The 68,254-nt window shown below is 48.5% G+C and overlaps 4 protein-coding genes across 5 annotated transcripts in view; 3 read left to right on the top strand and 1 right to left on the bottom strand.

The window, feature by feature from the left end:
- Nucleotides 1-12,007: 12,007 nt before the first annotated feature.
- GPR157 (G protein-coupled receptor 157) lies at nt 12,008-24,893 on the top strand. Its single transcript, XM_027658060.1, has 5 exons — nt 12,008-12,399; nt 18,303-18,516; nt 20,696-20,890; nt 21,431-21,682; nt 24,043-24,893. Exons 1-4 carry the CDS (start codon nt 12,023-12,025, stop codon nt 21,644-21,646), a joined length of 1,002 nt encoding a protein of 333 aa, XP_027513861.1. The 5' UTR covers nt 12,008-12,022; the 3' UTR covers nt 21,647-21,682; nt 24,043-24,893.
- A 1,431-nt stretch (nt 24,894-26,324) lies between these two features.
- LOC113954113 (solute carrier family 2, facilitated glucose transporter member 5-like) lies at nt 26,325-35,902 on the top strand. Of its 2 annotated transcripts, XM_027658056.1 has the most exons (13): nt 26,325-26,847; nt 27,210-27,509; nt 28,670-28,768; nt 29,147-29,307; nt 29,762-29,886; nt 31,936-32,088; nt 32,172-32,297; nt 32,552-32,739; nt 33,145-33,255; nt 33,551-33,652; nt 33,990-34,065; nt 34,466-34,593; nt 35,248-35,902. In XM_027658056.1, exons 2-13 carry the CDS (start codon nt 27,453-27,455, stop codon nt 35,479-35,481), a joined length of 1,560 nt encoding a protein of 519 aa, XP_027513857.1. In that variant the 5' UTR covers nt 26,325-26,847; nt 27,210-27,452; the 3' UTR covers nt 35,482-35,902. The 2 variants fall into 2 exon arrangements, with proteins under 2 accessions (XP_027513857.1, XP_027513859.1); XM_027658058.1 differs by lacking the exon at nt 26,325-26,847 and having other exon boundaries at nt 27,015-27,509.
- Nucleotides 35,903-36,214: 312 nt separating this feature from the next.
- Nucleotides 36,215-46,274, bottom strand: CA6 (carbonic anhydrase 6). The gene is made up of 10 exons (XM_027658055.1): nt 45,889-46,274; nt 44,782-44,874; nt 43,624-43,806; nt 41,047-41,195; nt 40,551-40,646; nt 39,964-40,030; nt 39,270-39,427; nt 38,271-38,394; nt 37,696-37,794; nt 36,215-37,167 (listed from the first exon to the last, which is right to left on the bottom strand). The coding sequence occupies exons 2-10, from the start codon at nt 44,858-44,860 to the stop codon at nt 36,554-36,556; spliced, it is 1,569 nt and encodes a 522-aa protein (XP_027513856.1). The 5' UTR covers nt 44,861-44,874; nt 45,889-46,274; the 3' UTR covers nt 36,215-36,553.
- Nucleotides 46,275-57,390: 11,116 nt separating this feature from the next.
- Nucleotides 57,391-68,254, top strand: part of ENO1 (enolase 1) — a 13,517-nt gene continuing 2,653 nt past the window's right edge. Inside the window, exons 1-7 of the mRNA XM_027658059.1 lie at nt 57,391-57,498; nt 61,648-61,741; nt 63,008-63,103; nt 65,349-65,407; nt 66,013-66,082; nt 66,269-66,402; nt 66,519-66,741. Coding sequence (XP_027513860.1) covers nt 61,657-61,741; nt 63,008-63,103; nt 65,349-65,407; nt 66,013-66,082; nt 66,269-66,402; nt 66,519-66,741 — 667 coding nt within the window. The 5' untranslated portion in view covers nt 57,391-57,498; nt 61,648-61,656. The remainder of the gene's footprint in view (nt 57,499-61,647; nt 61,742-63,007; nt 63,104-65,348; nt 65,408-66,012; nt 66,083-66,268; nt 66,403-66,518; nt 66,742-68,254) is intronic.

The raw sequence follows: 68,254 nt of genomic DNA, 5'->3' as shown, positions 1-68,254 counted from the left end.
GTAGGCTGGAAACTTTTGGGGACACCAACCCAAAACTCAGGATCCCACATATTGTGGGATTTCTGTCAAATCAAGCAGAATATATCAAATGTATTCTTATCTGAAAAGGGGAAGCCTGTCTGTAAGGTTGAAAGTCAGGAAAACTGACTGTATTTGGAGAAGCAAGACCTTTCCTCCACTACCTGAAGGTTCATAAGAGGAAAGACTGACACCTTTGGGAAAAAGGAGAAAATTTGTTCTCATTCTGCAACCACCACTAGTGGTTTGGTTTGGAATCGTGGAATTGCTTAGGTTTAAGATCATTTTTCTCTGGGGTGACAGTTCATCCTAGTGAGCATGTTAGATAGACATCCTTTCTAATTCCATGGTTTAGAAAGAGACTGGGCTGATTAAAACAGCCCATATCAAAGATACTGAGCATCCTGAGGTAGTTTTGAAGTCAGCCTTGTTTGGAATGGGCAGTTGAACCAGCTGATATCCAGGAGTCTCTTCCAACCTAAATCTTCCTGAAATGTGAGAACTGTTGCTTCATCTTTTTCATTCAGACTTTCCTTCTCCTGTTGCTGGGTTTCCATCCACAAATTTCACAGATGAGAATTCAGCTTTGCTTGGCCTTATGACAGGAATTAGCTGAAGAGGCAGAGGATCTGTTTACCTCAGGCTTTCAGCAGGAATTGCTCAAATCTTTAGTGAAACTCTGTAATGCTTCAGTTCCCAGCTCATGACTAGGTCAGTCATAGCATAAAACTGGTTGGCAAGAGCAGGATGACACAATGCTGGGAATGAACCTGAAATAAATGTGATTAATTAAATGAAGCTTGTGGTATCACATAGTTCAGTGCTGACAAAGTGATTGCTGCGGATCTCGACTGACAAGGCTTTTTTACCTTTCTTGGAATGCAGTATTTCTGTAACAGGAGAGTATTTCCACCTTCCACACCCCTCAGCTTGTTGTTTTACAGTGGTGATTTCTTCACAGGCTGATTCCTTGGGCTGTTACATGATCCACCAAGCAGCTTTTTCCTGCTGCTTTGTCACCCATTCTGTGAGATTTAGCTCAGCCCCTTAACCCAGCACAGCACTGGGGTGAGTTGGTGGGATTTGTGCAGACTTGGGCACCTCTCTGCAGGTAAAGCACCTCAACAGTCTAAGTGAAGTGAAACAGGTCACAGGTTATCTTTTATCTAAGGGGAAAATTGCCTTTTCGGGGCAAACCGAGCCCTTAACTGGAAAATTCAACTCCATGTGCATGATCTCAAGATAATCATCCATGGAAATAGAGCTTCTGACCATTTAGACATAAGAACCAACTCAAGAGCTGGATAAATTTTCTAGGATTGCAAGTGCTTGCTTTTCCTTCAGCCACAGCAGTGAATGGTCAGGTCAGTGGTTCCAGCTCTCTGCAGAGGGGAAGCTCTTCTGTCCCTTCACTTTTGCTGCAGAGTTTTCAAACTGGGCTTGTAAAACTTGAAGGATCCTTGCCTGGCTGCCAGCTCGTTTGGGCTGATGGTAAATCCCATTTACATCTGTGGAAGAGGCTTGGGAATTTCTTATTTGTGGGTAAAATACCCCATCTCTGTCACCCCACACTCGTGTAATCAAAAACTTTGAGTGGCAGCCTGTATGTTCTCTGCAAGGACATCACTGGGAAGGGTGTGGAAGGATGCTCCTACACACCTGCCTGTGATGAGATTTCAGTTATACTTCTTTAATATCATGAAGATTTTCTAAGATGACTCTGCAGTGATTGGGGAGAAAGGATTAATGTCTCACACAACACAGTTATTTTGGTGCAGAATAAACTCTTTAGGGGTAGAGATGCCTTCTTCTGCTGTGTCACTGTATGGTGCCTAGTACAGCAGCCCCATTCAGCTGACATCTTAGATTATACCACCAAAAAAAAAAAAAAGACACACAATGAGCTTAATTTAATAGATATTGTCCAGATTTACTGAGGTCTTTGTCTGCCCAGGAGCAGATGGATCAATGGATCAGATCCAGCTGACACATTTGTATTTAAGATGCTGGTCCCTTGCAGCTGGAGGCTGGAGTAGGTTTGTTTGGACCAGGTGAACAGTTCTGGTGTGATTTGCTGCACTCCCTCTGGTCTGCTTGGGGTGCTGGGCACATGTTTTTTGGGCTGCCCTTCCTGGGAGACTTGAGCACAAGGGTGGTTTTGGTGCTCCGTGTTCCCCCCCAGGACTGAACAAGAGGGAGATCAAGAGAGGAACGTCCAGTTTCAGCTGGATGACTTGTCTCCTCCTTTCCTAAAGCACTAGGAATTCTTATAGGTAGCAAGCAGCAGAGGGGAGCTAAAATGATTTGAAAAATTAAAAGCAGGATCATTATTTTCTGGATGACTCTGGATTCTCTGGGTGACTCAGCATATTGCAGGAGTTGCAGCAGAAGGTGGGGTAATACAGCACTAGTCTGAAAACTTTGGGGGACACTAACCCAAAGCCAGAAGGTTGTTCCCCAAAAGATCTTTTCCTGGCCCTGTGGTGCTTGATTTTTAGTGGCTCAAAGGAAAGTTTTACGGTTCCCAAATTCTGCAGTCCTGTATGTCCCCTGAGGAGGATGAAAGATGAAGCAGTATCTTCCTCTTCTGTTTTGCTCTCCTATAGCTGTGCTTGTCCCTGACCTGTTAATTGCCTTTGAGATAGTCTGGTTTGTTCTGATCCTGGTGGGAAATGTTGGAGGGATGATTAGGTCATTGTTCAAACAAGACAGCTCTGTTCCAGAGGGGGACACATTTGCAGGGCAAGAAGGTGGGTAATGCTGTCAACTCTTGATTTTGATGCTTTGGAATTGTTTGCTTTTTCCCTCAGGGCGAAAAGGTCACAGCCAAGAAGTGGTTTGTTAATTGATTGGTGCTGTCTCCTGGGACACAGGGAGTGGAACCCTTGTTCTGTCATCACATACCTGGTGGGTATGACTGTTCTCAGCTGTGCTGCTTGGTTTGATGTGCAGTTACAGCACTTAATTTCACCTCTGTCAGCCTCCTTTGATGTTATATAGAGGGCATGAGCTTTTCCCATCACCTGCACTGCCATCCTGTGTGATGGAAGCCACTGAAATTTGTCATGGCTTAATGCATGCAATAAACCCAGCAGTTCAGTCTTGGAGTGCTCTTGTAAGAACTTGCTCCCCAGTGCTGGCCATCCTGGGCACTTGGTGGTAGCAGGAGTTTGGGGCTGTAACATCTGCCTTTCAGTCTGAGGTGTGTCCAATCCTTGCCTTTCATGGTGCTCATGCCTTTCTCTGCAGGGAAGGCAGGGCTCTGGTGACTTGTTGGAAGATGAGGTTTAATTTCACTGAGCAGGGTGAGAGCAAGAAGCAATCAGGGGTCTCAGCTCGCTCTGCCTTGGTGTCCAAACACAAACCAGATTGTGGTGTTTGTAATTGGTGACCTGGTGCATTAGGAAGGGGGAATAGAAGTTTAGAAGTCTCAGAATATACAGATGTAGTGTTGCCAGTGAATCACTGAAAGACTTTAGAGGCTGGTGAAAGCCAGTGAGCTCCTTGTCCTGCAGTGTTGGACATTTATACTCGAGTGTTGCACAAGATGCCCTGGAGCAATAACCTGCTTTTGAGGCTGTGCTGCAAGAGTTAAGGAGCTGCTTTGTCCTGAAGGTTGTTTTCTCACATGTCCATGTGTTTCCAGGAACAGAGGATTGCAGGAATGCCAGATAACACCATTCCTTGTGTCTCTCAGGCTGTTCCACATGTGAAACAGGAAAGTCCAATGGCTTTAGTACAGGTAAGTGTTGATGCCTTTCTCCTTTGTGTTCCCAGTGAGCTCCCTTTCTGTCTGACATTCCATGTGTGTGACCCCAGACAGGGCTGTGCAGTCAGGTGAACCCACCAACAGCTTAAACAAGTTTGTGTCTTTAAACTGTTTCCAGATGCTTGGTGGTTTTTGTTCCACTATCCTGCCCGAGTGGTGGTGTGTGAAATGTGGGAACTCATTGCAATAAATATGGATTGCAGGCAAGTAAGCTGGGCTTATCTTGTTAATATTTGTAATTCTCAAAGGCCATAACCCAGATTTGGGGTAAGGGACAGGGGAACTGTCACTTTATGGGTTTGAGCCTCCTCTCCCTTGAAAGCTGTTTTGTTCAGTACTGCTGCAGCTGCTTCACTGACTCTCTGTTTGTCCCCAGACTCTGCAGATGAGAAGAGGAGGAGTTCAAACGACCTGCCATCCGTGTGTGATGCCAGCTGTGAGTGTTTCTTTGGCAGTGTCTTAGCTGGTTGTTGTGAACAATAGTCAAGGAAGCAATCAGCAAGTATACTGCCCTAGAAGTGCTGCACATTGTTGGGCCTGCCTCACCTCCCCGGCTCCAGGTGGATGGGGATCCAGGCTGGGATGCTGCCCAGGGGTTCTGTGCTGAGATGGAGCTCGGGGTGCTGAGGGAGCAGAAGGCTGATGTGAGCAGTGCCACGGGATGTTCAACGTCAGCACAGCGGAGAGGAGACAAAGGGAAGAGGAGATGAGTGTGCTGCAAGTTTTGTTCTTTCTTTGTCCTTCCCACGTGCCTGTTCCTGGGTGTAAAACGTGTAAAGTGCCAGCTGTGGTTGGTAACACTGCAAAATGCAGCACTGGGCGCTGGGGGAATAGGAAGAATCCATCTGAACCCAACCTCAGACAAGTTAACTCGGCTTTGAACCTGCCCTGGGAGCAACTCCCCTGTGGTCACTGTTTCTCCTGGGTGCTGGTCAGCAGCTTGCACTGCAAATACGTGGGATCAGGCACCCAAAAACTCAGCTGATTTTTCTGGGAAAGAATCAGGGTTTAATTACACACTGAGACATGACTTCTTACTTTGTCTGGGTAAGAAGGAGGCAAGGAGGATTTATGCAAAGGGCAAAAACCTGCACTGTGCAAGAGCCTCCCAACACTGGGAGAAGGAAAGGCCTTGCCTAAATCTTGTTTAAATTTTCAGCAATCACACGGAGGATAAGAGCTTACCTTTCATTCAGACCAACCAAGCTGGTTTTGCCTTGTCCCTGTCTCTCACTGTGACCATCAATTCCAGGCTTTTTGTGGGAAGAAACAGGGTGGGTTGTTATAGGGAATGAGAATGGCTAAAAAAAATCCTTGGTAGACTGCCATGGAGATTACTGCAAAAAATGCCATCGTGTATTATGTGGAAATGCTCTTTCTAGTGCCCTTTCCCAGCCTGACACTGCTCTGGGCTTGACTCTGAGCTGGGTGTTGGCTGATTGGAACTGATGCAATCACTGGAATGTGGTTGGGGTGACAAACATGTGGGGCTCGACCTGTCTCACCGGGTGACTGCTGAGCAACTTCATCTGTTAATGAAGTCAGTGGGTTTGAGTTCCAGGTTATAAGAGAATGTTCTACTCTCTGAGTTTCCTGTACAGAGCTTGGCAAAGGGTGAGAAGTGTTTTAAAACCCCTTTTTGGGGTTATGTTTGGGTTCTGGACTGTCGATGTTGTGTCAATGGAAGGAACAGTCTCCTGGGCTGTGTTACACCCTTTCCCTTCAGTAAAATTATCTGTTTGCTGCTTTGCTCTCCATCTCCTCCAAAGAACTTGTGTGAAATAACCTGAGTGAGGCTTTGAGCTCAGTAACCAGGGAAGCTGATCTGCATCATGACTCTCTCCTTGAGGCTCTCATTATCAGCTTTTATATTCCTGCCTCATCTGTGTTAAAACCACAGGCTGGAGGCAGCCCTCCCTGCTGCAAAGTGTGCACCTCCAGGTCAATTTACAGTAAAAATTGCACCCCAGAAATCCTACAGTTAGGCCTATTTTCTGACTATTAATTATAATTTACAGTAAAAATTGCACCCCAGAAATCCTACAGTTGGGCCTACTTTCTGACTATTAATTATAATTTACAGTAAAAATTGCACCCCAGAAATCCTACAGTTAGGCCTATTTTCTGACTATTAACTATAAGAGTTGCAGTCCATACATTTCTACTATAAATAATGACAGTGGTAGGAAATTAGCATTGAGAGGTTGCCACAAAGATCACTGCAGAGACAGTCCCTTTGTATTCTGTGTAAATCCCCTTTCTAGTGCCCTTTCCCAAAGTGCCACCCACCTTTCCATGCTTGGGTCTGAGCTGGGTGACCTTACAACCAGCTCTGAAATGCAATATCTTTTGCTTGTTCACGGCATGCTCTGTTTCATTATGAATGCACAGTAGCAATACCTTCATTTTTCTCCACACAGCCACAGCATGAAGGAATATCCCGTGTTAATCCCCTAATTGAAATTTGAAATTAAAACCTGTCACAACACTTGGAGCATCCTTTAATCCATTGATTGTCACTGGCTTCGTTCCAGCACTGTAACTAATTACATTCTGCCTGCGAAAAATTCTCATTGCTGGTGGATATTTTTTGCCGTCTTTTTTTTTTTTTTTTTTTTGGAGAGCTGCTGGCTTGAATTCTTGTGCCATCTCTGCAGCCTGACTACACATTTTTATGTTTAAAATGACTAAGCATCTCTGCTTGCTGGAGGGATGCAGTGTAGGTGATGAGCATCTCCTGCTCCAGCAGTTGTGTCCAAACACTCTGCTCTGGGGTTTGCTGGAGATGGGAAAGGAAAGACTGGAGTAAATCCCGAGTCATCTCGATCCAGCCGGTTTTTACAGGGTCATGTTTGCCTCGAGGCCACTCTTGTGTCCCCACACTGAGCCTGCCAACAGTTGCAAATGTGCTGCTCCAACAGTTGTGTTTGTTGGTCTGGTTCAAGGGGACTGAGTGTTTCAGTCTCCAAGGAATCCCAAGGAGCCAGGCTGGAGCAGCAGTGAACATGCCAGACTTAGTACTCAGGCCCTGGCAGCAGCTTGGAGGGCACAGCCCTGGCACTGCTGAACAGCAGAGGGGTGGGAAGCAGGAGAAGGGGGGTATTAACCTGCAAGTAGCAGCAGAGAAAATCAGGGTATTTGATCTTGCATGACCAAGATAAAATTGGAATTCATGCAGCATTTGCTAATTTCAGAGGACTTGGAATGAGTTAAAACTAGCTATTTTCAGTTGGTGTCATGGCATGAGGGCACCTTGGGTGGTATTTGTACCCACGTTGGCTTTTATTGTGTGACCCATCTGGTCCCTGGAGGGAGAGTGGGAGCTGTTGGTGTTGAGGTTGGATGTGATGTCTGCACCTTTTCCACTGACTTGTTGCTCAGTGTTCTTGGCAGACATGTAGGGAATGTATTTCCTCGTGGGTTTTTTTACTTGACCCTTCTAAATCTGTGTGAGGAAGGCTGTTGTCTGGAGGGGGCAGCTGATGAGAGGCTGTTATGAAGGCCCTGAGTGATCACTCTGGAATTTTTTGAGCAGCCCTCGATGGCTCTCAGCAGTGCTGTGTCAAAAGCTGGCTGTGTCAGTGTCTGTCCAAAAATGGAACAGATGGGGTTAATGAAGTCAAGGATTAGGTCCCTAATCTGTGCCAGGACTGCTAGAAATGTAGGGGGTTTTTTTGGTCACATGCTAGAAAAAGCAACAAAGGACAAGCATGAGGATTTTCACCTCTCTCAGAAGCCTTCTCTCAACTATGCTTCCCTGGCTTTCCTTTCAGCTGATGCAGTGAACCCAAGGATCAGGTGATGACTTAGAAAAATGGTCCCATTCTCCTGGAAATGAAGAGCTCAGGTGCTGGTAAAACTGTTGGCTGGCTTTTTTTTTTTTTTTTTTTTTCTTTATGGTTTTACAATTCCAGAGTGAGGTTCCTCTTTCCAGAGACTCAGGTTTAACTCTTGGCCAGGTGTTCTCACCCATGCACAGTGCCCTGCCCGGGGTCTGTGTCAGGGGCAGGTTGTGCAGGGTGCATTTAACTTTGCATTCCTCTCAGGAGGGTGGGAGTTGGGTGTCTAATTGCTCCCAGGCTGAGCCCTGAGAAGCTGATGAGTACAAGAAACAGCTGTATTGGCTTCCTGGGTTGGGATGAGCTGCGTGGTGGTTTGAAAACTAAAGCATTAAAGAGTTCTGGTTATTTCAGTACTCATCTACTTTTTTTTTTCTGTGTGTGTGTGTGTGCAGTGAAACTGGACTCAACCTATTTTTTCCAGGCTCCTACTTGAAAGTACTGTCTAAGCTGTGAGCAGGGATGGGAAAAGGTGACCAAGGTCCATGTGCTGGTGTCAGAGCCTTTATGAAGAGCTTGTTAGATCAGGACAGTGGTGATGGGAGAAAACACTCCTGCCTGGACCAGCAGTGACCTCTTGTGGGTAGAGAGGCTGCTGGGGGTGCTGGGAGCTGCCACTTGCAGTCAGAGGGTGTTATCCCATCTGTGGCCCTAAAGTGGATGTGGTGAAGGGAACTCAGATTCCCTCTTGGCTTAAATGTCAGAAACAAACAGCTGTAAATGGTGCAAAGTCTCTTTTCTTCCTCGCACGTGTGTGCTCTGGGCAGGGATGGGAAATGGTGTCTTGATGGTTCAGGGGAAGCTCAGGCTCCTCTCCCTGGTGAGCCCAGAGTTGGCCTTTGAGCATATCAGGGGAGTAAAACAGAGCAAGAGCAGAACTCCTGCTCATGTGCTTTTTCCATGGAGTGTCTTTATCTCTGATAAAAGCTGTCTCACTGATCCTGCACTAAATCCAGGAGATTTCCCAGTGCTGTGAAAGCAGACCTTTGTCTGTGATGTGCAGGGGTGCTGTGGGGTCTCAGCTCCTAATAATCACTTAAAAGTCCTAAGGCATATGACCAGGTTCCCAGTTAATGGGGAACTGTCTCAGCCCAGCTTCCTACCAGCTGCAGGGGCACAGCAAAAACTTCTTGTTGAAGCTGGTTTAAAAAAAAATATATAAAAATTTAAAGGTTATGTCAGTACATTTTGTCTCACAGTGGAGGTAAATTTATGCAGTTACAGCTCAACCAGTGCCTCATAAGATGCAGAGTGTAGCCTGTGTGTCAGAAAGCTCTTTGAGTGGCTGGTGAGATGAATTCAAGTCAGGAAAAAAGATTTTTTTGTCTTTTCACCAAAGACCAGGTTGCTTCACCTCCCTGTGCCTTAAAAAGCATCTGAAAGCGAAGTTCTCAAAGGAGATTTTTCATTGTGTCTGTTGCTTTATTACAAACTACTTGCTTAGATTTTTTTCTACTTCTGAGCTACAGACAATGCTGTCTTTGAGTTGACATGTGTCTTTGGGCAGTTTCCAAATATTTCTGTTCTCTGGACAACTGCAGATTCCTTGGGAGTGAAGGTAGGAACGTGTGTTTGGGCAGAGACAGCTGCACTGCTCCCTGTTGGAAGGTAAAAATGTCAAAATGCCTGGAATGCCACGGAGATGCTGGATGTCTTGGATGTGGAGATGCCAAGAAAATGAAAGGTGGTGGGAATCCTTAATAAGAAGTTATTTGCCTTTTATTACTCAGTTTTAAAGCACAAACTCTTTGTGGGTGCCCTGCTGTTGAGTGGTGACTTCTGTGTATAAACTTCCCATATTCCTACTTTAGAGAACAGGGGGAGACCCAGCAGAAAATCCTCTGCCCAACTTATTTCTGATTGCTAAGACAAAGATACATTTGTTTATTTCTGCAATATCTGACGACCTAACAAGCTGTTTTTTAAAAGAGAGGAGAAGGGAATATCTGAATTACAGCCACAGGGAAATGCAAATTCTGGATTTATTTTGATTCACTCTCTGGCAAGGCCTAATTAAGCTGTGTTACAGAGCCACATCCAACACCCAAAATAAAAACAACACTCAAAAGCCAGGGTGTTTGATGGTGTGGTTTGTCTGGATGTTTGTGATAGTTAGGGGAGTGTCTTGTGCTATAAAAGTGGGGAAAGGGGAAACCAGACAACAAGGAAGAAGCCAAGAATGTGTAAGAACAACAACTGGGAATGCAGCCTTGACAAAGCTTTGTCTCGTGGGTTTTTTTGGGTGGGTCAGATGGTAGCTAAAGAAAGGCTGGAATAGTGATAAGTTAAAAAAAGCTATTAGTGTCAAACTGTGTTCAGGGGAAATGCAAGTTGCTGCAACTTTCTTTTCCTATGAAGAACAAGCAGAGGGCATCAGGCTCCAAAATAAACTCCTAAAAGTGAAAGCCTGCTCAGCTGAAATTTAGCTGAGTGGTAATAAAGGGCAAAAAAAAGTAAGTTGAAAGACAATCTTGTTTCCAGAGGAAGGAATTTTAACAGAACAACTGACTGATTCCCCAAGGTGACCAAGAAGCAGCACACCAGGCCTGGGTGTAGCTGGGGACTTAGTGAAGAGAGTTTTAAGAGGCTCTGAAGTTCTATCCAGCAGCTTCTTGGAAAGGTGTTGGTGTGACTTGTCCCTGGAGGTGCCTCTGGAGCAGCAGGATTGTCTTTGGGTGGCACAGGGAAGGCAAGTGTCAGATGGTCTATTTGTGAGGTGCTCTGTGGTCCTGACCCTCGTGCCCCCCTTTTTTGTACTGTGGCAAAACTGATTTAAATCAATGTGATAAAAAGCTCTAAAGGCTTCATTCAGCACTGGCACCCAACCCAAGGCAGGCAGGGCTGGATGTTGCCCAGAAGCTCTTTGTGGACTGGCAGAGTGGGTGTGAAGGCTCATCCTGCCAAACTGATGTGTCCCCCAGGACTTCCAGGATTCATTAGAAAATTGGATTTGAACTTGCAAGTCAAAACTAGATGAAGGTAATAAAATACTTAAGGAGGCAGTGGAGCTGCAGGTTTGAGTGCAGCTGTGCAGCAGAGCAGGGGAAGAAGAAATTGCTGCAGTGGAAAAACCCACTCTTGAAAAAACATGTAAGCAGTGGTGGCCCTCTTATAGATCTGAGGGGAGCATGGGGTTGTTTTTTAAGAAGTGGAATTATGTATTTTCCAGTAAAGTTTTAATAGTGCAAAAGCAGAGTTCAATTAAATACTAGTTACCCTAAAAAAGTTACTCGATTGCAAAATGGTGTGATTTAAATACAAAACTGGTCAAAAGAACTGATTTAAAATGTTGAGAACTCTCAATTTGGAAAATGGGAATGTAAAACTGAAAGGACACCGTGGCCAAAAGTGACATGAAGACATGAAATCGTTTGTGGTTTTTTTAAGGTTTCCATCAGGTGTGTTTTCTGGGGTGCTGGGAGAAGCTTGAGTGGGGACAGCTGGTTTTACAGGCCCCAATAAACCCTGTTAAAAACTGAGTTCAGCAGGGACCCTTCATGGCTGGGAAATGATTAAACTGAGAGAACAAGACACCTGAGACAGCAACGCCCTTTGAAAATGGAGCACATCTACATCAAAGGTGTAAAGCACGAGTTGTCTGTGTGGAAGCCAGTGAAGGATCAGGCAAACAAGGACATGCTTTCAACCTGTGAGTTCTTTGAAGGAGAGGGGGGGTGGGGGAAAGCTCTTTCTTATCGACAGAACCTTAAAATCCGTTTAACAGGGGAGTGAACGCTCTGTTGTGTCTCCCGAGGCTTTTCCACCCCGCAGGTTGCAGGATGGAGCAGGATGCTGCGAATCAGTGCTGGAATGTGGAAGGTGGAGGTAACACTGGTGTCACCTGGGGAGGGTGAGGGACCGGTGGTGTGTGTTGCTGCTCTGATAAACCTTTTTTCTGGACATCTGAACGTGTTCTAGTGTGCCCCCGAGTGTTCGTGTATCTGTGCAAACACCGAGAGATCTGGCTCAGAAGGGGGCAGGCGAACTGTGCTCTGTCCTGGGGGAAGAAGGTCCCGATAGCAAAAGTAGGGAGTCAACAGTAAAAATAAGGAAACGACAGTAGAACAGGCGTTTGTTTCTGACCCGTCCTGTCTCGGCGGGGTTTTTTAATGTGAAGAAGGGAGGTGTTTTCTGTACCGCGGGGCCGCTTCGCTCCCAGCGCTCCGCCGTGCGCGGCTCCCGGCGCCGTCCCCGGGGATTCCCTCGGGATCCAGGGGGGAGCGGGGGGGCCGGGCCGGGCTCACATGACGGCGGGGGCGGGTCGGGTCCCTCCGCTGCCGAGCCGGCCCCGGCTCCTGCCGCTCCTGCCCTCCCCATCCCATCCCGTCCCGTCCCATCCCGGCGCTCCCGTCCCGCCGCGGCTCCTCCATCCCTCGCCGCTGCCGGGACCGGTGCGATGCCCTCCCCGCTGCCCCCGACGGAGCTGCTGGGCTCGGAGCGGGCCGTGGTGCTCGTGTCCTGTGTCCTGTCCTGCGTGGGCTCCTCGCTCCTGCTCTGCTCCCAGGCGCTGTGGCCGGAGCTGCGGACGCGGCCGCGGCAGCTCCTGCTCTACCTGTCGCTGGCCGACCTGCTCTCGGCGCTCTCCTACTTCTACGGGGTGCTGCAGGACTTCGACAGGACCTCCTGGGACTGCGTCCTGCAGGGCGCCCTGTCCACCTTCGCCAACACCAGCTCCTTCTTCTGGACCATGGCCATCGCCTTCTACCTCTACCTCACCATCGTCAGGGGCTCGCCCACGGGCGCGGGCTTGCTGTGCTGCTTCCACGCCGTGAGGTGGGTGCTGCCTGCGGCTCCTGGGAGGTGGGGACCCCCCGACACCCACCCCGTGGCCAGGAGCCCCCCCTGCTCTGTGCCGCGATTGGAGCGCTTGGATGGCCGCTGGAATCACCTGTGCTTCTCTCGAGGAGAGTGTCTGTGTCCCCCCTTCTCAGATTCCTTTTAAACATGGATTTTGCTGTCTTCTAACCAGCCAACCCTACTGGTTACTCTCCCCCCCACACACCCCACCCCGCTCCCTTCCCAAGTGAAGAACTGGAGACGTGGAAAAGTTAAAAATGTTTTTGCTCAAGGTCACATAGAAAAAAATCTGTGGCAAGTTATAACGACTCTAAAAATCCTGGCTTCTGCCCTGACATCCTGGAAATAATATCCTAAAACTTGTGTTTGCGATACCTGTCTGCTGTTGCCAAAACCCCCCTGTTTGGGATCTGTTTCCATGGGTCCCCGACTTCCCTGGTGTTTGGATCCTTCCCCCTCTCCCCGGGCAGGTTGCTGTAATTCAATACCCACAGGAGAATGTCGTCTGCAAGTGATGAGGCTGCTGCTAGAAAAGCATTCTGAAGGTTGTTTTGGCGTGTTTGATTGAAAGCAAGACGAGCCAGACCGCAGTGTAGCTTTATGTCTCGGTTGCTGTTATTTAGGGAGCTGATTTTCCCCAGCATGTTCAGTAAAAGCTTTCATTATGCAATTGGAGCTTGTGGAATCATGTGCTACGTCCACGCTGAGCAAAACAGTGATCCTTTAGTCCTCCTTGTTGCCAAGCTTTTGCAGTAAATTATAAGAGGAATGATCTGGTTTAAAAGAGGAGGGGGAAGTCATTGGGACAAACACTGAATTTTCTTTGGTTTCTTAGTCAAATATTTGTCACCTTTTAGTTTCAAACAGCATCAGTTGGGAGATGATTGAATTGGAGTGCAGGTAAGGATGTGCCACAGAAAGACTTTAAGGCTGAGTGTGAATCAGGGAGGAACTTCAATTCCTGCCCTACCTGTTCTAATTGCTGCTTGACAGCAAGGTCTGTGTGTGAGGAAGCCTGAGGTGTCTGGAAACACCGGGTTGGTGGTGGTGAAGCTGAAATAAGATGCAGTGAGACAGTGGAGGAGTTTTTTAGATTGTTTAATCTCAAGTAAATAGAGAGCTCTGAGAGCTGTGGAGAGGATGGAGCGCCAGTAAAGAGCCACAAGTTGCTTAATGGACAGCAAACAGAAGTCTGACTCCTTCTCATGGCCATGCTGGCTCCATCAGGAGACATCAAAGAGTTGAGGCAAATCTGGTCTATTTGTAATTTTCTTCTCTGCTAATTGCTCGTGTGGCTTTTGCCTGTATTTGTTTCTCCATTTGGTTTAATGCTCCTCAGCCTCGTGGGCTACAAAGTGCAGAAAGGAACAGCCAGAGTGACTGAAATAGGGTTGGCTGTAATTTGTGCACTCCTTCAAAACTCTAAAAGCCCTGAAAGATTGCTCTGCTTTGTGACAGAGCTCAAACTGAGCTGCCCTCTGGGTGAATTCGTAAGTTTATTTTCAGTTCTTTACAACGAAAATAAAATGCCGTCTTCTGCCCTTGGTGTGGATCAGCACCACTTGCTCTGTTAAAAGGGTCTGGACAGCACTCACAAATCACCTGTCATCAGGTGCTGCTTTGTGAATGCCTCCTGCTCTGTGCAGAGCCAGAGTTTAAAGCTGCTTCTGCTTATGAAAACTCAGAGGAAAACAAGTGAGGACCTGTTCTGTGCTCATCCCCTCGTGACACATCATCCTGCTTCCCATCCCTGCACTTTGATGGTTACCTGAGAACTCAATCATGACGTGAAATTCGGGATGTAATGCCTGGAGGTGGCTCCCCCTCACCCTTTCCAGTGTTTCAGGGTTCCACTGGAAGTCTGTGGTGCTGGTAGCCTAAAAATCTGTGAGAACCACTTCTACCAGTGTATGCACTGGTGTCTTTTTGTATATTAGCTGCAGGAGGTAAGTGTGGGAGACCTGTCTAGGGCAAAAGAAAGGTGACAAAGGCAGGTGATGAAAGTTAAATTTCTTTTTTTTTTTTTTTTTGTCTAGGCAAGAACCTGAGATTGTTTTGTTTTCTCCCCTCCTTGCTTTGTAGTTTGCCAGCACAGTCATGCAGCGACCATTGTGTGAAGAATCATTCCAAGACAGGTTTGGAAGGGATCCAGGGCAGGATGGAGTTTTGTCAGGCGTGTTTCCTATTCTTCACGAGCAGCTGCTCACAAGGGGCAAGTGTTTGTAAAGACAAGTGCTTTGTGGATGTCGGGTGTAACCAGAGACTTTATTCTTTAGCTGAGTGGAGCTGACTAAATCCATGTTGGGAAGTCAGTACCTGAAAGTCTCCGGAGGGAAATGAGGATGTCACACTGGACCAAACCTGTCAAACAGGTTTGTCCCTCACCATTCCTGTGGTAACACATCCACCTCTTCTGCTACTGGGCTGGAGAGCTGCAGCCTCTGTTTGGGTTTTAAAGTTGCCCAGCTCAGAGGAGCTTAGAAAACAAGCTTACACTTAGCTTTGGAAATATTTACGCCGTTGCAAAATGTGAGTTCTGGCATCCAGAGTGTACAGGACCAGGCTACCTCGTGTTTTGAATTTCTAAATATCTAGTTGGGCAATGTCATCTCTGTTGTGAGAGCAGCTGATCCAAACTCAGGGTGAGGAGTGGACCAGACAGACAGAACCCACCTTGGGATTGGGGTTTTTTTCTTGGCTTTTGACAGCAATTGCTGACAACCTTTGAAGTATTTTTATTTCGTGATCAGGCAACACATATAAGCATATATATGCTTTATTTATAGCATTAATAATTAATATTTAATCATTACAAGCATATATATATGCCTTGTTTATATTTATATATAATTATAAATGTTGTTTGTTTATATATACATTTATGCCTTGAATATGTACATATACATGCACGTCCATGGAGTACTTGGGGTCCTTTCATGTACTACTGGGCTGTTCATCTCAGTCCTTGCTGGGCTGCCTCATGCATGCTTAAATTGGGGCAGATTTGCTCTGGAGTTCTGCTTGCAAGGTGTGCTCAAAGCTCTTTTCCTGGAATATTGGCTGGGATATCCAGAAGACTGATTTTTCTTTCTCTACAGAGGATAAATTCCTGTCCCCAGAAGGAATTGCCTGCAGGCCTGCTGGCAGGATGGCTTGTAGTCTGACCTGTGCAGGCAGGTGACAACAAATCACCTCTTGTAAGAGCCTCTAGGGAGGAAAAAAAAAGCAGCTGTGCAGCATAAATCAGAATGTGGTTATAAAACAACCTGACCCAGGCACACTGAGGACAAGAAAATCGGGACAAGTCGAACTGAATGCTGCTGGAGTTTAGGGGTCCTTGTCCTGCCTTCTTGTGGTGTTAATGTGCAAGGATAACAGTGGGTTATATGTTTTTTTTAGTAATCCATTGCCAGGAGCTGTATCAGGGGAATAAGAAGTGTTTTGTCTGCCTTAGAGGTGGGATCTCCAGCCATCCTACAGAGATGCAAGGAGTTGTCACCTTCCCCTTCTCTCCCACTCTGGCTGTATTTAGATCCAAGTGTGCTTCAGAGAGGCCCAGCCCACATAATTGCTCTTGGAGGCTGAGAGGAATATTTCTGCCTCTCTGTTATCCTGGATCCCTTTCATTCCACTCTTTACCTACGCCTTGGGTGATGACTCCTGGTTCTTCAGTTGCTCCATTCCTCCAGCTGGGTGCAAAGTGTTGGCATTTTGCAGTCCTGGTGAACTGTCATTTAGGAGTTCTTAAGAACAACCAAATCACCAGTCTCAGTTCTCCTTTCCACTTTTCTAAAATGGAGCTGAAGTTCACTGAAATGTCTGATTGCTTTCTAGATCCTTTCTGACTTCACTTTGAAGTGGTGTTTCCGACTTCACTTTGTCCTTGGTGTTGGTTGTAAACATCCATCTGATTCCAGTGAAAATTAACTGCCTGCTGTGCAGCACTTTTCTTCCACATTCTTCCTTCTCCCAGTTAAGCTGAAGATTTTTGTAAGACTCTTGCCTTGGGGGTCTGATATTTCCTACTGTGGCTTCTCTGGCTGTGTCTGTGTGGACTTAGGCTGTTTTACATCCACACACAGTAATTTGAGCTGCTTTTATCTTGATTCTCTCTCAGTTTCAGGTCACTGTTGAGATGATTATTTAGAGAAATTAGTTTCTTAATTCACTTCCTTTTTCTTGGTACTTATATGCCTTAACGTGGTTTGTCTAAGGAAATGCCAGTTCTCTTGAATTCTTTACCTTAGTTCTTCCAAGTGAGCTGAAAATGGAATGTCTTGGCACGTGCAATGGTTTTCAGAGAAATCACCATTTTTACCAAAACGAGTCTTGGATTGTGTGGAAAGTGTCACAGTGGTGGTGGTGACGTTTGGGATGTTTTTAAAAAGCCTGGTCTGATAACAGCGTGGGGAGGGCTTCCTGCAGCACCACTGTCCTTAAATAGCAGCACTGGCTTGGGTCAGCACTGCCTGTTCTGAACTAAACATTGAAACAGAGTGTCCTAAACACGCTGAAGGCTTGACTCTGACATTTTCTACAGTGTTACATTTGCATTTGTTTCTTTTGTGAGCAGATGAACCTCGACATTTTGTTTAAAAGGAGGAAATGGGGTATTTTTTGAAATCTAATATCACAGGATTATCTCTGATTCTTCAGTCGGAATTTCAGATAATCTGGTCAAGGCAACTGCTGTTTGCCTACATAGTCTGGTGCCTGTGGAACCCATTTTTGGGAGGAAGATCCTTTCCGTGCTCTCTGCAGCTGCTCCAGGCTGTCAGTGGAAGACAAGCATGAACAAGGAAGGTACCAAGAGCAAGACAGTCGTGAATTTGTTTTCTCTGCACCTGGGGAGCCCAGGAAGGTCATGCTGGGAGCTCAGTCTGAGCACTCTCAAGCATTTATGGCATTTATTGAATGTCTCTTGTCCCTCTTCAGGCTCCACAGGGTTTTCCCCTGAGGATGGATGTGGGAAGGGCAGGTGATGCATTCAGCTGAATACAGGGCACTATTTCAGCCCTGGTGTCATTTTTATGTTTCTGTGGGCTCATGGAATTTTTCTCTTCTTCCTCGTGGCTTCTTGTGGGCAGCCCAAGCTGCTGAGTGACAATTCATGTGTGTCACCACAGTTGTTTTTCTTCTAAATGCTTCCTTATATTTGCCTCTGCTGTCAAGAGACAAGCTGAAGTCTCAGCTCCAAATTATGTGAATATGGCTCCTCTTGGCATTCTTAGCCTTCTGCTGTTACTGCCAGCACTTTTCCTTGGGAAGAAACTTGCTCTTTGTCCTTCAGAAATTATGCTTTTGCTCCCAAAATATTTCCTACACCTCCACTTAAAAGCAAAGCAAACCAAACCACTGATGGAACAAAGTTGTGGATTTCTTTGTGTGCCAGCCCTTTTATGTGCCAAGTGTCACTTTGGAATCAGAGTGTGGGATTTTGGCTGCTTGTGTTCTGAAAACCCTGAGTGAGGTGGCTGAGCCCTGCAGGGCAGTCACACTGTGCAGTGCTCTGGACTTGTCAAATCCTCAGCCTCACCTGTATCCAGGGGAGAAGGGGAGTAGGTGGGAAGGTGAGATGTCTCCTCTTCACCCTGAGTGTGCTGTGCAGGCCAGGTCAGAGTGTAGCACATCATTATACATCTGTCCTTCAGGACTGGGGATCCAAATCCCTATAATGGGTCCTTAGGAAGTGGATTTGCAGTCCACATCCACACGCTGTCTGACTGTCAGCCCCTTCCCTTCAGCTTGATGGTCTGGAACAACACTGGCATCCTGGCTGATGGAGAATCCCTGACCTGCCACTCGTTTCCCTGAGGTGTGGGGGGCACTAAACCGAGAATGTTCTTGGCTTCACCTCGCTCTCTGTGTTCTCCCCTCAGCTGGGGTGTCCCCCTCGGCATCACGGTGGCGGCCGTGGCTCTGAAGAAGATCGGCTACGACGCCTCCAACGTCTCCGTGGGCTGGTGTTGGGTCAATCTGGACGCCGAGGATCGTGTCCTGTGGATGCTGCTAACGGGGAAAGTTTGGGAGATCCTGGCCTATGTGACCCTGCCAGTGCTCTACATCCTCATCAAGAAGCACATTAACAGAGCAGTGAGTACTGTGCTGTGTTCAGCTGGGCTTGCAGACTTGCTCTGTGGTTCTGCCCTCCCAGTGCTCTGCAGTTTCTGGGCCACATTTAGCAGCTGCACAGGCAGGAATTGCTTCCCAGCACTGAAATGTCCCCACCCCTGGGAGCAGCAGTGCCCCTGCAGCATCACCACACAGTGGCTTAGCACAAGGATGTAAAAGCCTTTTGAGAACATACAGGGGTTATGGAATGTTCATGAGGGAAATGCTCAGTCCTACAGTAAGAATTGAAACAGGACGTGAAGGACAAAATTCTGCTTTAATCAGTGTTCTGCAGTTCCACTTGTACCCAGCCTGAGACTGCACTTATCTAACCTCAGTCCTTGCAGTATCAGTGAGGATAGTTTGTGTTTATGAATGCTTTGTACTGGCAGCATAAAGCACTGTTTGGGAGTCTGGGCACTATATGGCAACAGGCACCACACACACACTGCACAGGAGACACCCTGGCCCGGCAGGGTTTTGGAAATCAGAGCTTTAGTCATTGCTGTTCCTTGTGAACACAAAGAATCCAGGCATCTGGGACAGCATTTGCATAACAGAGACATCTAGGTTGAGAGTGGCAGAGGGAACTGCATCCAGGGATTCCTTTTTTTCCTCTAAGTTGTATTAGAGTTAAAAAAAACCCTTCCACGTGTGGATAGGTGTCCTTCTGGAAAATGCTGCTACTGCACTTGTGGTGCAGCCATGGCAGTTGTAGTAAGGCATAAACACCAATCTGGTTAGGGCAGGATCCTGCAGATAAGCTGGAAGAACAGGTTAGTTTTAAGCAGCCCTAAGTGTCCTGGGAAAGGGGAGTTGGGAAGGGTTTGCTCGTGCCTGTCAGCACCACCTGACATAACCCCGACAGGACACTGTGTCCCAGCCACTGTCAAAGATAGAAGTGTGACCTCCTGGAAACCTGACCACCCCAAAAGGCTGGGCTGCTGCTCCTGCTCTGCCAGGGATTCCTGGAAACTCTGCTCTCCCTCCCCACTGCAGCCCTGACCCCGTGCTGGGAGCAGGGCTGAGGGCAGGCGGCTGTCACTGCTCTCACGTGGGGGTCCGAGGGTCTGGAGCAGCAGCTCGTGGAGCCTTCTGGACCTGAGCACCTCTCCTCATCCCTGGGGAATTTGCCAGGCCTGGAGCTGCTTGCTGAGCTTCTGAACTGGCAGGGAGCCTCCCACTTCCAAGGAAGAGCAATAGGCAACCAGAGCAGGGCTTGGGGCTGTGTTCTGGCTGAAGGGAGTGTGGCAGGAGTGGCTCCTGCACAGTCAGAGGCAGGAGAAATTCTGGCAGTAGCTGTTGTGGGAGACACACACAGATGTGTGCTGAAGGCTTTCAAAAAGGAAAAGACTGCATTGGGGTGGGTGGGAAGCTGCACTAAAAGCCCTCAGTGGGACTGGACTCAGCCCACTGTGCAGTGGGGCCACACAGCTCTGTCCTGTTGGGAACAAGGTGTCGGGACTGGCAGGACTGGAGCGAAGGAGAACCCTGAGCATCAAAGCTGTGTGTGCTCAGTAACCCTGAGGGAAGGAGGAACAGTTTCCTGCAGGTCAGCTCTCCAGAGATTTAATCTGATCCAGGGCACAAATCCTCTTTTTTTTTTTCCCCCCTACACGTGCTGGTACAGAGAGAGGTTTGTCCAAATCTACAGAAGCCCATTGCTGACAGTGCATGATCAGAAATCAGGCAGCAGGTTCTGCACAAATATATATATATATATATTTCCAGATGTGTGTATATATATTTTTATATATATATTTATGGCAAGAGGCCTTCACAAGGCTGAATTCTTGGCCCCCCATTTACAAAGTCCTGGCCAGCAGCACTGCCTCGGCAAAACTATTTGGTGGAGCACCATGTTTTTATTTATATTCTTATGACCCGGTCTCTTGGCAACTACCTGGTGATATTTGCAAGTCTAAAGCTTTAGTGGGACTCTGATAAGGGCTGGACCTCCCTTATTTGCCACTCCCTGACTCCAGCAGGAATGTTTGTGCCTGCAAAGGCAGAGTGTGGCCGCTGCTCACAACTGTGCCCCTTGTTAAATTCCTGCAGGATGCAGAAAGATTTAATTTGCTCTGGAAAGAATCCCTGGAGCTGAATATCCAATGTGTGTAGGTTTTTGCTGATGTTTTCTCTCTCTCCCCCTCCCTGGAAGCACGCAGCTCTCTCAGAGTACCGCCCCATCCTCTCGGGAGCACCTGCATTCCAGCCCAGGACTTCCATAGCGGATAAGAAGTTGATTCTCATCCCTGTCATCTTCATCTTCCTCCGCATCTGGAGCACTGTGAGGTTCATCCTGACCCTCTGCAACTCCCCTGCCGTGCAAAACTCAGCCCTGGTTGTCCTGCATGTGAGTATTCGCCAGGGATTGCATCGGGAGGGAGGTGAGGTTTTGGTGCTCTCGCTATCCCTTCTTTTGGCAGGATGCTGTGTTGGGAGAACACCTGCTCCCTGCTGGCAAGCGCTGCCCGGGATGCTCAGCCACAGCAGCGGTTCCAGCAGGGGCAGTGATTCCAGCAGCAGCTGTTTCAGCAGCATCTAGTGGCTGCAGGATAAAGCTGCAGCGGGGAGGGATGGACAGTACCAGCTGCCTGTAGAAGCAGCTCAGACCAGGAATTTTGGGTGTCTGTCCTTCAGGAGGGCTCAGCCTGCTGCTGCCTTACACCAGGCTGCAGCAGTGCCAGCCCACAGCAGCTCTCTGCTCTGCTTTTGGGTGCTCTCTCTGGGGGAAAAAAAAAAAAAAAAAAAGCTTTATTTTCCTGAATTTGTTTTTCTCGTTGAGGTGAAGTTGGTGACTGTCATGCGGCTGCTCTGTCTGACGCGATGTTTTCTCTTCTCTGGGGGGTGCCTGGAGGAGCAGCACTGGTTCATTCCTTTCTTGCCCTTGCAGGGAATTGGTAACACGTTCCAAGGAGGTGCCAACTGCATCATGTTTGTGCTCTGCACTCGGGTGGTCCGGGCTCGGCTGCTTTCCTTCATCTGCTGCTGCAAACACGACGAGGGGGATTGGCCCTGGCAAAGGTCAAACAGCTCCTGGCAGCGCCCAGAACCCCACAAGGACGTGCCAGGCCCTGAGCAGACAAAGCCACTGCTTTCCAGCACCTGAGCTGCCTCCACCTCAGCGTTGAGTCCTTCTTTCATGGTAAAAAAATCCAGTGTGAGTCTTTCCTCCTGCCTTGCCTGTGCTTCATGGTCTGAGGGGTGGGGACAGCTACCAGTGAGCAGCTGGCAGAGGGGGGTTTCTGCTGCTGCTGCTGCTGCTGGGGGGATTCCCTGTCTGACTTTGCAGGTCCTAAACCATTTATAGAACTACTCCACCCCCCTTTCCCCCAAGCTGGGGTAGTGGCTGTTACTCGAGCCTGTAAAATGAGGAACTAGACTGCAGGGCTGTCTGGCCCTCAAGGACAGGACACCAGTGAAAACTGAAGAAGAGGAATTAGTGGCTCTTTTTGATGTAAAATACCACGTGCACATGCATTTCATCAGCACTGCACAGTTCAGATGTTTAGTGCCCCGAGTTTTCCTCATGAGGGAACACAGTCCCTGCTGCCAGTCACCATGAAAGGGAAAAGGAGGGGAAGTGATTCATCCAAGCCTGCCTAGAAAGTCTCTGGGAGCAAAAATTCGACAGAAGCTCTTAATTTCAGGCACAAGATGGGGCACTGATGTCCTTGCATTGTTGTGTGAGCACCTGGTTCCTTTGTGCTTGACCTCATGAGTGAGAGCTGCAGAATTTATAGGGGTGTCAAACAGTCCATTGCAGAGCACTTGGGGCTGGGGTGCTGTGTGGGTCTCTGTCTGTGAAGCAGGTATTGATAGAGCTCTCTCCAGGAGAGACAGCAGCTGTCCTGACTGTTCAGATAAATGTGCTGGCATGTGCTGCCCCTTCAGGAAGAGCATGAAACCATCTGTGCTTCTGCAGTTGTACTTTTCCCTGCAGGTCACACTCAGTCCAAAGGGCTGAGCCTGAAAGGCAAATGCCTGCCTGGGACATGGGGATGGCAGGGGATGAGCATCCTGCAGGGAAGGGGCTGTGGGGCTCCGAGGGGATCTCTCTTGCATCCATCTCTTTCTTCTCCTCCCAGAACCACACAGCCCCAAAAAACCACAAAGGACTCTTTTATTTTTTATCAGTTGACATGTTCAATTTGTAGGCCAGGTTTTTGCAAACAGAACAGGAGCCTTGTGAGCTGTCTGGGGAGGAGGGGCAGCTGGCAGGCTGCTGCTGCTCCGGGCACCCGGCTGTTCCAAAGCTGCTCTTGTTAGTTTATTTTAGTCACCCTAACAGCAAGCACAACAGTTACATGATCCAGAGCTCTTAGGGGACTGTAGGCAGAGGCAGGCCCTGTTATTTCCTGAAGCCTTGGCATTAGCTTTATTACTATATTAGTATATTTAAGCCCCGTTTTGCACAGGCTGTGTAAACAAGGGGAGGTGGAGCCCTCAAGAGCTCAGAGCCCATTTAAAGGGGATGTAGAAGGGCTCTGCTCTTACCATCCCTGGAGTCTTTGAAAGGGAGATGGAAACATCTTATCTTTGCCATAGATAAGTTCAAGAGGGTTTTTTTTTTTCTCCTTTCAAAAGGCTTTTTTAAACTTCTAAAAGCTAAATAGCAACCTGGGTAGCTCAACTTCATGTTGGTCCCATGAGGCCTGGAAAGAGGAGCTATGTTAGACTTCTTGTAGAAAGGCAGGATAGTAATTTTTGAATTTTATGAGACTTAGTGTTATGCTGTGTTCTGTTTTTTGGACCCAGCCCTGAAGAGAGAAAATAAAATTGTCACCAGCTTGGCTTAAGGGAAAACAAAGCAAAACACACACACATAAACACCCAACACACACAAAAAAATAATCAAAACAGATTCCATGTTCTCAGTTTGCCTTTTTCCATTACAGAGCTCTGAGAAATGCTTTTGAAGGAATGTGCAGCTCGCCAGAATTACACTTCCAGCCCCAGGGGTTTCAGGGAAGCACGCTGGGTTGTAAACACCAAAAGTCTGTGACATCTCTGACACCCTCGTGTCAGCAAGGGCAGAGAGAGAAAAACAGCCAACAGAGAACCTCTTAGAAATGCCTGTGGGTCCTAACCCTGAAGTTGAGGGTGGCCTAAATATGAAGGGAGATGGGATAATAGGGGAGGTGATGTGTGGAAGTGCCTGGCTGCTCCTGGCGGGTGCCCCTCGGTCTCTGGGTGAGGTGTGAGTGCAGGGCAGGTGCCTCAGCTGGGTGTGGAGATGGCTCTGAACTTTCCCCTGTCAGGCATGGACTGGAGAATTCCAGCTCAGGTGTTCTGGAGGTGGCTGAGATTGTGGTGCCAGGATGTGTTGTAGGAGTGGGTCCCTCATGCCTGTTCCAGCTGCTCCAAGGTGACATCCCTGGTGCTTGAGCTGTAGCAAAGCCTCCTGGCTTGGGAAAAACCTGGCACAGGCTGTGCCAGGCTCTGTGTACAGGCTGCAGGGTGGGGGGACAGTCCTGGGTTGTAACTGTGCTTCATTCTGTGCAGGTGTGGGATCATCCCGGAGTCCCACAGAGGGAGCTAAAGCCCGGGAAACGCGCCGCTGGAGAGGCTGAGCAGATGGAAAAGGTTCCACTCCTCCTTGCCTTCACATACCAAAGGCTTTGGTCTTCAACTTTGCTCAGGATCCTCTGGAAGAGACTGTTAGACTGCACTCCAGTTTCCTGGTCTCCTTCCCTTCTTCCCCTCACCCTCTGCTAAAAATCTTAAAAATCGGTTTGGGGTTTTGCTTTTCTGTCTGACGAGGTGAATGTGTGGTGAGTTCTGAGGTGAGCAAATATCACAGGGACAGGAAAACTTCAGTAGCTGCTGAATAGGACTGTGCTGGGCATGGATTTCAGTCCTAGTGTGTCAATCTTCCCGGGAGCTCCAGGCTGGCTCCTGTTCTTCACTTGAACACGGACAACAATGTGCAAACAAACGTCTTTCTTTGGTGGTGGTGGTGGTGGATGGTTCCTCTGGATGGTTCATTCCTCCTCCTGGATGGCTGAGGGCCTTCATCATCATCAGGGATTGTGGTGGCAGCACGGGAGCTGCCTCCTGAGGAAATCTGAACTCTGCAGAGTGCCGTGGTGCTCAGGGATGTTCCCCAGAGCCTCCAGCAAGGACAGCTCTCCCAGCAGTGCCTGGCCAGTGCTCCGAGCTCCTGAGCTCCCCTGCTGAAGGCTGCAATCTGTTCTTGCTTTGGGAGTGTGGCATCAGACCTGGGGAGGGGATGGGGGTTGGTTTGCTTGGTTTACTGTTTGGAGATAATGTTTTACTTTATTTACAGCTCCTCGTTTGCCTGGTGTTAAAATATTTCTCCAACTCGTACAAAATAAAGGTTTGTTTCTTTACCAGGAGGCTGCCCAGCATTGCCTTTGTACAGAGAAAATAAGGTCTCATTTGCTTCTTAATTCCAGAGCCCCATGTCTGCTGCTGTTCCCTGCAGAGTGTCCTGCACCCCTTTCCTATTCCTGGGGGATCAGGCTGCCATATCTACCTCTCGCTTACTTGACTGAAAGCCTTTTATGCAGCTGATAAAGCAGTATCTGCATATGACTCATTTCCAGGCAAATAATGTGTTTCTTAAATCATTGCTTGACCTTGAGGCCCCAGCTGTAGCTCAGTGCCCCAGGTTATGCCCAGGACTGCAGATGACACTGAGCCTTGACTTAACATGCAATTCCTTCCCAAAATGCAGGTGGAAAGGCTGCTGATGTCACTCTCTTGGTGTGGGATGTCTCCTAACGAGCCTCCTCAGGGCAGGCATTGCAGTGAGTACACTCTGCAGCACAGCTGGCTGCCAGCTCCTAACCCAACCAGCACTTTTCTAGAGCTCACCACTAAAGTCCTCCAGCAGATTTCATGTCCTGAAAACTAAGCTTCCCTCTTAATTTGTTTTGGATTTTTTTCTCCCCTAAAGATATTGGAGTTTCATAGGATCCAGCTTTTAGCACAGACAAGTGGGCTGAGGGTAAATTAATCCCTGCACAACTTCTTGGGAACTCTTGCCACATGGTGGGCAAGGGCAGAGGAGATCCAGAGTAGAGGTCATGTCTTCAGGCAAACACTCTCTGGGGTGAAGGGCAGATGTAAGGAGCACAACGTGTGCAGAAGCTGAAACTGTAAAATGCTTGTAAAATTGGCTCTTTGCTTCTTCCTGGCTCTGTCCTGTGCCCAAGTCCATCAGGATCTCAAGTGCTGAAGGTGTTACACCCCTGCAATTGCTTTGAAAGTTCATCCATCACCCTGTCTCCCTTCATGAATCTCTTCCAAGGTCATCCCGGCGCCAGTTACCACCTTAGGGGTGTTGTCAGATTCCTGCTGTGTTTGGTAAATCTTCAAACTGTTTTGCTGCCCTAAGGAAATATTTACTCTGAGGGAGGATTTCTGATGACAAACCTGCATGTTTTCTTTAATTTCTGTATGTGTCAAGATTATTTCTTCAGGAAAGGAATTTAAAGACCACGATAGAGAATTCTCCTCCCTTATAATAATTACATCAGAGCAGTTGTCATTCCTCCAAGAGCTCCCAGCAAAATTAGGCTGTCTTTAAAGAACAGTAATTCTATGAAAGAAAATTGTCCTTTTCTGCAGTTTTCCCACCCCTGGGGCAGAATTTTCCCTCTTGGCTAAAGATCTGTGAAGGGTGAGAACACCACCAGTTGCTGAGTGAGCTGTGACCTCAGCAGCTGTGACACAGGAGGGTTCTTAAGGTGTGACCCACCATCAGATATCTCGGAGAGCTGTGTCCTTAATGTTATTCACTTATAACAAATGCAATAAAAGAGGAATTCCAAGAAGTGTGGGGTATAAGTTCCACTACTCTAAAAGTAGCAGGGCTCTGTCCCTTCTACCTGGAGGAAGGGAGGCTGCAGCAGTTAAAGAACACATATACAGGACACGTGGAAAAAGAGCTGGTGCTCAAGCCAGCCAGTTAAAGAACACATGTAGGACACGTGGAAATGAGCTGTTGCTCAAGAGGACGTGTTTTTTTGAGCTGACTGTTAAAGATAGATTGACTAATAAAGAGGAGGCTGGTTTTTCTCCAGCTGCTGGAGATATCTGTGAACTTTGCATTTCTCTGCTAAACTCTATAAATTGTAGTCGACTATTAACCAAGTGCTGGACTGTTCAGAGCAGTCCCGTAAGGCAGGAGGCTCATACCAAGCCAGCAGCACGTGGTGCCACCTTTTGCATGCAGAGGGAAAGGAACATAAAGTGCTGGTGGAAAAACCTTGTGTGCTGTGGAAACCACAGCCCTGAGAGGATGAACCTGCCCTCTGTGAACCGCAGAAGTGCCTGAGCAAGGTAGGACAAGGAGCAGCGTTTGGGGCCAAGGGCAGGTGCGGTTTGTGGCTGCAGGGGGGGTTAATGCGGTTCACTTGTATTGCTGTGGCAGATGGCAAACACCCTCTCTAATGCCGGGGCCCCTCCCGCAGAATGCCCTGCTTTTCCCGGAATTCCACAGTTGCTGGGCAGCGTCTCCAGCTGCGCCATCCACAGCTGTCCATGGGCTGCAGGGGGGAAGGAGCAGCGGCTCTGTGCTATAGATTCACCTCGTCCATGTCTATGAACCGGCTCATTTAGCAACTTTTGCAATAAATCAGCCCCTTCCCGCTGCAGATGAGCCTGTTTCCCCCGTTAACTGGCAGCACCTCTGTTTGAAACAGGATCTGGTGACACAAATCTGCCCCCGCGGCGACAGGCTCGAGCAAGGAAAAGAAACGTTCAGGAAGGGAATGATCAGGCAACAAGGACTTACTCCAGCTGGTAGAGCCTGTCGTTGATCGGATGTGTTTGGAAGAGTCACAGAGGGGGATTTTCTGCGTGGGGCGTTTCCATCCCCTGCCTTGGCTGTTCCATCTGTAAAAACCTGCACTCCAAAAACTGCATCTGGGATTCAAACACCAAAAATGAAGCTGAAAGGAGGGGAGCAGGAGAGCTCAGACAGAAGTGAAGGTGCAAAGGGGGTGAGTATGTTGACTCCCTTCTTCCAGCTTGAGCCTCCCAGAGAGACACAGAACGAGCTCTTGGAAATCTCTGGATGCCTGTAGGGAAAGGAGAAGGGCTGGCACGTCCACAGGGAGGGCAGAGATGAGTATTTCTTGAGCCCTGTTTATGTCTGTCTGCAGTGCAGGGTTGCACTGAGTGCTGTGATTTTCTGTCTGTCTGCAGCTCACCCACCCTGTAACTTCTGTGTGACTTCCCCCTTCTGTGTGTGAGTTTTCTGTCGTATTGTCTAATCAGTTTTAGGCTACAGTGTTAGTTTTCTGGGTGGGGCTGCCTTTTACAGCAGCGTTTGGTGTAGTCTTGCGCAACACAAGGCTCGCGTGTGCCAGAGGGTTTTCCTAAAATGACTTTATTGCTGTAGCAGCAATGAGATGCATTAGCGAGCTATAAAAACCAACCAGACAAAAACCCAACAACCCAGCTCTGTCAACACAGCCCGGGGGCTGAACAGCAACTAAACTGTTGTGAAAGGCAAGTTGTTTGGAGCCCTGAGCACTGTGTACCCACAAACATGGTGTTAGATCCCGCTCCAGATGGCAATTCCACTCGCCTCTTTAACTGCAAAGTGCAGCTCTTGTACCCCACAACCAAGCCCTCGCTGAGCTACTCAGATAAGTTCTAATTGGCTTCAGTGACAATCAATTAGATCCGTGAAAAGCTTGGTCCCAAAATGTGGGAGGCAGAAAAAATTAAGAGGAAAGGGATTTTGCCACCTGATGCAAAATCGCTTCTTTTTAAAGCTTTCCTGTGCCAATATCCTGTGTTATTTCCTTACCCAATTTGCATGTGGGAAAAAGAATAATTGCTTACAACCTTTTTTTCCCTGTGGGGTGGTATTTTAAGGATGATAGCTTCAAAAAAAAATTTAATCATCCAAATGATTCATCAATACCAGCAAAGCACAGAGTGAATTACTGTAATGACTATGTGCAAATCAAGTAGAACAAAATGAGTCGTAATGAAAACAACCCGTTGGGCTTTCATATGCAGTAAAATTAAGGGAAAAAACACAGAAAACCAACGCTTGATGTAATTCTTTATTTTTACTGAATGTCATTAATGCCTAAGAACCAGACCTGCTTCTAAAGCGGTGTTTGTTTGTTTTCTTTCCCCTCTACAGAAAATGACAATTTCCCTTGCCCTGGTGGCTCTGATATCTGCCTTTGGATCTTCTTTCCAGTATGGCTACAACGTGTCTGTGATCAACTCTCCAGCCCCGGTAGGTCCAGCTGTGGAGTGGCCCATGACTTAGGAGTGGGTTTGCAAACACTTAGGAGCAGGTTTACAAACCCAACAAGTGTAACAGTTCATTATAGGGGTTTGTGGGGAAGTGCTTGTACTCTCCTTGTGCTCAGGAGAGATGGACTGTGAGAATTGCCTCCCCCTCTGGGAACCAGGCACATCCTGTAAGTCAGGATAACTTGCAGTAACAGTTATCTAGTCCAGGCTTCTCTATCCCTCTCTTGTATTTGTTTTCCCACTCACCCACTCTTTTTCAAGACATTAGTTTAAAGTTTTATGGCATTTGTTGTTGTTTGGCTTTTACGGCACCAAAACTGTCCTGACTGTGCTAAACGTGCTCTGTGTTTCATTCCAGTACATGCAAGACTTTTACAACCAAACCTACTTGGACAGGACTGGGAAACCCATGAACAGTGCCTTCCAGACACTGCTCTGGTCTCTTACTGTGTCCATGTTCCCTCTGGGTGGCTTTTTTGGGTCCCTGCTGGTGTATCCTATGGTCAACAATTGTGGCAGGTACGTGACAGCCGTGTCTGAGATCCCTCACCCCAGGGCTCAGATAAGACTTGTCTCACTGGTCACTCCAGCTGGGAGGATGAATTTCCCACACACACCTTGGCAGTAAAGCACTTGGGATGAGGATGAGTTGCTGGGCTCAGCTACACGTGTTGTCAGGAATTTATGTGGTTTCAGGATGGCCAAGGCCAGGCTGTGTGCTGGGCACTGAGCCAGCCAGAGAGCACTGGTGGAAGTGCTGGGCTGAGATCAGGCCCAGCTCCTGCTGCTCAGGGTTCCTGAGAAGCTTCAGTTCTTTCTGGAAGCCTTCATTCCCTGCAGGAAAAATGGGACAATTGGCACTTTCTCTTTGATCAGTCTTTGAGATGATGAGTCATTGGGGTTTGGGACAGCATCCCACCCCGGGGGCCTTAGAAAAACCAAGCTGAACGTCTCCTTTCCTGTTACTTTGCAGAAAGGGCACTTTGCTGATAAATAACCTCTTCTCCATCTCTGCTGCAATCCTCATGGGGACCTCAGAGCTAGCAAAAACCTTTGAAGCAATCATCGTTTCCCGTTTTATCATGGGAATATATGCTGGTAAGTGGATGGTAAAGGGAGAGCCATAAATATTTTCTTGGCTATGTAAGGGTGTTTTATTCTCTCAACAGATGCTCTCACATTTTAGCATCTGCATAACAATGCTGTGCTTTAGCACTGGTCAGCTGCATGTTATAGAAGTACTAATTATCTCTTGGAGATAAGGGCCCTGAGACTGGAATTTAAGATATATATAAAGGAGGTGTGTGCCTGCAGGTGAACCTCTCCTCTGCAATAAACATCTGCTAGGCACTGCAGCTCCCCCAGCCAGGAAACCTGCTGCTGATAATCTCTTTCCCCAGAGGACTTAAAGCAGGTAGTCTATCTCTTTTTTTCCTTTTTAACATAATCAGAATAATCCATTAAAGTCGTTGGAGTCAGTGCCAGATCCAATAATCCAGTCCTGGAACTGACTGTTCTTCCTGCAGGAGGAAAGAACTGTTAAAAGGGAGAAAAAAGAGCTCAGAGACACAGGATTTACTGCAAAGATAGTGGGAAGCCAAGGATATAAGTTATTGCTGGTGTAAATGGCTTTTTTAGAGCTGCAGAAACAGGGAACAAACAGAACCCCAGAATTCTGGGTACCCTGTGCAGTGTTGGGCAGAGCCAGGTCTGTAAAGGTCCTGAGAGCATTTAGGCTCAATTAATTGGCTTTGGGCTGGCGAGGCTCATGTGCTCCACGGTTTATTAATGAGTTGGGATATCCTGTAAGGACAAATTTCCTGCCTTAGCTCAGTGACTGTAATTGCTGCACATTACAGATCAAGTTGCTTTCCTCGGGGCAGTTTCTTGTTTTCCAGTTTTATCTACTCCAGTGGTTTTATTTTGGCTTTTGACTCGTCTAAACCTGGCAGCTGCTCTTAGCACTGGAGCTCGGAATAAACGCGGAGGGACCTGTTCAGTGTGATCCCTCTTTCCAGTTATTTATAACCCACAAAGGAATCTGGACTGGCTGTCCTGACTTTGCAGTTTGACCTCGCTAGAACTGTGGGTGTTTTTCCTGGGGAGGGAAGCTGCTGAGCCCAGCCAGGCTGCCTTGGGATCTGGGAGGATCCAAGTGTCACTCTCCAGGAGGATCCAAATGTCACCCTCCAGCACTGGTGACACTTGTTTCCATGCCTTTTTAGCTTTCATATATCAGCTTGATCACCTCTGTAACCCCGAGCTCCTGAAGCTCAGGACCTCTAGAAATGTCAGATAAGAGCCTCATGTGGTCATTTGACTCCAGGAGTTTGGGTTTTGCGTGCCAGGATTTACAGCATAAGCAGGGAGCTGGCAGCTCGCTGGGGTTACTGTGGGTAGGCATGTCATGTTCCTCGAAATAACCCATGCCCTTGGTGTCCTGATTGGATTAGAAATCCCTGTTCCAGCATTCCAGTTGCAAGACATCTCAGACCAGAAAGCTCTCTGCAAAGTGTTACTGAGCAGCGAGTTTTTAAGAGCCAACACGAAGTCATTTCCTTCCACCCTCACATCAGCTTGATTGGATACTGATTTCTTTTCTTGTTTTAGTGGAAGTAAAAGTTCCTCCCTTACACAATTTTCTTCTGTGTGTCTTGTGCTGAAGTAGCTGCTGGGAGAAAGCTGCTTTTAGGAAGATGAACACAGAGCCTTCAATCATCTGCTGGCTCTGTGGCCAAGACAGGCTCCTGCTCACCCTGTGACTCCTCAAATGCTTTGCAGCTGAGCAGTTGATAACCTCGACGCTCAGAGCACCAGCAGATGGGCAGGTTGCACTCCAGGGCCAGAGCTTCTGAGGGCAGCAGCTGCAGGGATGGATGTTGTACCTCTCCACATACTGAATGACCCAGTGCCACGTGGTTTTTGTCCCCTCTTCCACTGAGAGCGAGGAAAACACGCACAGCCTATTCACTGGCCAGAAGGTGACATCAAATCTCCAGCTGGAGCAGAAGGGTTTGAGTGTGGAGTTCCTGCGTGTGCTGTGGTTCATCAGGAATCTCTTTTGCCCCCCACAGGAAAACAGCATCTCGCTGGAGATTGTGAGTGTGCTGACACCAGGCATGGCTAACACTGTTCTCTCGCTACCAGGTCTGGCTTCCAATGTGGTTCCCATGTTCCTTGGAGAAATGTCCCCCAGAAATCTCAGAGGTGCTATTGGGATAGTCCCACAGCTCTTCATCACCGTCGGGATCCTTGTAGCTCAGATCCTTGGTCTCAACAGCATCCTGGGGAATGTTGAAGGTAAAGCTCTGGCTGGGGACTTTGCTGTGGGCTCTGTAGGGGGAGGATTTCTCACTGTTGTTGTCCTGTCTCCATGGTTGCAGGCTGGCCTGTGCTGCTGGGGCTCACGGGGATCCCATCACTGATCCAGCTCCTTACACTGCCCTTTTTCCCTGAGAGTCCCAGGTACCTGCTGCTCCAAAAGGGCAACGAAGAGCAGGCACGACAAGGTACAGTGTCATCCTTTAATGGAAGGGGAGATGGAACTGGATGGATCTGACTGTGGGACACTGCTGATGGCAAAGCGTGAAATTCCTCACTGGTGGTGAAGGTGGAATTCTTGCAGCACTGCTCCTTCCTCTGCATGTGTGAATCCCCAGCTTCCCACCACGGAGGCACTGCTGCCCAGCATTACATTGTCTTGTTCTGTCTTGATTTGAAGCAGGAGAGCTCACTGTAAAACTCACTTTCCTCTCCCAACTAGCCCTGCAGAGGCTGAGAGGCTGCGATGACGTGGATGACGAGATAGAAGAAATGTTCCAAGAGGGCCAGTCAGAAAAGGAAGAAGGGCAGTTCTCTGTGCTCAGCCTGTGCACCTTCAGAGGCCTGAGGTGGCAGCTCATCTCCATCATCGTCATGATGATGGGCCAGCAGCTCTCTGGGGTCAATGGGGTGAGTGGGAAGAGGGAAAGGCAGTGGGGTGGAAAGGAAGGGATGGATGAGGTTGTTGATGCAGGGCAGTGCTGACACAGGAGATAAAATCCAGGACACAGGAGTAGCCCTTCATCCAGGACACTGGTTCATATTGTGGTGGGTTGACCCTGGCCAGTACCAAATTCAGCACAGACAGGTACAGAGTCAGGCTCATATACAGATGCAGGATCAAGCTGTCCTGTTAAGGATAATTTGGATGTTTTTAGAGTGCTTGGGCCCGGATCCAAACAACAATGTCTTCAGAAATAAAATAACTCAGTCCTCAGGCTTCGGTGCACCAGTGACAGGATGCAGAGCAGCCAAAATGGGATTCCCACGTTCTGCCCTTGGCCACATACAAACACAGCTGTGGTTTTGCTGCAGGTCTTCTACTACGCAGACAGAATCTTTGAGTCAGCAGGTGTGCAAAGCAGCAGCATCCAGTATGTCACTGTGTCCATAGGTGCCATCAACGTCGTCATGACTTTGCTTGCTGTGAGTTTCTGTTGGGGCTCTCTGAGCTCTGACTTGTCCAGTCTCCCCTGTCTGTGTCTGTTTAATTTATTTTCATCAAACCAGAGATCCCAGAACCATTTGGGTTGGAAGGGATCTAAAAGATCATCTCCTTCCAACCCTCTGCCGTGGGCAGGGAAACCTCTCACTAGAATGTTACTCACCCATGGGGTGAGGTGCTTTGCACAAGAGGTGTCCTGTGGTGTCCCTTGGGTGAAGGCACCTGGAATAAAAGACCCCAGGTGTTGGGTCTCTCACCCTCTCCTGTCTCTTTCAGGTTTTCATTGTGGAATCCCTGGGGAGGAGGATCCTTCTCCTCGCTGGCTTTTCGTTGTGCTGTGCTTCCTGTGCAGTGTTAACCTTGGCCCTCAACCTCCAGGTTTGTACAAATGGCTCAGGTGATCCTACCCAAGCATTTCTGGACTTCCCAGGGAGCAGGCCAGGGTTATATTTTGAAGTACCTCTTGAAAAGCTGTGATCCTGCTTGTCTGAATACTACTTGCAGCATGTCACCTTCCTAACACCCGTTGCATCCATTTGTTGGCAGCAACGATCATACCCAGGCTGTGATTTTGTGGCTAATTATGGACACATCTGGCATTGGAGGGTGACACTGGCTTTAGAGTGCCTTCAAATCTTATTACAAATAGTGCCTTGGATGTGTTGGTGGTGTTCACATAGGAACCACATCTAACCTGTGATTCAATCCTTCACAGACCACGGTGTCCTGGATGTCCTACCTCAGCATAGCCTGTGTCATTCTCTACATCATTGGGCATGCCATAGGACCCAGTAAGTATGCACAGCCTGGCCAGTCTGCTCCACAAGCTGGCTAAAGCCAAGTGTTATGTTCCATTTCAACCCAAAACCTTTGTGGAGCTCATCCATGGACACTGGATTTCATCTCTGTGTGGCCACGCACCACACAAGTCATTTAATTGCTCTGGGTTTTTGTTTGTTTGTTTACTTGGGGGGGGGGTTTAATTTAATCCTTATTTAATTTATTGAGTGCTCCTAAACACTTAGGAGTTAGAAACCATTGCCTGCCACTGAAGTGGCTGGAACATTTTTTTTTAACATTTCAACCGTTTGAACAAATGGTTGAAATGAAAAAAAAAACAAACCAGTGTAATCAAGAATTCAGAGTGGAGGAACTGCCCTCAGGATTTCCAAACGTCCAACTGCCTTCCAGGTCCAGTTCCCTCTGTCATGATCACTGAGATGTTCCTGCAGTCATCCCGGCCTGCAGCCTTCATGGTGGGAGGGTCTGTGCACTGGCTGAGCAACTTCACCGTGGGGCTCGTGTTCCTCTACATGGAGGTGAGATACAACCCCACAACAGGGCAAAACTTCAGCTTAAAATTAATCCCTTCACCCCTGTTTAATCCCAAAAGCTGTAAATGCCCCTGTTGGTTCCCAGTACCTGTATGTAGGATTATATGTTAAGGGCAAGAAACTGATGTTAATCAGCATTTTCTTATCACACCTGTCTGCTGCACAGGCTTTAAAAGAAAGCAGCTACTCTGCCAGGTGAATGTCTCATCCTGAACTCAGGAGCATGGAAAAGATGGCAAATTCCCCATCTTTCCCTGTGTTTCTCAGGGAGCCAATTTTAATTTTGATCTCTGGGTCCACAGTTCAAACTGATCCCCCAGTAGTGACCCACAAACTGCAGCAGGTGCTGACTTTAGCCTGTGCAAAGGGAGCTGGTGAGTTCACTTTGATTTAGTTTGATTTAGCCTGATTCACCCTCCTTTTCCACTAAATTCATGGTGTTTCCAATAAACCCATGGTGGTGGTATGAGAAGACAGAATCTAGAACCACCCTAACTTATAGTTGTTCAGCTTTAAAATACATGCACACCACTGTGGCTGCATTTTTTACAGCCAGTGCAGGGTGCACCATGTCCAAGCCATGTACCTGCCCACCTGGAATGTTTCCCTGATCCCTGCTCTCTCCTGTCCTTGCCCTAGGCTGGGCTGGGGCCCTACAGCTTCCTCATCTTCTGTGCCATCTGCCTGGCCACTGCACTTTACATCTTCTTCATCGTTCCCGAGACTAAGAACAAAACCTTCATGGAAATCAACAGGATCATGGCCAAGAGGAACAAAGTGGAGATTCAGGAAAACAAGGAAGAGCTGAAGGATTTCTGCGCTGTCCCGGGTGGGCTGCAAGAGAGGACGATGAGCTTTAGCAGTCAGCTGTGACACAGCCCAGTGTCTGGCCTGGCAGGGACATCCCTCAGGATCTGTTTAGTGGGAAAACAAATACATTGATTCATCACTTGATACTGCTCTGAGAATCACAGAATCCTTAAGGCTGGAGAAGACCTTTACCATCGAGTCCAAATGCAAACCTAATGCTGCCAGTTCCACCTCTTGTCACCAGGAAAGGACAATGTCCTCAGCCAGCCCAGTTCCTGTGACCAAGTGACCAATGTCCCTGATCTCCTGACTGACACACCTTTGGAGACACAAGCCAGCCCTTGTCTTGTCACAAGCCAGCACCACACTCCTCTGAGGAACTGTCACTCATGTATTTGAGGGTCTAGCATGGGGAAACTAAATTTAATTTGTTGTCTGAGGGTGCTGCCCTCTGTGTTGAAAAAAGCAGAATTGTTGAACAGCCTGGCATGGATTTGGTGGTGTTGATGGAGAGTCCTTCACATGGTTTACTTTAACCTTACAAAATTACTTTTATACCTGCCCTCAAATTTGTGATATATGTGTTGAAAAAGAAACTGTTTTCATGTTCTGTCTCTACATCCCTTACAGAAAAGAAGGCAAAGGGCTGTCCCTGGCCAGGGCACAAGGATTGCACAGGAGCTGCTTTACATCCCCTTTCCTCTGTGATATGTCTGCAGGGGAAGGGTGGTGAGTGGACAATGATAAACAGAAGGAAACACATGTGCAGGGAGGATGGTGAGAAAGCGAGACTGGGTGAAGGATGGGACAGAAATTTTATTTGAGAAAGTGGCTCCTGTAACCAAGGAGAGCAGGTCTTTGGCATGAAGGATCTAGGTAGGGGGATCTAAAATTCCTGTGAGGGGTGTGACAGCCCAAGGTGCTGGACTGTGCCTCAAGTTCTGCTGTTCTTTGCCTCTACCCCACTGATGGAGGCTTTGCTCTCTTGGACAGACACCCTGGAGCAGCAGCAGGGGCACGGTGAGCCCATACAAAGCAGAAGGAGAAAGAAGCCAGTAATCTCAATTCTTCTCAGTTCCCCCAGCAAGCAGTTCAGAATCTCCTGATGCCTTAATTAAAGAACCAGCAGCTGGGATCACTGGCAGCTGGTGTCAGCCTCCAGAACCACCCCCCCCAGGAGGGCCATGGGGGTTTGTCCCCAGGCTATGACATCCCCCTTCGGCTGCCCCGGTTTGCACAGCGCAAGCGCCCGAACCTCTGCAGGGCTGAGAACGTGGCTCCACAGGTTCACCTGAGCCAGCCACCCTGCAAAACCGTTGGAGAACGTCCCAAGGAGAGTGTCTCTGTCTTTTCCAAGGACAAGCATCCCTCCAGCCTGGCTCACATACCCCTTCTGGACGCTCACTGCTTTGCCGGCCGCTCCGTTGAGCCACAGGTTTGCCATTCCCGGCTGGGAGGCCCAGGCCAGGCAGTAGTGCAGCCAGTCCTGTGCCTTGTGGTGCAGGGGGAAGCTGATGGAATGGCCTCCTACCCACAGCCCCACCTCTGTGCCCACGGTCACCAGCAGCTCGTTGTCCCTCTCCCGTGTGGAGTAGGACAGGACGGTCTGGCTCCCGGGGTGCTGGGATCTGGCCCAAAAACACAAGGTGAAGGCTTGGAGGGACATGTCACGGAGGGGGTGGACATCCACAAAGCTCTCAATGTTTTCCACAGGGAAGTAGAAAGCTGGAAAAGTGCTGGGTTTAATACCTGAAAGAACCAAAAAGGCACCAGTTACGTTTCCTGCCGTGCCTATAAATAAGCCCAAATCCTGAAGAACTGCACCCATAGTCTGACCTGTCTTGAGCCACAGTTACTGGTGTGTGTTGTGCCCACAGGGAAGAGGCTTGAAACAATGAAAAACTGAGCTCCCTCACACAACTGTTTGGGAAAAGTGCTTTTTTCCCCCTCCTTCTTTCTCTTTTTCTCATACTGCATAAAATAGAGGTGACAATTATTTATCCTGGGGGAACTGTGAGCTTAAATGTTTCACTGCTTGTAAAAATGTGCTCGCATGTTGCAGGAGAAAGCTGCAGTTGCTGTGGGAGTATCTACATTAGGGCTGGCCACAACAATTCTTTAATTGAAGAATTTCCATCAGCAGGCCTAGATACGGGACAAAATTCTGCCTGCACGTGTCAGTACCAAACCTGGCAATGATTTAGGCCAACAAGGGCAGCAGGGCGTGGGCTCTTCACCTTCCCAAGGTAAGCTGGACCCCACAGCTGTGTGTTTTACCTGCTTGGCTCCCTCCATTCAGCAACTCTGTCTTCATGTCCTGGAGCTGCGTCTGGATTTGATCCAGCCTGAGGGTGAGTTCTTCTGGATGGCATTGTGCTAGAGCAATCAGACAGGTGAATTTACAGAAGGCCAGGACATCTACACTACATCTTCTATTAGATCTTCTACACTAGATCTTCTAGTTTGGGGGAAAACCTTTGTTTTGAAACGCAGCATCTCTCCTCCCTGTGGTGCCCGGCTGCTCAAACACCTCACCCAGACACACCTGAGCTGAGGACCCTCCTGTGGTGCCACGTAGCACCAGTTACCCTGGAGATGTGGGTGACAGTCAAAAAACTGCCCCAAACTGTCAAAATACAGGCTGGCACACACCCTGCAGCCACCACTGCACCTTTAGAAGCCAAGTGTGTTGGCAGGGAAAGAGGAGGCGTGTGGGACATCACCCGCGCAGGGACGCTGCTGCTCCTGGGAGAGCTGATCTCCAGCACATCTGAACTCGCAGCTGAACACCTTCCACGCAGGTTTCTCACCCCTCCCCAGGTAAGCCCAAGTCCTGCCTGCTGAGCCCTTACCTTGGGGGGGTCTGGCTCTGAAGGAGGACTCCACCACCCTCCCGTGGAGGGGCTGGGCGTGCCGGTAGTCGTTGCGCAGGGTCCTGTTCTCCCAGTCCAGCAAGGTGTTCTCCAGGAGGCTGATCTGGCAGGAGTACAGGGCATCTTTAGAAGGGCAGTGGGAACAACTGTTGTGCCCAAAAAGCGCAGGGAAATCCCTGCAGCTCGGGATTAAACCCAACAGCTCGTTCCAGAGGCATCCTCAGGGGTCTCTCGCTGGGGCTGGGCGTTAGCAAGGGAAAGGAACATGAGGGCTCTTATCAGCTAATTCCTGATAAAGGTATTTTGCCTGAGGGAAGTTCTGAACATCTGATGGTAATGCATGCATGGAAATTTTGCTGCTGTGCTGTAGCTTTCTCAGGAGTGCCTTCCAGCCTTCCCCCCTGCCAGACAGAGTATTTCTTTTCCAAAGGGAACACAGTGATCCTCCACTGCTGTAGTCCCAGTTTTATCTCCTAGAAAGAAATGTTTCTGATGCTCCTTTATTAGCTTAAAAGCATTACTTTCAATGTTAGTCTAGGCAAGGAAAAACTCTGAAATACTGTATAAAAATGTGGCAACTATTCTGTAATTATTTTAATGTTATGAATGGCTCTTTTATGGTAGTTTTGGGTTTTTTGGGGGGGACTCTCTTACAGTAGTTTTTGCCTTGTTGATTCTGGCTGGTCTTTTCCTTTTTATAGTGCTTCAGGGTGAGCTTAGCAGAGCAGAGAGCTTTGTTATCAGTTAGCTGACCTCAGGTAACCTGCTGCTCTACAGCACCTGACCCTTGGTGTGATGTGGCACCACAGTGTCATCACAGCCACCTGTAATTCCAGTTGCTTAGGAATCTATCCCAAAAGCTCTGTAGGAGAGATGCCACGTTATCTCATCTGTCAGGCTGTTCCCAAAATCACTGGAGGACAGAAAAGGAAAGGTGAAGCACGGAGGAAAGAGCAGCTGATGAGAGCTACCACTTACCTGTGTGTGTGACAGGACAATTGGGGAGTGGAAGATGGTCCAGATCACACTCTCAGAGCAAGGTGGGGTTGTCAGGGAGCCCTGGTACCTGTAGAAGTGTGAGAGGTTGTCTGGCAGCATGGCTTGGACATCCAGAGAACTCAGCTTTGTGGATTGACCTCAAAAGGGAGCAGAGAGGCAACATCAGCAATTAATGGGGAGTGAGGAGAGAGGTGGAAGCTCTGTTAGAGCCGGGGTTGGCAAATCCCTCTGCCCAGAGCACTGGTTTATCAGGCCTTTGGCAGGATGGATGGAGATGGAGAGAAATGAGTGGCCCTTCCAGTGGGTCTGTGGGTTGTCATTTGGAGGGACCTGGTCCTGAGGGTGGGGGGCACCTGCACCCCAGTGCTCTGCCAGTACCTGCTGGTCCTCCCAGGAGGCAGAGAGTCTCAGTGGGTGTACAGACAGCAGGGAGCTGGTGTTTGGTGCTGCAGACCTACCAGGAGTCTATTTATTGCTGCCTTGAGCACCTTCCCCCCCACCCTTCTGCTGTTGGAGCCATGTGGGCAGGGATGGTGTGGAGCTGGGCATGGCTGAGGATGCTCAGCCATGGAACTGCCAGCAAAGCAGCAGGGAGAGGTCTGTCCCCAGACCCAGTACCCATGTACAGGCTTTGAGAATATCAGGGGTGGAGAAAGGCATTCCCAGGTCTTACCTGCAAACCTGATTCTTGCCAGTTTGGAGATGAATTCACTGTAGTAGGTGTTCTCAAAGTGCCCATCCTAAACACAGCACAGAAACCTTGATCAAAAGCTTTGTGACCTGCCTGTCCTTCTGCTCTGCTAATCAGCTGGGGGGACTAATTGATGAACTGGGGGATAAAGAGAACAGATGCTATCACAGATCTGATGGGCTGGACAATGCTGGCCATGACTAGGTGTGTACACAGAGATCTCAGGTAGAATAGGGAACTGTAAGGGTCCTTTTTCACCACTTTTAAATCCACACAAAGTCAAGTGTTCCCATTTGCAAAGCAGAGCAAGGCCTGATGCACAGCAGCTCCCACACCTGATATTCCATCTGCACTGCTTATGGGGCAAACTTTCCTGGGGCTCCCAAAATGTATGGGCTGGTGTTGTGTGAACCCCAGATGGCCTCAGGGATAACAGTCCTGCTGCAGCACAGCTCCCTAAACTGGTGGCAGACACCATCTCTTAGGACAGATGTACAAACCCAGCACAGGCTGCTTGTGTCTGGACTGAGATTTTAGCACAGGCACTGATCCCTGGGCATCAAACCTACCTCGTAGAGGAAGGCCAGCACAGCCAGCCCATTGGGTTTGTCCTTGGCTTCTTCGAAGCTTGAGTAGTCAGCAGAGTTGTAATGGACAATGTGCAGCTGCCAGGAGAGAGACAAGGTCATTCAGCAACAAGTGATGAGTGGCTTCCTGGGTGCTGCCCAGGGCAGACTGCAGGGAGAGCCACCATCCCAATTCCTGCTGCTTGTGCCTCACAGTATGGCCAAGAAGACCTTTGATTTAATAGGTCTGTGATGAATGTGGGGGGAAATCTCCATGTTAGAAGGACATCAGTGCTCTTGCAATGGCTTTTCTCACAGTCCTGTGCCGGCACCGTCGGGCTCAGCCCTTGCACTGCACCAACCACCTGCACTCCTGGGAGCCCTGTCCTTGCCCCTGGCCTCTGCATTGCTTCCTGCAGGCTCTGTGGGCTGCAGCTCCCAGTTTCCCAGCTGGCAGAGGTGCAGTGCCCCCTCCCTGCAGCCCACCCTGCTCACGTACCTCCGCAAAGTACCTCAGCCCGTCTATGGTGTGCTCGGAGCCACTGGTCTCCAGGTCCAGGCCACCCCAGTGCAGGTGCATCTGGACAGCAGTGTAGAGGCCTGGGAGCCCTCTGGAGATGTTCATGGTGGGTGGCAAATCGATCTGAACTGGAAAAAAATACCCCTGCCAAGATTGGAGACAGCGCTGGGTGCAGCCAACCCGTTCCTGTGGATCCCCTCACGGTGCCTGCTGCTCCCTCTGGAACGAGCAGGGACATCTCGGGAACCGACCCCAGCGTGGAAGGGAAAACACTGAGCCTAAAGCTGGATGTGCTTAAAATCCTTCCTGACCTCAGGCTTGTGCCCCACAGCTCCCACCAGGGGCAGTAGCTGTGCCTGCAAACTCTTCCTCAGTCTGAGCAGCTCCGGGTTTGTCATTAGGCGCTAATTAAAGTGCTTTAGTGATCAACTCTTGCACAGCACATCGCTTCTTGCCGGGCTCTGCAGAAATTTAACTACTTCCTTTCCCAGGAAGAAAAGGGGAATATAGAAATCAACGAAGTGATTGGCCTCATCTAACCTGTTGTCTTTATTCCCAGTGTTCTGGACTCTGCATTTTCTAGGAACAGGCATACTGGGAGGAGCCCTGTATGTTTGAAAAGGCTGCTTATTTCTTGAAGGATTTGTGGAGACAAATCTCTTTCCTTCTCCTTACCAAGGAGTACTCACAAAGAAGCTACGAACCATTTGTCTTCCTGCTAATTCACTGCCACAAATCATGTCTCATGTTAATAAATATGCCAAATCTAGGAGTGAAAATGGAGATTTGCCTCATCTAAATAAAAGCCCACAGCGTGTCATAAAAACTGGCAACTATCCTTTCAAAATGCAGCATGCCATATTACTCAGTAGTCATAGTTTGGGTTTCTGAGAAGTTTCTTTTGTTTGGGAGCTGTTTACAGATGGACAAGATGAAAATGTGTTTCCTTGTAATATCCCAAAGGGTCTAGAGTGGAGGGGGGGGAAAAAATCTACCTTTTTTCGTGAGATCTCTGCTGCCTGCCTTCCATAATGAGGGTTATTTACATCAAGTACCTCACTGGGATTTCTACTTTCCAGAGCTGTGCTTGCCCTCACTACCTGCTAGATGACCAGTCCTCTCTAAAACAAAAAGAGAGGTCCAAATGCAAAAGGTTTCATTAACCCAAGGTTATCTGTGTGTGTCTGCACACAGAGTCTGCACTACTGCAAACAGGCTTTATCAGGTGGGATTTAGCCTGATAATAATAGAGCTACAGAGAAAATATATCTGGTTTCTTAGGTGAGACATTAGGGTTTGGCTCCTGAGAGCCTGTAAGGAGAGTCCTGCTGATAAATCCATCTTTCAGATCTGCTGAGTGTTTTCCCTGAGGGATTCTGCTGCCCTGTCCCCTCTCACTGAAGCCAGTAGAAAATCCCAGCCTGACTCACAGGAGCTGTGAATGGGCTCAGCCGTTTGTCCCTGTGCTTTAGGAAACTGCCCTGCACCGGAAAATCATTGTTGGGAAGTTAACAAAAGAACAGGCAGACACACACGTGCAGTCAGAAAAGCTAAACCTGCAAGAATTAATGTCTAGGCAGGCAGGGCAGCAGTGCTGACACGAGCTGAACACCGAGTTTGTGTGGGGGCCACAAACAGGAGGCACAATTTTCAGACACAGAATCTTCCTCTGAAGGCACTTTGTCTCTCATCACTTCATCTCCTTGCTCTCACACCATATTTCCCCTCTCTCTGTCACAGAGAGGAAGAAAGGACTGTCGTGCAGGATTAAAGAGCTCAGTTTTATGTCCTGAGCGCCTCCCCAAAACCACTTGTTCTCTCCCCACTGCAGCCATCAGAAAATCCACTCATTGCTCATCTGTGGTCCAAAAGCATTATCCCAACAGTACCATCTGATGAATTATTTAGGCAATGAATTACAGATTGCAGCAGGATAGTCTGGGATCTCCTAAATTACAAGCCTTGCCCTGACACTGTGTGGCCAAAGGCCAAGGTTTAACCTGTGCTGTGCTTCATTTTCCCTTCCTGAGACCCAAGACACCCATCCTCTGGCTGTGAGGGAGGGATCCTCTGTGTTGTACTTTGTGTGACCTTCATCTAAATGAACAAGATGCAAAGGTTTCCATTCCTGTCACTTCTTACTAATGCACAGGGCCAAAAGATGCATTTTTTAATGCAGAGAGGAGTCAGTATGCCCCAAATACCACACACTGCTGGAGTCCTGTTGTCTTGTAGCACGTTAAAAGAAAGGGTCAATCTAGAATGCTCTGGCTGCCTTTTATCCCCTTTTCAGGTCTGACAGAGAAAATATCTTGCAGAAACCTAACTGCCCTTTATTTGTCTGGTTTATATATGTATTTCTGGAGAGCTTTCCTGGGTGATTAGGGGGAAAACAGCAAAACTAGGGGAGGGGAACCAAGTGAGATGGCAAAGTAAGGTGAGTTAAAAAAAAAATCCAAATAAAAATAGGGCATTGTCTGTGAATAGCATTTCCATCAGTTAAAATGAGAAGTGTTCCTGAGCACTGCCATGAGCCTGACACCCCCCCAGCCTTACCAGAGTGACCGTTGTTGGTCATCTTGAAATCCCCCTGCAAAGGCCCATCGTAACCGTTCAGCTCCAGCTCCAGCAGCAGGGGGTTGTACCTCACTTTTTTCCTCTGGATGTCAACTGGAGATTGGCTCTTGCCAGCACAGTCTGGAAAGTGCTTCCCCCAGTGCTCTTCATCCAGCTCTCCTTCTGTGAGGAGGGGAAGCAAGGTGAGGTTACAGAGGTGTGGTGAGGAGTGCTGTTAGTCGGAAGTAGGAGAACTCCCCTCCTTTGCCAGCAGGAAATGTTGATCTCATTACTGTAACACTAGGAGCTGCAGCAGTAAAAGGTTGCTTTGCCTTCCCTAGAGCGAAAATACACATTATTCTGTCTGCAGGACAACTGTGCTGCAAAGTAAGAAACCTGCATTGCAGCAGCAGCTTAATGATGGCTGGAGACTGAGCCTCCACCAAAAGGGGAGCAGTGTTTGTATGGAAATGGGGGTTTAAATGGGGCTCAACTGCCAAAGGTGTGGAATTCAGTTCTCAACCTGGTGGGAGTGAATAGGATCAGGGCAATAGGCAGGAAGACTCTACTTGGGATCAGGAACTGGCAGCAATTTGCTATTTTTAACTGGGGAAAGACCAATTGCAATATTGCAACTATTCAACAACATCCTTTGTTTTAGCTTGATTACCAGCCCACCGAAGATCATAAAAGGATTAACATTTACTTCAGTGAGCCCTGCAATAAACTCCCTGAAACAAATGCAATTGTGAAAAAAAAATCACAAAAAACATAAATGCCCAAATAAGGACTTCTTAGTGCTCTGTACTGCCTGGAACGTGACAATAAAATAAGAAGTAGGCCGTATTTAAAGCTTTTCCTTCCAGGATCATCCAAAGGGCAGCTTTTCTTCTAACACAAGTAAAGACATCCTTCATTGTTTGAACCTCATTTTGCTGCCAACCCTGACAACGTGTCCTAACCACACAAAGGAGTAAAAAGGGGTGACATTGAAGAGAATCACTTTCAAGACACAGAGGCATCGATAAAGTGGAATAAATTAGCTGCTCTGTGTTCTTTTGCTGAGGGAGAGTCAAGCTGAGTGTTGCTTCTGCAGCACAAAAGGGAAGGGAGCATCTTCAGCAGCAGAGACCCCAAACCAGCCTCGTTTTTCATTACCTTTGTAAGTCCAGTGCACCAGGTGAGAGCAGCTCAGGGGCAGCAGGAGCAGGTGGAAGAAGGCAGCTCGGAGCCACATGTCCCTGGCTGTACCTGCAGCGACACCCAAGGTGGGGAGAGCTTTGAAAACCCTCAGGAGGCGAAAACACCCATTCACTGCAGGTCTGGCCTCTCCAACACCCTCCCTGCCCTTCTCCTCACCCAGCCAAAACAACAACAGCAAACAACACCACGGAGATAATATATTTGGACAGTCAGCTTTATTGACCCTCTTAACTAAGCTGTGCCTGCAAACAGGACAGGATCCCCCCCCACCCTTATGGCCAGCGCTGATCTGAGTCGCTGTCTGACCACTTTTCCTGTCCATTCATCCATGGGTTGAAAAGCTTTGTTGCAAGTATTGGTAAAACAGTGCTTTGTAAGCAAATATACCCAGCACAGACCCTCAAACGCTGTCCTGAGACAGCCAACTGTTTCCTCCTCACACAGAGGCAGAAGGCATTTAAGGGAGTGTTTGCAATCTTATTAGAAATCAAAACCGTAGACACTTAGCCCCTGTGAAAATCAGACTTTTGAGGTCAGGTTTAAAAGCACTCCACACCCCCAAGCCTTTAGAATTCAACTCATTTTGCTTTTGACACCTTCCCTCCTCACTGCACATCTAGTTTTGAATGGGAGGGATTTGCAACCTTTGAAAAATTCAGAGCTCTCAGAAAAAAAACAACAAACAGGTGTGATACAAGAGACTGAAACCCTGACTGCTTTCTAAAAACCATACAGGAATTCAAACAAAAACCAGCAGGTGACAGATGTCTAAATGCTCTCGTGGACTTCAGCAGCTGCTCTGTGCATCTTCAGACATTTGATTTCCTTAAAAACGTGTCCCAAGCAAACACCCGGTAAAAAAGTCACTTGGCAGAACTGGGGAACAGCCCATGGATCCTCCGCCTGCCTTTTTGTATCCTGTTACCAAGCAAATGCCATTCCCTCTGAAAAACCTTCTCTTCCCTCCAGGAATGACGTACCACCAACAGCCCTTCCTGCCCAGCAGTGCCCCCCAACAGAAGGGGAGCAGAAATCTCCTCCCTGCGGGGACGGAACTTTCACCTGGCACTGAGAAGAGCTACAGCTTCCCCCAAAGACAGGCAGCAACACCAAACATCTGGCAGGAGAGCAAACTCAGGTCAGTGCCACCTCAGCACTGCTGTTCACAACGTCCCTGCCACTTGCAATTATTTTCAGTGCCACTTGCAATAAGATTTGCAATTATTTTCAGGAACGAGGCGGGAGATTTTCAGGAGTAGGGGGATTTTCAGTCGGTCAGAGGCAGCAGCAGTGAGGGAATTCCAGGGCTGAGGGTGAGACTGAGCTGTACAGGGGGGATCCTGAGCTCAGAGGCAGCTGGGTGGCAGTTTGGGTGGCAGTTTGGGCAGGTAGGGCGCTGAGGTGCTGCAGTTGCTCAGCTGCTGGTTGTTACACTTGCTAAGAGAGCTCAGACGTGGTGCCTGCCCCCAGCATGGGGACAAGGCCTCTAAACTCATCCAAAAAGATGTGGTGACCCAAACAGAGCTCCTCCAAAAAAACCCCCCAAAAACATGCAAAAAACCCCGTGTAGCTGTCCAGGCTTGGGGCTGTAGGGACTGCCCGAGTTTCCCAGTGGGTTTATGAGAAATAAAAATATGGTTTTATAGGAGTATTGCGAAGTTGTAAGATATCCAAGTCCCAGATTGTCAGGGTCTTTTTCGGCCGGATAAGGGAAATATAAAAATTCCTAAAAATTAAAATCTTTCGGGGCCACGTGAGAATTTTGTGCACAGGGGTTTCTCTTCTCTCTTTGGGCTAAGAACAAAGGAAGATCCATCATTTTTGCCCAATGGCCAATTGGAAAGAAGGGAAAGCCCCTTTTTCAGAGAAAAGAAACCTTTTTAGGCAAAAATGAATATATTAAGTCCTAAGAGGGCATCCACAACTTCCCTGGGCAACCTGTGCCAGCACCTCACCACCCTCCCAGGACCAGCCACAGTTAAAGATCAAGGGAATCATCCATCCACCCCCCAACAAGGAGCAATTCAACAGTAAGAGCCACAGTGAGTTACAGATTGCACGGGAACTCAGATTTCCGGGATTAAGCTGAGCTGAAGGACAGAAGCAGGATTTTTATTCATCTTTGCAAGTGAATTGTCAGCGTTAAAAGGCCTTTCCTGGTCTGCTGGTTTGTGCAGTGCATGTTTAATCTTTGGGAACTGCTGTAATATTGAGTTGATTAACCAAATGTGGTTTTTTTCCCGTTCTCCTCTGAAGAAATCATTTATTCTGACAGTTGCACTGAACTGTGTAAGGACTAAACTAAGCAAACATGCCCTGCAATGCACTTCTTAATCCTTGTGTATCCAGTTGGGTAAATAGGCTTTGAAATTAGCTGAGGGAGAAATTTTGGGGGTTTATACCTCTTTACACTTCAGGATTCCACACAGCAGCAGAGGAGGGTGTGAAGAAGAGTCAAGCCCAGGAGGTCACCTCTGCACTGAAGCATCCCTCCTGTCACCTCCCTGTGTGCACCAGGAGGGTGGAAATGGATGGCACAGAGTGACAAGCTGTTTCCCTTGCCTGTGCTTTATTGATCAGCCAGCCCAGCCTGCACAAAGGATTTGGAATAAAGCCCATTAGGGAATGTACCGGTGCCAGGAAACTGGAGACGACAGTGAATTAATTTTTAATGGAGCTTTTGCAACGTTCGTGACATTTCACTTGACATCAGCAGGAGCTGTGGGTGCTCAGCACATCCTAAAACCACATCTCTGTTAGCTTGAGTTAGCTTCCAAATCCAACCTGCTTTGGAAGGCCAGGTTGGATGGGACCCTGAGAAACCTGGTCTAGTGGAAGGTGTCCTTGCCCATGGCAGGGGATTGGAATTGGGTGATCTTTAGGTCCCTTCCAACTCAAACCATTCCATGATCCTATGAAGGCACAGCAACCCTGGGAGAGGATTTGCTAAGGGCTCAAAGTATGAATTCGTTTTGGGGTTAGGACAGAGCAATGATTTTCATTAAGTTCTTCAAATATATTTGGATATTCAGCTTCTAAGTACAAGCTGAATATTATGGAAGTCCTTCCCCTGTATAAAGTATTGCACACATCATCCACTGCTTATTGGTTCTTGGAGGCTTTTTAGTGTGTGTGGAATTAAACCTGGCTGGGCTGAGGCTCTTTTGCTACCCCAAAATAATTGCTAGGGAGAAGTATGGACACAGTGCTCAGGAACTCCAGTTAGCACAGCAGGACTTGAGATAAACTAGTGGTTCACAGGTGAGGACTGTGGGTCTAACAGGATTTATCCAGTGAGAAAATCTAAAGCTGTGTATCTCAGCCATGAATATTCCTGGCACTGTTTCTTCCCAAGGGCAGGCTGCTTTCACACAGACTTCAGCCTCCCCCCTCCCGCCTCGACTACAGTAGGAAATAAGCCTTTTATCCCACATCATTGGCTTCCATGCACTTCACTTTTATCTCTACAGTTTTCCCTGACTCTTTGCCATCTTTTAAATCCTGCTTCTCCAGGGCTATTCTCCTCGCTGGCCTAAAGCTCGGCTCAAGTCTGACATTCTGAGTATTGGGAGACACATTAAAACCTTGACATGGCATTGAAGTAGCTGGCTCAAAACCTCAGTGCTCCTTTGACCCAGAACTTGAAAGGGTTAACTCCTCTCCCTCTGAATCAGCAGGAATTTCGTCAGGAATTGCAGTAATAGCTGCATCACTCCCCAGTCCAGCAAACATTTGAGCAGGCACAGGCTGTTTGATGTGAGATGGACAGATTGCCTTCAATCAGGCTATCTGGGTTTTCCTAAGTGAGTCTAAAGCCTCTTCAAACAGAGATCTGTCTGCTGAGGTCGTGCTGGGTGAGTGAAAGTATCCACAAGTTTTATGAAAGACCAAAATCAGCCAGTGCAGGCAGGCCCAGACCCACGAGTAAAGCTGGCAATAGCTGCACAGATTGAAACAGGGGATTCTTTTATGCAGCAATTCCTGTAATGTTTTCACATCTTCCTTCCAAAACTCACCCTCGTTTCTTTGAAATTTCCCATGTGGGTTTTTTCCCCCCTCTTTTTGCCCCCCCTGGTTTTCAAGTACATACGGAGATCACAAGAGGTAGAAAAGTGCTGGAATTCATTTCTCCAGTTCACACAATCCCCTCAGACCTCCTTCATCCTATATAATATTTTGATGTGTGTGACTAAATTTAATCATAGAATCACGGAATGATTGGGGTTGGAAGGGACCTTAAAGATCACCCAGTCCAACCCTCTGCCGTGGGCAGGGACACCTTCTTACCTTCTACTGCTACAAAATCTGACACACTTACTGATTCTACTGAGGCTTTGTGGTAGAAATGGGCTTTGAGGCAGTCAGAGACAGACACCAGAGATTTACACCAGTGTTCCTAAAAGCAGGATTTGCCCATTTTGAAGCAGAGAGGTTCCCTCTGGATTCCATTTCATGGTCTAACAGATCTCAGCATTATCTACCTGCAGTTCACTGTCAACCTAAATTTTCTTTTGCTCAGTTTCAGCCAATTACTCTTAGTTATAGCTATAACCCTTGGATTATCTTAAAATAGTTTTCCCTTTTTAATGTTCACATCAGTTCTGGGGTGGTTATCACCTCACTGCTCCGTGGGCACGAGCAGCTTTTCACTCACTGTTTCCCCAAGGTGGAGAAAAGGACAGTGTGATGCCATAAAAAGCAGAGAACATTGTCAAATAATCCCTCTTCGTTTTCATTTCCAGGAAATGTAATTACAATTCTTGTAATGTCTCTGTAGGGCTGCTCTGTGGACTTTGCTGAAAGTGGCTTCACGTTCTGGATCTCTGCTTGAGACTTTGAAAAAAAGCCCAAAACGTGAAGGGAGGGTTAGGAAGGGGGAGGTCAAACTTCCCTCTGCATTTAGTGTGAGGAACACAGGAATGTGGCCTGAACGTGGGGATTGAAGGAGTGCTGTAGAGGGGGGGCCTTGAGGAAATTTTTCCATCATTCCAGGGCTCTGTGCTGTGCACTGGATGGTGGTGGGACAGAAAGGGAATAATTCAGTGAAAAAGCAGCTTGTCAGCCTGTGCAAATACCTGTTCACCTTCCCTGTGCTGTTGGTGTTTTATACATATCTGCACCTCCTCCCATAAAAACACTCATTTTGCTCCTGACCTCACAGTGTAATGACAGGCACAGGAAGCACAGTTGCTGCTCAATCCCTCTGAAAACCAACATGAGCAGGGCACAAACAGAGGAGAAAACCCCCAGCCCCTTGACAAACAGAGGCTGTGCACAGAACAAGGAAAGGCTCTGGAAGTTGCTGTTGCCCATTGCTGGGTAAGCACTTTTCCTTTCTGCTTTCAGCTGCATTGTGTGTTGAGCAGCTGTGACATCCAGTGGCCAAACACAATACGGTTGGGTCTGGTACAGACCTCTTCATACATGGTAACAATAACAGAGCCCTGCCATGGCACTTTTCATCTTCAAAGAGCTGCATAAGCACGAATTCATTAACCCCTACACAGCTCAGCAGGGCAGAGCAATGCAGTGATCCCAAAAGTGCACGTGAGAGGGGGATATCACTCCCCAGGCTCTCCAAAAGCACAGGAATCAGCTCTCTAGGGAGGTGGAGAGCCTGCTGTAGGAGCAGAGTGCAGGACCTTCACCCAGGAGTGCAAAGAGAAGCTGCTGAGAGAGATCAGAAAGGTGCAACTCCTTCAGCACCTGATGAGGAGTCCACACCCAAGGGGAGGGTTGTGCTCGTTTTCCCCAAGAGCAAGAAAATCCATGGTAAGGGAGTGGGGAAAGCTGGATGAGGGGACACAGGAGCAGGGCTGGTTTGGAGGAGATCCTTTGCTAAGAGGCTTGGCCTGAGGAAAAAGCTTCTGCAGAGGTTTTCTGAATGTGTCAGAGCACTTTGCTGATAGATGTGGAAGGTGGGGAAGGCAGCAGTAATGTGGATTTGGATTAAGAAATGTGACTGTAGGGAGATCCCAGCAGTTCACTGTGATTCCTGTCGTGTCAGGTAAATTGGAAGATAGAGAAACCAAGAAAAAAAAAAATCATGGAAAAGAGGAGCTGGGTCTCACCCATGGAACAGGGCATCCCAGATTGGTGTTAGCAACATCTGTTCCACAGAGAAAGACAGAAATGGACCGAGAGATGGGTTTTCCTGGCCTGTGTTTAGGGAGGAGCAGTGGGTACAAAGCCTCTGACAGGTTTAATGGTTGCCTTTGGTCCATCTGCTGCATTTCAGACTCTGCTCAACCCTTTGCCTCTTTGAAGCATGTGCTGAGTGGTTGGGCCAGGGCGTGTTTGCTGAGCTGCTCACAGCCTGGGCAGCTTTCAATGAGGGATAGAAGTGCAATCACTCCATATCCCAAAGTGTGTGAGCTCCAAGAAGACATGTAAAAGTTCTAGTCTAGGTGCAAGTTTGCCACCTTAAGCTTCCCTTCTACCCCATGCTGAGAAACAGCCTTTTCACAAATGCTGTGTTTCACACGGGTGTCCTTGACATCAACCCAGACGTGCCTGTTTCCTTTGGATTATAAAAGCAGACTTGAATGACTCAGAGATCCAAACTAGGGACAGATGCATCCAGTTTCAGAGATCAAGAAACCAGTCCTTGCTTTCCTCGGGGTTGTCAGTGCCCCAGTGTTGGCTGGCTCAGCCCTGCAGTGGTTTTTTCCTGCAGGCAAGGTCCTTGCAGGGACACTCAGCAGGAGCAAAGTGCCCACAGTCCCTCCTCTCCCGGTGGCTCCTCACCAGTGCACTCTGTCAGTTCAGAAGAAGAGGAAGATGACAGGAGTTTAAAGTGATGATGGGAGCTAGAAGTCATTCCCACGAGAATGAGGTCCATTTTTAAGACAACATGAAGGAGATTTAAATCCTACTGTCTGCGTTGTACCTGTTCTGTGGCAAGAGAATCCTGCTTGATAACTCCTGTGCTTTACATAAGTATTTTGCACTCGTTAAGAAAACAAATGAGTTGTTATTGGGTTACTCATGCTGTGGTTTTTTCAGGTTTCCATTAAAAAAAACATCCAACCCTAAATACCAAATATAATTTCTTAATGGCTAATCAATTCCAAGCATACTTTCCCCTTTATAGAAGAATATATCTCAAAGAGAGAGGGAGAGCCCTGCTCAGCAAGGAGCCTCAAACACCCCGTAAGAGGCAGTGCAAGGCTTGCACACTGGCCTCTAAAGAGGATATTACTTAATGGTTTCACTGTGGTTGGAACAAGCAGCTCTGGCCTTTGCATCCACAGTTCCTGGCAATTAATATCCAGCTGGCTTAAAAGCTTTCAGTCTCACTTCAAATCACCATATCAGATCATCAGCTCCTGGGAAATGCGCTCTCTGGTATTAGCACTCTGATTTGTGCATTCGTTCCCTTCCAAATAATCCTTCCCCATCACCTGGAAACAGATGTAGTGGCTGTATATGTAGGTTGGAATTTACAGCAGTTAAAAAGCAGTATATATTTTCCCTATTTGAGCCATCTTACCTGCTCTTCTTTTGTTGTTGTTGTCACGGTTGTTGTGCATGGATGTTCCATTTTAAATAAAACATGTTCAAAATATTCTGCCCAGTGTCTAACACAGCCCTTATTTACTCATGGAGGATGAGGATTGACCCGTGCTACATATTCATAGCTGCACACAGACCACAGTGTGCCACAGTGTCACCTCTCAAAAATGGACTAACCAGTCCATCTCTAAAACCCTGGGAGAGAATTAAGAGAATTAAGAAATTAAAAGCATTAAGAAAGACATCAGGTCTGTCACCTGCAGTCATTTCACTATTCATGTGCCTAAAGCCCCGTGAGACAAAGGCAGGACAGAAAAGGGGGATGAGAAGAGAGAGAGAAGGATGTAAAGTCAGAGGAAGTTTTGAATGCCTGGAAGAAAACCCCTTAAACAGTCAGAAAACCTCTTAAACAGTCAGAAAACCTCTTAAACAGTCATTCAGCAATTTAACAGACACGCAGAAACAGCATCAGTCAGACTCTGCCGTTACCTTTCCAATGGATGCTCCTTAAAATAGCAGGATCTGCAGAGTCAATGAGGAGGAGAAATCTGAGTGACAGAGTGCTGAGTTCTGCATCTGCTTTCCCCTGGAGATCTCCACTTGGCTGTGGTGATGTGGGAAGCCTCGTTCCCTGAGATGCAGGGCTGCTCTTCCTCAGGATCCCGATCCAAACCCCAACAGGCTGGCACTTGTCGGATGCAGCGGGCGAGGGTGGTGCACAGGCAGCGACCCAGACACATGTTCTTCAGGTGTTCTGTGAGGCACTGGGGGGGGAAAGAGGAGTCCCTGAGTATTCAGGAAGTGCTTTCAAGGTGCTGCAAAAGCTCACGCCCTGGAATGTGCCCTGCACTGCTCATGGGCATTAAGCACATTAATGCACCGGCAAACAAGTCCTGATCTGTGGTGGTTCTGCTCCCTGCCTTGGCATCCTCAGCTGCCTGAACCAGTGATTTCACACTCTGCAAAGCTCACAACCTGCTGTAACCAGGGAAGGGAAAGCCTGGCCCAGTCAGCTGCTGTGCTCACCGGCGTGTTTGGAGCAGTCAAATAACTTACACAATCCCACTTGGAATTTTACCTGTAAAGCACAAGGAATGACCAGACCTCGCAGCGGAGGGGATTCTGATCATGAGAGTTGTTCTCCATCTCTGGGTGGTGGATGCCTGTAAGCCAGACCCATGTCAGTGTTTTCCCTCCATCTGCTCCATCAGCAGTTACACTGCTGTGTTGGTGTCCCTGCGTGGGCTGTCAAATGGGATTGCTGGCTTTATGTTTCCCAAAACCCTCTGTTCCCAGTGTCCATCCCATCAGCCATACATCCCCCTTCCAAACCATGAAAGAAATATTATAAAAGAGTGCCCTGAGTATTTGATTAACTGGTAACAAGCTTGGATTCCCACAGAAACTCATGCTTCCTAGATATCTCATAGCCTTAGGAATGCTCTTTATGAAAGAAGAGAAAAAGAAAAATCAGACAGGATACATGACTGAGCAGTGGCATTTTTTTAATATCAGCTCCGATTTTCATTTTAATATTTATGGTACAGTGCAATTTTAAATCTGCTGATCCAGAAAAATATTATACCAACACCTGAACAGTGCCAGACTTCTGATCATGGATGCCTGACCACTGCTGCCTCCAGCTACTGCAGTCCCAGTGGCTCCAGCTGTGCCTCCCTCATGGACACACGAGCCAGTGGAGCAGACACAGCTCTTGGCACAGTGTCCACGGCCAGGACCGAGTCCTGCCTGCTGGGGATGGGGGATGCAGGTTCTCGGCACACAGCTCGTCCCTCACACTCCAACGGAGGAGAATTCGCTTTGTGCCGGTTCTGTGGTCACAAGGAAAGGAGAACCCAGACAAGGGACAAGTTCTAAACTCTTCCTCACAAGGAAGGTCTTCTACAGCCAGTCCTCTCCCATAGCTTTGGTTTGGCTGAGCAGGAACAGGGACCTGCAAGAGGCTCAGTGCTCCAGGCCAGAGGGTTTGCTTTACACCCCACTTCTGCCTGCCACCAAGCTAATTATGACCTTTCCTGATACATCTTGTATCCCCAAAGAGCACCCTATTTTACTTCAGCATCAGCCTTTGCTCAGCTACTACAATGTTTAATTTCCCTCTGCCTTAGGCTTTCCTGTGCTCCATTTTCTTTAGCTCATTATGAGCACCTCTGTGTGATTTTCCTGCACGGCAATCAAGGGACTTTTACCAAGTGCAGAGATGGTGAAGCATCTCTAATCCAGCAGTTAACCAGCATAAAAACCCAGTTTTGTGGTTTCCAGCATCTGGAATGTGTTTTTGAAGGGAATGTTCCCCTCCTATGCCCTCGCACCAGGAAGGGTAAGGCTGCAGGAAGGTCAGTAATGCCAAGTACACAGCTCTAAGGGGTATAATGTGGAGTTTTGGGGAGGCTGGCACTGCAAAAAATCATCTACCTAGAAGTGACAGTTTAATCCCAAGCTTAATTAATTAATTAATCTACCCCTAAGTGACAGTTTAATTCCTTTTCCTGGCCAACATTGCTTTATCTCAGCTGTGTGCAACCCAGCAGCATTTCAGCCTGGTTCATGGCTGTGCAGCCCACATGAACCTGCATAAAAAGCACAAACCCCAGCACACAGTGTCGCTGTGGGCACATGGGACACGTCACACTGTCCCAAACCAGCTTGGATTTCACAGGGCTTCTCCCTGCTGGGAGCCTGGGGGGTCACACAAGGGGGCCCGTGGGGCACTGTGGCACTGTGACGTGCTGGGGGGAGGAGGTCAGTTCAGCAGGTTCCCTTTGCTTTTTATTAGACTTAAAGCTTGCCCTGAGGGGATGTTCTCAGGAAGGAAAGAAAAATGTGCCCAGAAGAAATAATCAGTCATAGGCCAGCAGGGCGAGGCAGGGCTGGAGAGAGCACGAACATCACCGACTCTGGGAGCAAGGAAGCAGCTCTGTCTGGAGCAGTCAGGGTGAACTGGGCACAGAATCACATCACAGAATGGTTTGGGTTGGAAGGGACCTTAAAAATCATCCTGTTCCAGCCCCCTGTCATGGCCAGGGACACTTTTCACTACACCAGTATCCCTTGGACACTTCCAGGGATGGGGCAGCTGCAGCTTCTCTGGGCAAACCTGTGCCAGGGCCTGCCCACCCTCACAGGGAAGAATTTCTTCCTAATATCCAATCTGAACCTACCCTGAGGTCTGTCAGACCCTTGGAGCCCCTAGACCCCAACTCCAGGCTTGATGAAAACAGGTTTGAAGGGGGTTTTTTTATGTTTAGGGAGGGAGGGAGGCATGGCCCCCACCAGCACCACAGTGCAGCATTCCGGCATTCAGGAGATGGAGCAGGGCCTTGCCAAGGTGGTCCCAGGGAACAGCTAGTGGGGAGATTTGCATAAATATGGAAGGAACAGGAACCCCTCAGCAGTGCCACAGCAGGAACAATTCGTGTGAGGGTCATGACATGAGGTCAGCATGGAGTCCACAGACAGCTGAGTGTTACTTTCCAGGGATGGAGGGTTTGCTGATCACAGGGCTCCCAGCTCAGCCAGTGGCTCATACCTCACCATAGCACAGCAGACTGAATAACTGTCAATGAATAATTGGATGTTTTTACAGCATCCACAGAGGGGTTGGAGCTTTTCAGGAGCAAAGATCACTCCATTTTGGCAAAGTCCTTAATTCTGTGGCTGGTTCTGAGCTCTGTTCTGCTCTGTTTCTTTTATAACAACATAGTTTTCAAACATGTGTCTTGGGGAATCAGATCCAGGCAGAACACTTGGAAAAGTTTTTGTTGCTGCTGGCACACTGATACGAGGTGTCATAACCCATCAACATAAGTGCTCCTTTTTCACCCCGGGAAGTGTGATGGTTACTCGCTTAAAAATCAAAGTAAATATTTATTGTAATTAACCTTTTCCTAGAACTAATACAAACACACACGCACCCCCCTTCCAGCCTTCCTCCTTCTGGGCTTAGTTGCCATTCCCACAAAATTATTGGGACGTCTGGAGATCATCCAGCCCAACCCCTCTTCCCAGGCAGGGTCACCTGGAACGGGTGACACAGGAATGTGCCCAGGTGGATTTGGAATGTCTCCGGGGAGGGAAACTCCACACCCTCCCTGGGCAGCTGTTCCAGGGCTCTGCCACCCTCCTGCTCTTCCTCGTGTTGAGGTGAAACTTCTTGTGTTTTAGTTTGTGGCCATTGCTCCTTGTCCTGTCACTGGCACCATCCTCTGAGATATTTATATGGATTAATAAAGTCCTCTCTCAGTCCTCTCTTCTCCGGACTAACCAGGCCCAGCTCCCGTGGTCTCTCCTCCTCAAAGAGATGCTCCAGCCCCCAAATCATCCTTATGGCCTCCAGTGGACCCTCTCCAGTAGCTCCTCTGGTGCTGAGGAGCCCAGAACTGGACCCAGCTCCCCAGATGGACACAATTGTGAGGAAAGGCTGAGAGAACTGCGGCTGTTCAGCCCGGAGAGAAGCTTTGGAGTGACCTAATTGTGGCCTTCCAGTGCCTGAGGGGAACTTAGAGCGCAAGAGTAGTTACAGGAGCATGCAGTGACAGGATGAGGGCGATGGGTTCAAACTGAAGGAGAGGAGGTTTAGATGGGACACTGGGAAGGAATTCCTGACTGTGAGGGTGGTGAGGCACTGGCACACGCTGCCCAGAGAAACTGTGGCTGCCCCATCCCTGGGAGTGTCCAGGGCCAGGCTGGAGCAACTTGCTGCAGTGGAAGGTGTCCCTGCTTATGTAAGGGGTTTGGAACTCGATGATCTTTAAGGTCCCTTCCAACCCGAACCATTCCACGACTCCACGACGGTCCCTCGCGCGAACCCGGCTCCCCCCCCCCCCCCCCCCCCCCCCCCCCCCCCCCCCCCGCATGGGCCGCTCTGGCCCCGCCCCCCACGCGCGCGCACTGTGCACGCGGCGCCGGCCGGCTCTCGGCGGCACGTAGCGCACGCACCCCAGCCCGCCTCTGGCGCGAGGCGCCGGCAGCCAATCGGAGCGCGGCGCGGGGCCGGGCCGGCCAATGGGAGCGGCCGGGGGGCGGGCGCTGAGCGCGAGGGCGGCTATAGGCGGGCGGGCGCGCGGCTGCTCGCCCTCAGTGAGAGCCGGGGAGGCGAGATCGGCGGAGCTGCGCAGCGGGTTTGCAGGCACAGCGGTGAGTGCGCCGGCACCGCTCGGCCTCGGCGCCCCGCGAGCACCGGGGACGCGGTTCACACTCCCCGCGTGGCAGTGGCGGAGTCCCGGCCGCCCCCGTGGGATGAGGCCGTGCTACCGGGCTGTACCGAGGCTCAGTGGTCCCTGAGGGGTGCAGGCCGCTGTGGGCGGTTCGCGCAGCGCCGCTGGGGGTTGGGGGGTCTGGGCGGCCTGAACCCCGCCAACGTGTGGGACTAGGGGGTGAAATCAGGGGGATGTGAGGGTTAAGGCGCGGGCAGAATCGGGGGAATATGATGGGTCATATGAGTCAAGGCGGGGACACAATCGGGGAGATATGGTGGGTCAGGGCTGGGCCAGACTTTGGGGGATATGTTGGGTCGAGGCATCCTCAAAGTCCGAGTGTAACCTCTCCCTCTTAGTCATTAACAATCACGCTCGGATTGCCTGCGGTGATTCGGACTTTCCCCTTCTTTAGTGGATGTCCTTCAGCTGCCCATCTCAAATATTTAACGTTTGCCGTCGGCGCTCCAATCCGTGCCTGAGGTCTCTTAGCGGGTGGTTAAGTGCTGGTTATCCCAAGGCAGCAGCGCGTGGATGTGCATCCCTGGATGTTGAGGTGTGCAGGAAGAATTGAAGAATTGCGCGTTAACCCTCTTGCCTCGTGCAGGGACTGCCGGAGAGGATCCTGGGCTTCCTCCCGTTCCGTTACTCGCCTGCTGAGTCACAGGGTAGGGCTGCGACTGTCTGAGCCTGGCAGGAAGTACTGAAGTTTGTCATCCAAACCCACGGGCTGAGGCAAAGCAGGTTCAGGCCTCCATCTTGTCGAACACCGAGAGAGAAAGTGGTTCTACGCGTCTGCGATTTACTCCCTGCCGGGCATTGTTTAGAAGCCGTAGTATCATGTTACAGAGATAGAGGTGAATTTAAACCCCGTGGAATGCAGGGTTTGGAAGGTGCACATTTTGCCCGGTTTTCAGGAGTGCTTTAGCAGTGGATTTGATGTGTTGAATCGGATAGAGTGAGCTCAAAGGTCTAATGGGCAGTAAACTATATTCAGGGTGGTAATGGTATGAGAGTTGTGGTCATACAGGGCGTTTAAATGTCATGCAAAGCTGGTAAGTGGCAGTTCTGTAATAAGACTCTAGGGTAGTTCTTCCTTAAGGCCAGACTTTAGTGTTGCCTTTTAAATCTCCATTCAGATGCTTGCAGTGCTCAGCTGTAACCCTGTCTTGACTTTACAGACATGTGGCTGCAAAACAGCTCCCAAGGACAGGCTTTGATGATAAAGTTGGCTGTAAATAAAATCTTTAGAAATAATTTTCAGTTGGAGTAGTCCCCAGTGGTGTGAGAATACTGCATTTCCTGGGCAGAGCACGGAATCAGATGGGGAATAAGTGGTGGTTTCTTGGACTTGAGGTGATAGTGGAGTGAGTACTCAGAGCTGGCAGTGGGTGGTGACTTAGCTTTGAGTAGGTACTGACACATGTGTTCCTGGGAAGGCCAGGAAAGCTGGTGTGTGTGGCTTCTCCCCTGCAGGGAGACAGTGACCTTGTCAGCAGATTATGGTACAGAAGAAGGTTTAAGGCAATGTGTGTGTTAAATACCACTGTGGTATTTGCGTGTTGGGCTGATTCCACGGCTCAGGACAAAGGTCTGGAGCAGACAGTGCTGCTGGTGACCTCTCCTGCCTTCAGTCAGCATTTCCACAGTTAAACCTGTGCTCAGGCTGACCCTCGTGTTCTAGATGAATTGATTGAGGCAGGATTCATAGTGCTGAGCTTGTGTGGAGCTAAAAGCTTCAGTTTTACCCTATAGCTCAGTGGGAAAACTGTTCCTTGAGCACGGGAGTGAGGGGGTTTGCAAAATGAGCAAGAAAGAAGTGTGAAGGATTTCTGGAGTGGTGCTGTGAAATGGCTCTTTGTGCAGGAAAGGGAGGGACTTCTGGAGAGGTCGTTTGTCAAGGATGCTCAGTAACATCAGACCTGGCAGACATTCCCAGTGGAAGCTCTTGGAGTGTGTATTCCTGAAGTGCCTCCTTTGTGGAGGTCAACAAACAGTTCTTGCATTGTGCTAAGACTTCCTGCTTTCAAAGAATAAGGCACCTAAAGTTTTGTGACAGAGCCACAGTTCTGAAAATGAAAGTGCCAGCCTAAGAAACTCTAATAAATCTTCCTGGGAATCTTCCTGGTAGCCATTGCTCAGTGCACCTGCAGGGAGATAAGTGTTGGTGTGGGTGGGACTGATAACTGGAGAGTTGCAGGGATTTATTTCTAGCTTGTGTGTTATTCACTGGTTGAAGCTCAGTAGTGGCAGCGTGAAGGTCAACTCCAAGTAAGTTGTGTTGCTTCCTAGATTAGTCATATCATCTGTCAGTGTGTGGGTCTGACTCTAAACAGGCCCTTGAAAATGTTAGAGGTTATACAACAGGGGCAGGACAGCTGGAAGGGACACTTGGAAGCCAAGGGGACAAGGCAAATGGCTGCCTGTGTTCTTAACTTCAGGGGGAGGAATTTGCTGTGGAGGAAGAACTGAGTGTGTGAAGTGACTCCTCACACAGACTCAGAACAAACAGCAGCATTTCTAAGGTCGTGTTTTCTTAACTTTGCAGTAACTGTGGATTCATGACCATTTCTGTAAACAGAGTTGCCACCCACACTGGCTTGCCAAAAAGCCAGATTCCAGATAGTTCTACATCTGAGGCTGAGCTTTATTCTCTGCAGATGGGCTGGGTTTGGTGCCAGTGAGTGGCTTACAAGCATGTCTATGACTTGGTTTTTAAAATCTAGCCAAGCTTATATAAGAGTTTTCTTATGTGTGTAGAAGTGAGAAGGGGGAAAAGGAAGTATTCAGAAGATTGTGGTGAATTTCCTTCCTTTTAAGAGGAAAAGTTAAAAGGAAAAACTATTCCTGTAAATACTCAACAGGGTGTAACTATTAATGCAAGCTCTTAATTAGAGCTGTGGCTGTTTCTATTTCGACACAGGCTCTGGTTGGCTCTGAGCAGCTGCTGTGCATACTAAGAGCTGGTGCACTTCAGACTCTTTATCAAAAAGAACTCTAACTGGTAGCAGAGATTTCCTGTATTAGGATTGCTTGGCTGCTCTTATGTGGTGAGAGATCTCTCTCTGAAACCAGCTTTCTGGGTTTAGACTGTTTTTCCCATCTATGTTGAGACTTTTCCCAACATTTGACTCTGAACTCCTGCCAAGTTTAAGAAGTTTTCCTACAGTGTGATGTTTTTGAACTGGTCTCATGCCTGCAGGTATTATTTATTACAGGATATAAAATTCAAGCTGATGCTTGCAGCAGTTGCTGCCTGCTTAGAGCAGTGCAAGGCCTGTGAGGTCCCTGGGCAGGGGGCCCGAGGGGGTTTCTGTGTCCCTGGCACCCCTGGGCTGTGTGGGAGAGGGACTGGGACAGGCCTGGTGAGAGCTGGGTGGTGCTGGTTGTGCCTGTGACCAACTGAAGCTGCCAAAAGCCACAGACAACCATCCTCTGGGGAGCCCGAGGAGCTGGGGAGTGGCATTGGCAGGTTGTGGTGGGTGTGGGATGGGGCTCTGCCTGCTCTGCTCACCTGCAGCTTAGGCTGCAATGGGATGGTCACCCCAACTCTGGTGACTGTGCAGAGCCTACCCAGAGACTTGGGGACTCCTGGGAATTAGGAAGATGCCATATTTCAAAGGAATTACCACTTTGTGGCTGTGAGGACACTGTGACCTGACACCAGAAAGGCATGTCTGGTATTGTTAATTAGAGATTCCTCCCTTCCCTGCTGAAGCTCCCATTTTCCATTCAGACAATTTCTCTAGAGAAGTTTGCTCCCTACCAGGAGCTTGCATTCACATCATCTGCTCCTGCTGCTTAGTGCAGGGTCTCATGATACTGCAGTGAGGTCACTTAAAAACATCAAAAGAGACTCTCCCTTGGATATAGGGAGGAGGGTTTTTTAATGATAAAGGTGATGACACTGGCACAGGTTGCCCAGAGAAGCTGTGGCTGCCCCATCCCTGGAAGCAGGGGATGGTTGGACATGGCTTGGAGCAACCTGGTCTGGTGGAAGGTGTCCCTGCCCATGGCAGAGGGTGGAATGAGATGATCAGGAGGAAACTTCCAACCAATTCCATGAGTAATGCTAAAATCTTCTTTTCAGGTATTAAAGATGTCCATCACCAAGATCCACGCCCGTGAAATCTTTGACTCCCGTGGGAATCCCACTGTTGAGGTGGACCTGTACACCAACAAAGGTGAGTCCTCAGCTGTAGGGGTTCATTCCTTTCTTGTATCTGATGGAACAAATGATCCCATTCTAGCCTTGCAGTTGTGCTTACTTTTTCTTCCATACATAGAACTTGTTGAGACTGGCAGGAAAAACCTCTGCCTCATTCTCCTGGGATGAGTTTGCTGAGCTCAAGTTCCTGGCCTAGACAATGCAGGGTATTTTGAAATGTGCTGCTTCTTACAGTCTAAACTGTGCCAGTGCAGTTCCAAACCTGCCTTCTTTCCCCTGCCCCAAGCATAAACTGGGATAGCAGTTGCAAACTAGAGTTAAGGCCTTTGTTCCTGTCCTTGAGCAGCTGCTGCTGGTCCTGGTGGTCAGTGCTCCCCAAACTCTGTGTGACTGCACCTTGTCTGGCAGTCACTTGCTGCAGTGAAAGTCTTCTGCTGCAGGGTTGAATTTTGAGTAATGGTTTCTTCTCTGTGCGAGAACTCAGGCATGACTAAAGAACTTGTCTAATTGGGCCTTCACATATAACATCTTATATTTTTAATTATTGTAGGACTTTCCCTTGGTTTGTGAGTTGTTCATCCCACATCTGATAGGATCTGACAAAGGCATTGTGCAGACTCATACCAACGTGCTTTGGTGGAATGAGCAAACACAATGGCTGTAATACACTGACTAAAGAGCTGATCTTTCTGCCTCAAAGGATTAATGCAGTCATTTAATGAGACTGCCCCCACTAAGCTCTTTGATTTAGTGGGATAAGGGAAAGACTGGGGGCTGAAGCTGGCATCTTGAACCACAGGCAGAACAGACTCCAGTGTGCAGAGTTGCTCCAAGTTCAGCATCCTTGGCTGGAGGAATGGACTGTCTGGGTGGCTCTGCTGTTGTCAGAAGAGCTCAGAACTCACATTAACAGAATAGACCTCTTAATTGTCCCTTTTATGCCATATCTTAGAATTTAAGAGCTTGCCTGCCAGACTGAGCTCAAAAGTAGATCCAGTGAATAAAGCTGCCTTTTTGGAAAAAGAATGGATGGTTTTGTAACTTAAACACTTGAAATGCACAGTGGAGGAGAATGAGTCAGTGTGAGGGAAACACTGATAAACTGGTGATGCTGTAAAGGAGCAGACAACCCTCTTAGGATCACTGTACATGTGAGCAGAGATGTGGTTTAGAGACTTCCTCTCCCATCTCCGGGGATGGAAGTATGGGCAGGTTGGGATGGTTTGTGGGTGTTTTGTGGGTTTGAACGTGCCAAGACATTTCATTTTTGTGTTGTGCACAGGTCTGTTCAGAGCTGCTGTTCCCAGTGGTGCCTCAACTGGAATCTATGAAGCTCTGGAGCTTCGTGACAATGACAAGACACGCTACCTGGGCAAAGGTAACCCTGAGTTTGGGTCCCCAGAGAGCCCTGTCACAGTGGCTGTGTCCCTGCATGTGCTGCTGCTGCACTGTAGCAGAGGACACCAGGGCTCCTGTGCTGCTGTCTGTGTTCTGTACAGGGAGCAGGGCCAGTGCAGATGGACAGGGAGGGGACAGCTGTGGGTTGGGGCACAGGGAAAGCAGAGGCTGCTGGGCTGGTTCTCTGGGGATGATGTGGAGGGTGACTGCCTCCAGCAGTGCAGCTGCCTCGTGCTGGAGGTCACTGTACCTGCACAGGTGGGTCTGTGGAGCTTGGACAGGCCAGGCAGGTGCCAGTGTCTCTGTACAGTGTGCCCAAATGTCCTCTGGTATGTGCTCCCCTTGCCCTGTGTGTGTCAGTGCAGAGTGCATCAGCAGGGTGTCATGAGGACATCCACACTGCCTCCTCCAAAAGGCTTGGAGCCAGTCACAAGGTCTTTCCATGGGCCAAATTCTCAAAGAACCCTTAAATCTGTCAACTCTCTCTCTGTAGACTCCTTAGATCCTGAACCTGAGGTTTTATGCCAGCTGCTGTCCACAGCTAATGTGCAGCTCTGCACTGGTAATCCTGGAGGATGCTTCTATTTCAGGGTGCACAGCAGCCAAAGCCACTCTGAATTCTGTCTGTCATTACAGGTAGCCAGGATACTCAGGTTTGTGTTAGTGGTGTTAATATTTTACTTGTCTGGGGACTGACTGTGTGCTCTGAAAGGAAATTAAACACAGCAGTCACCAGGCTGGCTGGGGAACAAGTATGGGTGAGAATGAAAAGCTGCAAACAAGATGTCATTACCTAATACACATCCTAATTGTAGTTCTTATGATCATTCTGGGAGCTTGGACAGTCAGGGCTCCTTTCTAACTTGCTGCTCTAAAAGCTTTTGTGATACCTTCCAAGTATAAGCAATCATCCTGACTTTTGGCTGGGAAAGGGAATTACTTTCAGACTCTTTTGCCAGTCAGGTGAAAGGAAGCTGAAATATTTTTTGCCTATTAAGAAAGAGCAATTAGAATGGATAACTACTGAATTAACTTGGAGAGCCTTGTCTTAGAAGATTCATAGTTAATACTTTTAACACAGAATAAACTCCTGGATGACTGAATATCCCAAAAAGCCGAAGAGCTTATGCTGTTTACCCAGGGCACTTCTTCTTGAGAAGAGTAAATGTGTACTTACCTCACTGTGCTAAATGTGTGTGTGCTCAGACCTGTTAAGTCTGATCCTACAGGCAGTTCTTAATGGCATGTAACTAGACAGTGGTTAACAGGCTGTGGCAGCTGAAGGGCTTTGTCAGCTGGGAGATAACAGGAGTTGTGAAAAAATAATCACCAAATGGGATGAGTTGCAGATAACTGGTAGGCCTTTTGTAATATAAATCTGCAGACTTAGACTATTTGGAAAAGCAATTAATGTGATTTAGGGTGCAGTTAATTAGCATTCACTGTTCTGAACATGGGGTTTTTGGAAATGTTTACACACTGCACAGTAAAACATGTGCTAGGGTGATGCTTTAGCAAAGTTACAGAATGATAGCAGATGGTGAAATGCCTGAGCTGCTGCATACCTAACTTCTTGGGAAACCTTTTTCTTTCCCCCTTTTCATAGATTCTATGAGTAGCCCATCCTAAAACCTTTTGTAAATGCTGTCATTCAGCCACTTGAGGTTTGGGTCCAAAGTGCTGTTGGCAGAATTATGGAGACCTGGGTGGAAAACTCAAATACAGCCTTGCACAATTTCCTTTGCTCTTTGAACCTTTTGTTTCTGGTCCACTGCTCAGTGTCAGGCTCTTGCTGGCTGGTAGGTCTGTTTACCTGTGTGTGTCCTTTCTCTTGCATGCCTGTGGGGTTGGCTGTGAGTCTTCCTTGATTCTGTTGTCCTGTTTGGCTTCTGTCAGGTGTCTCCAGAGCTGTTAAGTATGTTAACGAGTTCCTGGGGACAGCCCTGTGCACACAGGTAATGGATGTGCTTTCAGTGCAGCCCTGTCACTCGGGTGAGCTCCTGCAGTGCATGGCCTTGCAGACTAACCCTGCCCAGGCATTCCTGGCCAGTGTGTCCTTCAGGCAGCTGCCACTCAGTCGAGGTGACCTCTCTGTGAGCTCAGGTTGGATTGGGGCTGGAGTAGCATGAGGTGGTATTCCTGAGATGTTACTGCTCCTGAGATCCCTACTAACACCTGCATAACCTGTGTGGTTGACCAGTGTCTGATCTGCTTGTTCCTTCCAGGTGTCTCAAAAGCTGTTGAGCACGTCAATAAAACGATTGCACCTGCACTGGTTAGCAAGGTAGGAGCAATCTGCCTTTCCCTAACCTCACCTAAAGCCAGGCAGTGTGGCCAAACCACCCCTCAGGGTGGTTGGAGGAACTGTGTGACGTGGGGGGTGTTAGTGGATTGGGGTGCATGTGAACAAACTGACTACAGCAATTGTTTTACTTAATTTACTTAACGAATGCATATCTAATACGTGATCAAACCATCTCTGGCAGCCTGGTGGTGCAGTGTGTAGGAACACAAGCACCTGGGAGCTGCAGTGGTGTGCTTTATACTTGAGTGGCTGAATGATGAGGAGAGGCTGGGTTCCATCCAAGCTGGGTAATTTGGAAGGGAATCTGAGGGATCTAGAAAAGTCTGCTTGTGTGAGATTCCTGAGTTCTTTGTGGGCTCTTAGCCCTGCTTACAAAGGATGGTGCAAAACTAGGTAATATGTGAAGTGATTGCACATCCAGCTTACCTGTCAGCCTTGGTCTGCTGCAAGAGGCCAGAGGTTCTGCTGTGTGGTAATGGCAAGTTTTGGTGCCTGCCAGGGGTGTAGATGCAGTGGGGGGTAGGTGAGAGTTTGTGGACGTGTGTTTGGTGTCAAACAGGGTTTTTGCTTGCTTCTCTCTGCAGAATGTCAACGTTGTGGAGCAAGAAAAGATTGACAAACTGATGCTGGAAATGGATGGAACTGAGAATAAATGTAAGTGGGCTTTGTGTTGTCCCGAGGGGTGGAAAGGTGAAGAAGGGTTTATAGAATTCTAACTTGCTTTATCAGAAGTGGGTAGAGTGTGGCATGTGCCGTGCACTGCCATAATTAAAACTGTGGGGCTGGCATTGCTGAGTGTCTTTATAAAGACATTTCCATAAACAATTCCTTCTCTTTCAGCCAAATTTGGTGCCAATGCCATCTTGGGTGTGTCTCTGGCTGTGTGCAAAGCTGGTGCTGCTGAGAAGGGTGTCCCCTTGTACCGTCACATCGCTGACCTTGCTGGAAACGCAGAAGTCATTCTCCCAGTTCCTGTGAGTCTCTTGGTGGGGCTGAAGCCTCAGGTGCCTCCTAATGCCTTGTGGGCACAAATGCTGTTATCAAGTTCCCCTGAAACATTCTAACTTGGCTTTTTTTTGGTTGCTTCAAGGCTTTCAACGTGATCAACGGTGGCTCCCATGCTGGCAACAAGCTGGCCATGCAGGAGTTCATGATCCTCCCCGTGGGTGCCGAGAGCTTCAAGGAGGCCATGCGCATCGGGGCAGAGGTCTACCACAACCTCAAGAATGTCATCAAGGAGAAGTATGGCAAGGATGCCACCAACGTGGGGGATGAGGGTGGCTTTGCCCCCAACATCCTGGAAAACAAAGAAGGTAAGAATGAGCTAAATGCAGGAGGAGCTGTAACAAAGCTGGAGAATCAAGACCACGCCTGCCCAATATCAGTGGAAAGCAGGATCAAGAGGTTCAAAGGTGTAGGACTTGCTGCTGTTTCTTGGCTCTGCTTCTTAGCCTGAGAGACATCCCAAGATGCTCTGCTGATGTGGTCAGGTGTTCCCTTGGACATCAGCTTATGCAGCTTGACAGGGTGGCTTTAACCTCAGTGCCTCATTAGTTCCATTCCTGTGGCAGCTTAAGGGAATCTTGTGTCCTTCTAGTTGAAAAGTGATGTGGAAACATCTGTGCACTGCAGGTCTCCCAGAACCAGTAGTCAAAGATCACTGGAGTTGTTTTTCTGCTGATGGGGGAGGAAAACAGTTTATACTCTGCCTGGTCATGTGTGGGAGTGCACAAAGGCTTGCCTGGGAAGTTGAGGCAGTTGCTGCTTCCATGGCCAAACAGTTCTGTTCAGGAACCTGTGGGAGAGGCAGTTTGTCTGTGGGAAGTGAAATACCTGTTCCTACAAAGACTACCAGAGGAGCTGTTTTTCTGCCTCTCACAGAAATGGAGCTGCTAAGGCAGTAGAATACTACAACTCTTAAGTTGCTTGTTACTTTACACCTGTTAGTTATGTTATTGTTTAGGGTGACTTCTAAACTGCACTGCTTTTTCTGACACTGAAGATACTGAGGCAGCACCAGGAATGGGGCCATTTCTGAGTCCCTGTCACATGCAGCTTTGCTGGGTCTGTGCCCTCACAGACCTCAGTGAGGATGACCTTGAATGACTGTTACAGCCCAAGGAATTTCTGTTGCTGGCAGCAGCTGCTTTTGCATCTTACAAAACCCAACCAAGCCCACAAAAAACCCAAACCAACAAGAAATAAAACCACTTGATTTAAGCTTCCTACTGCAGATAGCCTGGCTGATCTCAGCTGCTTCACTCAGAGTCAGGGGTAACGGGGAGAGTTTTACTGGTTGGATCATACTGAGTTCCCTTGCTTGGGCTCTGCCAAACAGTAGCACAGTGGGCAGTATCCAGAGACTTTTCCTGAGTGGTTCTGTCCCCTCTTCTGCAGATAAATGTGCAAGTGGAGAACAGGTAGATGCCAAGAGGGGTGCTCTGTGCAGAGGCAGGCTGTACCCCCTTGCCTGTCAGGGTTTGGATGCTCACTGCTTCCGTGGGCAGCACTTGATGTGGAGCTAAAAGGGATTAGAGTGCAGCCAGTGCTTCCTGCCCACATGCATAAAGCTGAAGGAGGATGTGGTATCACCTAGCATTAAGCTTTCTGGGCTGACATGTAGTCCTGCCTGAAGAGATTAGGAATCCCATAATGGTGTCTCAAGGGTATTACAAGCTGAAAGCAGTATTAGAGTAATATCTTGTTCCAGTCAGTTCAGAAGTGGGAGAGTTTAAGAACCTTTTCTGTGCAGCCTTTGGGCTTTCCAAAGTGGGTAATGGAGATTCTTTGCCAAGTGAACGTGCTGCTGTTGGGAAATGAGCAGCT

This window comes from Corapipo altera, unplaced genomic scaffold (assembly GCF_003945725.1).
Source record: "Corapipo altera isolate COAL_440 unplaced genomic scaffold, ASM394572v1 301, whole genome shotgun sequence".
Classification (NCBI taxonomy): Eukaryota; Metazoa; Chordata; class Aves; order Passeriformes; family Pipridae; genus Corapipo; species Corapipo altera.
The sequence above is the reverse complement of the archived record's forward strand: the minus strand, read 5'-3'. Positions and strand labels throughout refer to the sequence as shown.

What these genes read in the sequence shown, in the direction of transcription:
- GPR157 (XM_027658060.1), top strand. Translation starts at nt 12,023, where the DNA reads ATGCCCTCCCCGCTGCCCCCGACGGAGCTGCTGGGCTCGGAGCGGGCC. An exon ending in TGCTGCTTCCACGCCGTGAG is followed by an intron (nt 12,400 to 18,302) that starts GTGGGTGCTGCC and finishes TTCTCCCCTCAG; the next exon opens with CTGGGGTGTCCCCCTCGGCA. An exon ending in AGAAGCACATTAACAGAGCA is followed by an intron (nt 18,517 to 20,695) that starts GTGAGTACTGTG and finishes CCTCCCTGGAAG; the next exon opens with CACGCAGCTCTCTCAGAGTA.
- CA6 (XM_027658055.1), bottom strand. Translation starts at nt 44,860, where the DNA reads ATGTGGCTCCGAGCTGCCTTCTTCCACCTGCTCCTGCTGCCCCTGAGC. An exon ending in GGCAAGAATCAGGTTTGCAG is followed by an intron (nt 39,428 to 39,963) that starts GTAAGACCTGGG and finishes CTCCCTTTTGAG; the next exon opens with GTCAATCCACAAAGCTGAGT. An exon ending in CAGAGCCAGACCCCCCCAAG is followed by an intron (nt 37,795 to 38,270) that starts GTAAGGGCTCAG and finishes TGATTGCTCTAG; the next exon opens with CACAATGCCATCCAGAAGAA.
- LOC113954113 (XM_027658056.1), top strand. Translation starts at nt 27,453, where the DNA reads ATGAAGCTGAAAGGAGGGGAGCAGGAGAGCTCAGACAGAAGTGAAGGT. An exon ending in TGATCAACTCTCCAGCCCCG is followed by an intron (nt 28,769 to 29,146) that starts GTAGGTCCAGCT and finishes GTTTCATTCCAG; the next exon opens with TACATGCAAGACTTTTACAA. An exon ending in TCGTGTTCCTCTACATGGAG is followed by an intron (nt 34,594 to 35,247) that starts GTGAGATACAAC and finishes TCCTTGCCCTAG; the next exon opens with GCTGGGCTGGGGCCCTACAG.